Genomic DNA, 72,089 nt, shown 5'->3' on the forward strand with positions numbered 1-72,089 from the left:
GCGGCTAAATACCTTTATCAATCCGGCCCTAGACGCCTTGCTCAGGTCATACAGGGAGCCTGGTGGAACGGGAATTTGAACCCAAGTCTCCTGTGTCCCAGGCACTGGACCAGCCTCTCTCTCTCATTCATTTTACCAGGAGAAACCCTGAATGAAGCAGCATATGAGTGTGATGGGCAACCAATCAGCCCCTGGTGACCAGCACCAACACTAAGTCACCAGCCCCCCATGCACTGTACCCTGTGCAACTAAACTACAGACCAAAGCAGCTCTCCTCTATGGAAGGACTCTGAGCACAAGCTGGTACCTTTAAGGCATAGCCTGCGTTTTGGGGTGCAGAGGAGGATGTGTTGCTGTGAGTTCTCCAGGAGGAATTCTGGCTTCTCAGCCTGTCCCTGAGCAACGGGATTGATGGGCTAAACCCATCAATTGAGGCGCCCCACCCACCTCCCTCTCTCCCACTCCTGCTCTAGGTCATTGCAGCATATTTCCCAGTAAGGCCGAGAAGCAGACAGTGGTCTTTTTGCATGTCATTACAAGGAAACTGTCTCCGGCCCTGAGTAAATGGAGACAGAGCGCTCCTAACATCAGGAAGACCAGCGGGGACGCCTACGAGCGGACATTCCTGCCAGCCAGGGGATGCCCATTCCTCCTCTTTAAGTGGAGGAGAAAAGAACAGCTGTTCTCAGTGGGGATAATCATTTCACCAGCAGCATAATCGGAAGGACTGACATGACTCCCGTCTAGCAGAGAACTTGTGAAACAGTAGTGACAGATGCAGCTGTGACCGGCTCATTAAGGGCCACAAGCCAGGATCCGGCTCTGCCGCCAACAAATTTGTCACCTTTCCTCTTTGACTCCGGAGTAGCTAGAATAGCTGCTGCATCACAGGCCAAGGAGTGGGACTAAATCCCTTCATTAGTTCAAATTCCTGCCTCCCTAGCTACAGCCAAACAAGATTGATTTGGGTCAAACTACTAGGTTATTCCATAGCTTCCCACTGCAAGGTTTCATGCATTTGCCTTGGTTGTATCTTGTTGGAGGTGGGCTGTTGGGCTAGATGGACCACAGGTCTGCTCTTGTCTGGAATTCCCTGTGTTTCTCGGCTTCTCTTCCCCCACAACCCTTCCTGTTGTCTGACCCAAGCAAGTACATGCACTGCTAATCTCAATCCTCAAAATGATAGACCCACTCATAGATTCCAAGGCCAAAAGGGACCATTTTGATAATCTAGTCTGACTCCTGTGTAGCACAAGCCAGAGACCTGCCCCCAAATAATTCCTAGAGCAGATCTGTTAGAGAAGCAGCCAATCTTGATTTTAAAATTGTCAGTGATGGAGAATCCACCAGAATCATAAGTTGTTCCAATGATTAATTACTCTCACTGTTAAAAAGTTATGCCTTGCTAGATGGAAGAGCCTATTATTAAATATTTGTTTCCCATGTAGGTACTTACAGACGGTAATCAAGTCACCCCTTAACCCTCTCGTTAATCTACATAGATTGAGCTCTTTGGCTCTATCACTTTAAGGCATGTTATTTATTCTTTATTTTATTTATTTATTTATTTATTCTTATCCTTATCCTTTATTTATTCTTGTGGCTCTTCTCTGAAACAATTTATCAACATCCTCCTTGAATTATGGGCACCAGAAGTGGACAGTATCCCAGTCTTACACAAGAGTCCCCTTTTTGTGCATCCCAGGATCACATTAGCTCATTTGGCCACAGTGAAATCCTGGGAGCGTATTACCCATCATGACCCCCAAATCTTTTTCAGTCACTGCTTCCTAGGATCGAGTCCCCCATCCTGTAAGTATGGCTGACATTCTTTGGCCTAGATGTTTACATTTACATTTAGCCATATTCAACACATATTGCTTGCTTGCTTGCTTACAAAATTCTAAGTATATTACATCAACACTATTACCTTTATCAACCAAACTTGTAATTCATCAAAAACAGATATCAAGTTAGTTTGACAGCATCTATTTCTATAAACCCATGTTGATTGGCATTAATTACATTACCCTCCTTTAATTCTTTATTAATTGAGTGCCATATCAGCCACTCCATTATCTTGATAAGCCTATAATTATCCAGTCATCCTGATTGCCCTTGTTAAAAATTGGCACATTAGCTTTCTTCCAGTCTTCTGGAACCTTCCCAGTGCTCCCAGGCATGTTGAAAAATTAACAATAACTTCTCAGCCAGCTCTTTTAAAACTCTTAAAGCCTATCAAGATATGTAAATCTCTTCTTGCCCCCTGTCCTGTCTGGCAGATTTGAAGTCCCTACCAGATTGGCCTAGAATGACTTGGATGCTACTGTTGCCCTTCTTTGGTGGAAACCTGATCCACAGTCATTGCAAACTGCACTCTTGGGATATGAATGAAGTCAATCATTCCATAAAGCTTTAATTCTCCCATGACAGAAGCTGGATGGTCAGCATTTTTTAAAATCAGGCCACTTATTTAAATGCCTAAATCTGGAGTAAGCTGAGGCCCCCATTTTAAAAAAAATCTTGGCCACAATTCTTACCCATCTAAAGAAATGCCTGGTGCATCACAACCTGAGCTCTGACCCAGAACTATGCGGTCCTGTCACAGAGTCACAGGCACGGCGCGCTTGGAACTTCTCTGATGTAGCCAGACAGGACACTAGTGGGATGGGTCTCCCCTCAGGGCTCGCTCACACCAGGGCTTCAGCACCTATCGGGTCTGCCTGCGGAGCATTCCACGCCCCTGTTCCGCCATGAGCTTCTCCTAGAGAGTGTCCTGGCTGGGACGCCTGGGGGAGCTTTACACACCCCCAAAGGGGCCACGCACCCCGTTGTGCAGTCAGAAGTGACTCACAGCCAGCTTGGAAATCAGTTGGATTTATTAGTTGTCAGGAACACAGCATAGAAGGATTACTAGGAAGGGACGGGATTCATCTAACGAAGACAGGGAAGAGTATCTTCGCAGACAGGCTGGCTAACTTAGTGAGGAGGGCTTTAAACTAGTTTCGACGGGGGACGGGGACCTAAGCCCGAAGGTTAGTGGGGAAGAGGGACACCGCAAGGAAGCAGAAGTAGGAGGGTGCAGCAGGGGAAGCCTCCCAATTCATACTGTGAAAGTAGGCCACTCGGCTACTTATCTCAAGTGCCTGTACACAAATGCAAGAAGCCTGGGAAACAAGCAGGAAGAACTGGAAGTCCTGGCACAGTCAAGAAACTACGACATGATTGGAATAACTGAGACTTGGTGGAATAACTCTCATGATTGGAGCGCTGTCATGGATGGGTATAAACTGTTCAGGAAGAACAGGCAGGGGCGAAAGGGGGGAGGAGTTGCACTGTATGTAAGAGAGCACTATGACTGCTCTGAGCTCCAGTATGAAACTGGAGATAAGTCAGTTGAGTGTCTCTGGGTTAAGCTTAGAAGCAAGAACAATAAGAGTGATGTCCTGGTGGGTGTCTGTTACAGACCACCAGACCAAGAGGATGAGGTAGATGAGGCTTTCTTTACTCAACTAGGGAAAGTTTCCAGTTCACAGGGCCTGATTCTCATGGGAGACTTCAATCACCCTGACATCTGCTGGAAGAGCAATACAGCAGAGCACAAACAATCCAGGAAGTTTTTGGAGAGTGTTGCAGACAATTTCCTGGTGCAAGTGCTGGAGCAACCAACTAGGGGCCGTGCTTTTCTTGACCTGCTGCTTGCAAACAGGGAAGATTTGATAGGGGAAGTACAAGTGGGTGGCAACCTAGGCAGCAGTGACCATGAGATGGTCGAGTTCAGGATCCTGACGAAAGGAAGAAAGGAGAGCAGCAGGATACGGATCATGGACTTCAGAAAAGCGGACTTTGACTCCCTCAGGGAACTGATGGGCAGGATTCCTTGGGAGGCTAATATGAGGGGGAAAGGAACCCAAGAGAGCTGGCTGTATTTTAAAGAGACCTTATTGACGGCACAAGAGCAAACCATCCCGATGTGCAGAAAGAATAGCAAATATGGTAGGCGTCCAGCTTGGCTTAACAAAGATGTCCTTGGCGAACTTAAACACAAAAAAGAAGCTTACAAGAAGTGGAAGCTTGGTCAGATGACTAGGGAGGATTATATAAACACTGCTCAAACGTGCAGGAATGAAATCAGGAAGGCCAAAGCACAATTGGAGTTGCAGCTAGCAAGGGACGTGAAGGGGAACAAGAAGGGTTTCTACAGGCATGTTGCCAACAAGAGGAAGATTAGAGAAAGTGTGGGCCCCTGAGAGAATGAGGGAGGCGACCTAGTGACGGAGGATGTGGAGAAAGCTGAGGTACTCAATGCCTTTTTTGCCTCTGTCTTCACAGACAAGATCAGCTCTCAGACTGCTGCACTGGGTGGCACAGAATGGGAAGGAGGCGAACATCCCGCAGTGCTGAAGGAACGGGTCCAAGACTATTTAGAAGGATTGGACATTCACAAGTCCATGGGGCCGGATGCAATGCACCCGAGGGTGCTGAGGGAGTTGGCTGAGGTGATTTCAGAGCAATTGGCTATTATCTTTGAAAGCTCGTGGCAACAGGGGGAGGTCCCTGAGGACTGGAAAAAAGCAAATATAGTGCCCATCTTCAAAAAGGGAGGAAAGAGGATCCAGGGAACTACAGACCGGTCAGCCTCACCTCAATCCCTGGAAAAATCATGGAGCAGGTCCTTAAGGAATCCATTTTAAGGCACTTGGAGGAGAGGAAGGTGATCAGGAACAGTCAACACGGATTCACTAAGGGAAAGTCATACCTGACCAACCTGATTGCTTTCTATGATGAGGTGACTGGCTCTGTGGATGTAGGGAAGGCGGTGGATGTGATATACCTTGACTTTAGCAAAGCTTTTGATACTGTCTCACACAGTATTCTTATCAGCAAGTTAAAGAAGTATGGGTTGGATGAATGGACTATAAAATGGATAGAGAACTGGCTAGAGCATAGGGCTCAACGAGTAGTGATCAATGGCTCCATGTCTAGCTGGCAACTGGTCACAAGCGGAGTTCCCCAGGGGTCGGTCCTGGGGCCAGTTTTGTTCAACATCTTTATTAATGATCTGGAGGATGGGGTAGATTGTACCCTCAGCAAGTTTGCGGACGACACTAAGCTGGGGGGAGTGGTAGATACCCTGGAGGGTAGGGATAGGATACAGAGTGACCTAAACAAACTGGAAGATTGGGCCAAAAGAAACCTAATGAGGTTCAACAAGGACAAGTGCAGAGTCCTCCACTTAGGAAGGAAGAATCCCATGCACAGCTATAGACTGGGGACCGACGAGCTGGGCAGCAGCTCTGCAGAAAAGGACCTGGGGGTAATGGTGGATAAAAAGCTGGATACGAGTCAGCAGTGTGCCCTGGTAGTCAAGAAGGCTAATGGCATATTGGGCTGCATTAGGAGGGGCATTGCCAGCAGGTCACGGGAAGTGATTATTCCCCTCTATTCGGCATTGGTGAGGCCGCATTTAGAATATTGTGTCCAGTTTTGGGCCCCCCACTACAAAAAGGATGTGGACAAGTTGGAGAGAGTCCAGCGGAGGGCAACAAAAATGATTAGGGGACTGGAGCACAGGACTTATGAGGAGAGGCTGAGGGAACTGGGCTTGTTTAGTCTGCAAAAGAGAAGAATGAGGGGGGATTTGATAGCAGCCTTTAACTACCTGAAAGGGGGTTCCAGGGAGGATGGGGCTAGGCTGTTCTCGGTGGTGGCAGATGACAGAACAAGGAGCAACGGTCTCAAGTTGCAGGGCGGGAGGTCTAGGTTGGACATTAGGAAAAAGTTTTTTACTAGGAGGGTGGTGAAGCACTGGAATGGGTTACCTAGGGAAGTGGTGGAATCTCCATCCTTAGAGGTTTTTAAGCTGAGGCTTGACAAAGCCCTGGTTGGGATGATATAGCTGAGGTTAGTCCTGCTTTGAGCAGGGGATTGGACTAGATGACCTCCTGAGGTCCCTTCCAACTCTAATATTCTATGATTCTATGATTCTATAGAACAGACCTTGTTAGCACAGAAATCAGGAAGTTACAGCAAAGTCCATCCTAAGGGGGACCACAGCCCAGCTGTGGGCCTGCACTGGATACCCCAAATGGGGACTGACCTGCTTCCAGCTAGCCAGCACCAGGCACGCCTCTGCCCCTCCCCTTGCCTTTGTCCTTTTTCCAGGACAAGGAGGTCACCTGATCTCCACCTCTCATTTGTTCTCCAAATCTCCAGGCTGGCTCTCTGGCCCTTAGGATACAGAGCATCGGCCACTGTTTGTGCACAGGCAGCTAGAGTCATCCACACTACCCTCTAGGGGTCTCTGCAATGATCTCACACCCTTAACCCTCCATCAGCATCTTTAAGTAATACACAGGGAAAACTGAGGCACATACAGAGTATTTGGAGAACACATTAAGAACATTCCCACCAGTAATCACAAATATAAATCCAACACAAACCCTTTGGGGAAAAAAACCGAATAGTACATACAGGGGTTTAACGTCATGTCCACAAGTCCTGGGCCAATCCTACTAACACACAGTATTTGCCCCCCCACCAGTAGATGCAGAGTTAAACCTGATGCCCTGCCTCTGCTGATTGCAAAGTCATGTCAATTAAAACCATCTTCAAAGATGTGTTCTAACACAGCTTAATTCTCTAAGTCAAGACGAGGCCCCCGTGGTGCCATTTGCTTCTCATTCTGTGTAAGAAATGCTGACAACCAGCTGGAGAATGAAGACTTGATTTCAGTGGAGTGATTCCTGATTTACCAGGAATTCCTAACTGGGTGGGTGAGGGGAGAATTGGACACCTGGTAGCTTTTTCCAGGAGGAGGGGAATTTAATGGGGAAAGAGTTCACTCTGGTTTAAGAGGAATCCAGTAAAAGGGAAAAACAAATACATTCTTATAAGCAATTCGGGTGATAGTCTATAATAAGCATTGCTGTTTCTCAGTCTATATTCTCTATTCTCCAACAGTTTGCTTCCACTGCCATGCATTGTCTTTTTCCTGTACACTCATGGACATTAACATAATTTCTTTAGGCCTCCACTGAAACCTCTGAAATAATCTGTGAAATCTTCAAAGCCTCCTTTCCCTCACTTAGCCTGGCAGCCCCTTCACACTGCTCTCCCACAATTGGGACTTCATTCATGCCCTCCCACTTGAGCAGTAACTTCATGTGGTTCCTTTCTGGGCTGATTTTACAGCATAAAGGGGACATTCTCTGCAGAACATACAAAAATTCCCTTACCAGTAACGCCCGCCATAGGGACATGCAGAAGGTAACATAGCCCCGCTGTGCACAGAGACAGGATAAACTGGTGCACCACAGGAAATCAGATCATCCTAAAAACTGGAAACCAAACCATTACACATGACAAAATGGCCACAAAAAGATTTGTAACCCCCTGAGCTTGGGGGAAAAAAACCACCTCTTGGTACTTTAAGGGCTACGTTTTCAAGAAGCTGAGCTTGAGTTGTAGCAACCTGCATGGAACTTGAAGAGAGAACAGATTGCAGGAGGGACCAAGAAGCTGGTCTGTGTGCACATGGGTAGAAAGCTACACAGCTGCTCCAGCTGCAGGTAAATAGCTCTCTTAATAAACAGCCAGTTTAAGTTTACAAGTTTAACCCCCTTCTTTTTCTGGGTTACTTGGGAGCGGGCAACACTCACCGGTGTACAAGGGCGCCTATGGTTGCTGACAACAAAGGAGATCCTGAGTATCCCTGTGATGATGTAGGATGTATCCACCCCTCTGCTGCAGTTCCTTTACTCCTAAAGGGATTTAAAATTGGCGGTGCCTCCACCTTGCTGGCCCCTGCACACGCTCAATAGAGGGCCTCGGGAGCTTCCAGGACTAAACCTAGTTTAATAATTATAATTATCTGAGACATAGGTCTAACTCAACAATTGCAATTATGCAAACTAAACATCCAATATACTTAAATTAGAGTTAACACACCTTTACTTAGCAAATTAAAGAAAAATGGCATAACAGACTGAAATTAAACATCACTATTATTTTAAATCCACAGGGGCAGTTGAATAAATCGATTAATAAAAATAGTATACAGTAATAAATTAAACTTGTCTAACTGGCATTTACACGGCCGCTATTTACCCACCTCCGGAGTGTACACTCCCCTAGAGGTCAGAGCCCCGACCCTTTGCTGTCGTGGGTGCGTTGGTTCAGTGTACCAGTCCAGCCCAGGTATCAAGATGGAGATTTGGAGGTGGCCCAACCAAATGTCTGCAGTCCTGGCCCTGCTTGAAGGGACTCTCTGTCTCTGTCTCTGCCTCTTCCCAGGCCCAGTCAACGTCTCTCCACAGTGCCCCTTCCTTTACAAGCGCTGCCCCAAGCTAAAAGGGGGGGCTCACACCACCTTCACTGCAGCCCCACCTCAGCCAGCTCCAGGCTCAGTCCCTGCCCTGGCTTGGGCAATGCCACCACCCTCCAAAGCTCCCTGCTCCATCAAAAACTCCAGCAGCAGTCAGCAGCAGCAGCAGCTTCCAGCCTAGGCTGTGCTCCACCCCGAAACCAAAATGGAGTCCCACACATGCTTTTCTCTGACTCCCTGGAAGGGGAACAGTCTCTCTCCTTTTTCCCCAAGGCATCATAGGAGTTGTAGTCTCCCAGGATCTTCCCAACTGTAAAACTCCCAATTAAGTTCCAAGGCCCCTGATATACAGGGTGTCTACACAAGCATGGTGTCCTCTCATGTTACCATCCAGCATGGGCACATGAAACAGAGCGGTGGAAGCAAACCACGCAGGATGGGAGTGGGCAGGGTTATAGTACGTCCAGGTTTTCCCGGACGTGACCTCTCTTTTGGTCCTCAGATCTCCGTCTGGGCAAATTTTTAAACATGAACTAATGTGCGTGATTTGGTATTGCTACCCTCACTTCTTGCTTTCAGAGCTGGGCGGCTGGAGAATGTCAGCTGCTGTATCCACCCTCCTCCCTCCAGCAGTGTCCTCCCTTTGGGAATTTGAACTATGGTAACCCTAAGATGGGAAAGCAATTTCCACGGAGATGTCTCTACTCAGTTTGCTCATGCAGCTCTAGTACATCTTCATGAAAATATAGCCCTAGTTAATATTTCAGAAAGATGTATGACATATGTGAGAGAGAGAGAGAGGGTTACAGGCAATGAGATGCCATGTGGTTATCTCTTCCAGTAGTACGTGAACAGTGCTGGAGACCTATTAAATGTCATTTGCATTTTTAAAGCATACTAAATAATTCCATCTTGGAGGAGTTCAAGTATCTGTCTTCACCTTATCTATGTAACAAGCAACATTTCAGGTTATTGCAAGTGCAAAATTGTAGAAGTCTTGTCTGCTTTCCATCATTTTACACTATTTTTTTCACATTTTGCATTTCTATTAGCGTGGAATTGAAAACAGACTAACTGATTGAACTCAACATTCTTGTCATTTTCACTTCCTGGTCTTCAGACACTAACATTTCAGGGGAACATTGAAACCCACACAAGAAACTATTTCCATGGATTTTTATTTCAGGGACATATTTCCATTAGCACACTGTTAGAGCTTGCTGTCATCTCAAGCTTTAAACAGCTAGAAACAAGGGCATAATCTTTAGCTTCTTCCTACTTTTTGTGGTGTATTCAAAACTGTGTTAAAACTGTGTTCTATCACTTTAAATTCCCAGGGATTTTTCCTGGTCCTGCTTGCAAGTGAGGGGATTCTGTGTGGAAGCATGTGATCTGGGACTAGCAGCAGCAGCAGTCAGTTTGCAGATAGCCAAACCTTAATTGTACTGCTCTGTTTCAGGGAGCAGCCTGTTTTATCTCTCTTTGGTTTTGGATTCTTGTATGTTAATTTGAATTCTAAGACATAAAGTCATGTTATGTTGCATCCTTCCAGCAAGACTATATATGTTTTTTATCTAATGTTGCTGTTTTTATGCTGTGAAACAGAATACTTTTTTCAGAGATAAGTCCACTCCTTTTATGCCTTCTAGATGCTGGACAACAGAATAATAAATTGAATAACAGAATAAAATAGATTGAAGGGGAAAAGCTGGCTTTTCTTTCTGATCTTAATCATAAGAACAATTAGGGCAGCTATGAACTACAGGAATCAGTCAAGACTCCACTGCTGCAGCTCCCATACAATGCAGGGGGTTGGCCTGGGTGCCACACAAGGACCTTTGTGGCCCTACTCTTTATGATTCTTTGATAAAATCTAAAGTGAAGACTCATGGAAGTAAATGTTCCTGGCTTCAATATTCCGCAATCAAATAGTAAACCACCAGGCGCCCAGAATGAGGAGAAAAAGGTCAACACTGATCAATATTTTTATCTGGAAGTTCATGAAGCATAAATAAAACCTCCCTCTCCAAGGACAGTGGCCTGCAAATTCAACTGGAAAATGCCTTCAGAAAGTAGAATGAAGCAGAAGTCCTACATGTGCTGAGAATTTCAGCAGAGTCTGAACTGGTACATTAGATGCTTGCTTTGGTCGGGAAACATTTTGTCTTATTCCTTTTGTCTGTGCCACATTTGGTGGTTGGCACAAGTGTGGTACAGTGACTCTATGTTAGCAAGTCATCTTTTCCTAGATGATAGCAGGTGCCTTCATGGAGCAGAAGGATGGTCTATAACTCCATATAACCCTATAATCCCCAGGATTTCTGGGAAAGGGCCAGAAAGAAACTCCTCCCTAATCTCACAGTAATGATATTTCTCAACAGTTTACTTCACTGTCTAGCCCCTTTCATCTCAAAGCACTTTACAATCTATGTGCATATAAGTATCACGACCAACCACAGATGCAGTGCAGAAGTTGTGGAAGAGGATGCAGGCACAGTGGCAATTGCCTGGCTCAGGAAGTGAAGAGGAAGAATATCATGTCCAGCTGGCACTGCAAGGGTGGGGTCGGGAGGGAAAATGGAATTACCCCAGCTGGGATTTGAACAGACCAATGAAGATAACACTCTGACAGACTCCTGGGTCCCTCCAGGGAAATAGCTAGCTCGCTGGGGCTCGAGAGGCTGCAGTCCAGGTTTATTGGCCAGGTCTGGAAAAGGGGTTAATAATGATGTGAAGCCAAATTTCACCAGCTTGTCCAGCCAGCTACAAGGCCACCTGCCAGATGCCAGCTCCCCCACTGTAAGGAACTGCTTGGCATGCGGTAGGTGTTCTGGGGGGTGGCAAATGCACCAGGGTCACCATTGCTATCTTTGACTGAAGGCGGGGAGGGTCATTTACATACAAGCCAAATTCTGTGCAGCGGCTTTGTGTTGTTTTGCCCCTGACTGGTGCGAATGTTGTCCCTGCAATGCCTGCTGGGAGATGGAGAGGGGCTGGGTTCAGAGAAGGGTTGTATGGGGACATGTAAAAGTTAGGAGTCAGAAGGGAGGCTGGTCAGGGAAGCAACCTGCTATTTCGAGGGAGAGTTATTGGGGTGGTGCTGTCAGGGACAGGTCTGCCTGAGTCAGGGAGCGACAGCCTTCTGAGTGACCGGCTGCCTGAGTCTCTCGAGCCTTGCATGTTTCATGAGTTATAAAGATCGCATCCAGGATCTCACTCCCCCTCTGTGTGGCTTTTGAAGTTGTGCAACCTTGAATCAAAGGAGCCACAAGACAAATCTCAAAACGCTTCCTGCTGTTTTCAAAGGAAGAGAAAGAATCAGTTCCCATGAACACAGCTGGAAGCCAAGGGTTGACTAGGCTCCTCTGACCCATCCCCACAGCCAGCAGCTCCCTCTCTCCCGCTCCTTTCTTTCCTGGGGAACGTCAGACATGTGACAGTTTCTCTGCTCACATCACTTGACTTGGCGTGTTTGCACCATGCTGGTGAGTAAATGACAGCAATCCCTTCATTCCACAGCCACCATTTCATTCCAGCTGGAGAGCAAAGGCGGAATCAGTCGCACATGACAAATCCAGTGGCTGATTAGATTGAAGTCATCAGAGCAGCTCTATGGCTAGAGCAATCGACACTTTGCTAGCCAACAGACACACGCCTGCCATATGTAGGTGCTCACCCCCATACTAAGCCCCACAAGGTATTGCCATTAGTAGTATATTATTAATTATTATTACCATAGCACCCAGGACCCCCACTCCATTGTGTTAGGCCCTCGGTCAAGGTTCACACTGAGTCGAAGAGTACAGAACGGGGGAGCCAGGACTCTTGTGTCCTCTTCCCAGCTCCCCTCCTGAAACTCGCTGGAAACTTTGACTGTGTGCCTCAGTTTCTCCATCCGTACAAAGGTTACAATCCTTATAAGGCCAGAGGCATTGTGAGAGTACAGCCTATTGCAATCCTCTCATGAAAGGAGCTACGGCAGGACAGAGTGTAGTCATTCTAATGACTATTAATGCACCATGCCTTACCAAGCAATTTGGGTGAAAGTGCCTAAGTGACTTAGAATCATAGAATATTAGGGTTGAAAGGGACCTCAGGAGGTCATCTAGTCCAACCACCTGCTCAAAGCAGGACTAACCTCAGCTACATCATCCCAGCCAGGGCTTTGTCAAGCCTCAGCTTAAAAACCTCTAAAGATGGAGATTCCACCACCTCCCTAGGTAACCCATTACAGTGCTTCACCACCCTCCTAGTGAAAAACTTTTTCCTAATGTCCAACCTAGACCTCCCGCCCTGCAACTTGAGACCGTTGCTCCTTGTTCTGTCATCTGCCACCACCGAGAACAGCCTAGCCCCATCCTCCCTGGAACCCCCTTTCAGGTAGTTAAAGGCTGCTATCAAATCCCCCCTCATTCCTCTCTTTTGCAGACTAAACAAGCCCAGTTTCCTTAGCCTCTCCTCATAAGTCTTGTGCTCCAGCCCCCTAATCATTTTTGTTGCCCTCCGCTGGACTGTCTCCAACTTATCCACATCCTTTTTGTAGTGGGGGGCCCAAAACTGGACACAATACTCTACATGCAGCCTTACCAATGCTGAATGGAGGGGAATAATCACTTCCCGCGACCTGCTGGCAATGCTCCTCCTAATGCAGCCCAATATGCTATTAGCCTTCTTGACAACCAGGGCACACTGCTGACTCATATCCAGCTTTTTATCCACTGTTACCCCCAGATCCTTTTCTGCAGAACTGCTACCTAGCTCATCAGTCCCCAGTCTATAGCTGTGCATGGGATTCTTCCTTCCTAAGTGGAGGACTCTGCACTTGTCCTTGTTGAACCGCATCAGATTTCTTTTGGCCCAATCCTCCAGTTTGTTTAGGTCCTTCTGTATCCCATCCCTACCTTCCTGGGTATCTACCACTCCCCTCAGCTGAGTATCATCTGCAAACTTGCTGAGGGTGCAATCTACCCCATGTTCCAGATCATTAACGAAGATGTTGAACCTGAATCACTGTGACAGTTAATGGGACTTAGGTGCCTAAATTTACATGCTTTGGAAAGTGTGGCTCTGATCCTTCAGCAGAATCTTACATACAAGGGAAACGCAGACCAAATTCCACTCAGCTCTAAGGCCGGTACTGTGTACCCAAACACCAAGACTAAACTTACTTGATTTTACCAGTCTTTTTTAACTCTTCAATATCTCAAGGCAAGTTGTCAGGTCATGACATTTCTAAATGCACAATTTCCAAGGCGCTACAAGTGAGTGAGCCCAGAATCAGGGGATTAATGAATAGCAAGAACATGAAATAACTGTCCTGGCTGATTGAGATAAAATATACATGGGTAGCAGGAAGGCCTTTAAACCACAATTGATTTTAAACTTTTACAGGGCTCTGAGCCCAAAGTGACTAATAATCAAGAGAGGGAAAAAAAAAAAAAAGGGGATCTCTCTGACCTCAACAAGGAAAACACGACCTTGACCTTTAAGTTTCCATGAACCCGGCCCCACTTATTTGGATTGTTGAGTCATTCTGCAAAACATATCTGTTTGATCAAGCATTAAGATTGTGCGGGGTTTGGGGTGAGGGGAGGATTTTTATTTGGTTGGGATCCAGGCTTGTTGCAACCAAAATGGGGAATTTCAGTTGCATGAAGTAGCATTTGTGAGCGAAGAAAGTCATCTGATTTGTCTTTGGATGTCTGGCATTTCTATTTCTCTAGGGTTTCTTTCGTGTTTTTGGTGTTGAAATCTAAAGACACTTTTAAAATGAAAATTAGTCACTGGGAAACGGCAGAATTATTTCAGTAATGATCTATTTTAGTTATTCATAAGTTTAAGGCTAGAAAGGACTTACGATCTGACCTCCCACATAGCCTAGGTCAGAAACCCCCACCCATGATCCCTGCCTCCAACCCATAACTTTTCAGCTAGACCAATTCTTTTTAGAAAGAGACAGCCAACGGTAATTAAAGGCTCCATATGAGGGCAAATCAGCCACACCCTTCAGTAAGCTACTCCAACTGTTAATTGCCCTCATTTTTCAAAGATTTGCACTTTATTTCTGTTTTGAATTGGTGTAACACCAGCTTCCAGCCATCGATTCTCATTCTTTCCTTATCTGAAGAGCCCTTTTCTATCAGAAATCTTCGCCCCATGTAGGTACTTAAAGACTGTAATCAAGTCACCTTTTAACTTTTTCTTGGATAAACGACTGATTGATCTCAAGTCTCTCACTGTGGTGCTGGTTTTCCAGACCCTGCATCATTCCTGGAGTTCTCTTCTGAACCTTTTCCAATTTGTCAGCCTCCTTTTCAGTGTGGGGACATCAGAACTGGACACGGTGTCCAGTGATGGTCTCATCAGTGCAGTGAGAGCTAGGCATCAAAGAGAAAGGTGGATGAGGAGTCAGCGGCATGGGACATGTCAGTTACATAGAGGGGTACTGGATTGCAAGTTACTCAGAGGACAGAGACGAGTGGGAAGGGAGAAGGCCGAGTTAAATGGAGCAGGAGGGCAGAAGTCCGCTGAGTTCTCTACAAAGGAGCATGGTGGTGGATGTGTAAAAAGGGAAGCTGTTTTAAGACAGGGCAGCTGCAGAGGCAGGGTGAGAGTGGGGGATCCACAAAGAGATGTAGGTGCTGCTACAGTGAGCGTTACAATGCCTCATTTTTAGTTGCCTAGAAAAATAAATCACTGGAACACACAGGACTACACAAAGCATGTGTTAGGCCATAGGCAATGAATGAGGTGAGACAGCTGCCTAGGAATGGGATCCACAAAAGCTGTCATATCAGGTGGAGAGGCTCCACAGGACCTGAAATTAGAGGGGTGTTCAAATTTACAGGGGGGTGGAAAACGACTAAGCTGGCAACAGATTAAACTAGTTGACCACTGGGGGGGGGCATGTAGGAGAATTCGGGGGGTCTAGGGAAATCCTGCAACCACATAAGCCAGCCAATGGGAGACGGTGCTGACGGAGATATGCTAAGCCCTGCCCCGCTCGCAGAGCTAGGTGTATCCCTGCTTGTGAGTCCTGCGGCTTACGCACCTGAGCTGTCTCCTGTGACATAGAGTTAGGAGCCTGCCTCCCTTACCACAAGCCAGGACTGGAGGTGGGGGTGGTGCCATCTCCCACAGATTGTTAGCCCCGGGGTTAGAGTGCTCCCCAGCATGGGGGCAATAGAGGGAGACGCCTTCTGGCTCTGATAGCTGAGGCGCGGCGAGGAACACCAGGGCTGGCTTTGATGCATTGCCTGGATTACGGTGTTGGGATTTGTTACGTGTATGGGGTTTTCTTCTGTGATCAGTTATCCTCACAAGGGCCATTTACACTAAGGGACTGTTTGGGGGATTCTGTCATGTCACGGCTTGCTGCAAGAGGTTGCTTCAGACAGGGTTGCCCTCTTATAACAGTCACCCACACTTCCCCGGGCGTGCCCCTACCACCGGGCTACAGGACATTTTGACCTCTCCTGTTGAAGCTGTTCTACTGTGGATAAATATCAAACCCTTTCTCCCCCTCAGAGAGGGGAACTAAACCTGGCTCTCCTGCAGCCTGAGTGAGTGCTCTAACCACTGCACGAAGAGTGGGAAAAGGGGCAGCTCCTCCCCCTCGGTTCTGAATAGGGTCTGACCCAGCAGGTGAGGTCTGAGCCTGCTTACCGGAGCGGGGCCCTGCACGCGAGCTAAGCAGGAACCTGTCTTCCCCTGCTTTGTGCAGCGCACTGGGGCTTAGGTGGGAGAGAGTCGTGCAGGCACCTGGAGGAAGGCAGCAGGGCACATGCCCCAAAACAGAAACTTGGGTGCTCAGGGAGTTTAGGCCCCTACAGGATTAGGTGTCAGATGCAAACAGAGTGGGAGCTGAAGTGGCTGCAGACAGGGCGAGCGTTGCAGAGGCAGTGGAAGCGCTGTCGTGGAAGGAAGGGACTTGCCCTTCGACCAAAGGGGAAGGACTAACTATATTGCTGAGAGCAGAAGTTTGGGAAGGTGGGAATGGAAGGATGGCCGGGGTCAGATCAGACAAGAAGGAGGCAGATTTGTGGGGGTGTGGGAAAGCAAGGGGCTCCCAGAGGGCAGACAGCACTGGTGGGAACAGCAGAGGGGCAGGGAAAAAGGGAGGGTGAGATGGAGGGGAGAGGGGACAATGATGGAGAGATGAAAGGGTGGGGGATCTGGGTGTAATCAGCTGGGTGGCGTGTCAGTGTGGCAGCGACATTCATTGGGATGGAGTCCAAGGGCAGTGGAGTGCAGCTGAGGGGGATCTGATGCGAAAGCAGCTGAGCAGTTAAATTGATAGTCAGGCGATCAGCTGAAATGTATCAATTAAGCAGCTGGGAGATGACTAAATGAGCCAGCGGCATTAAGTCCATAGCTGAGCTGGGCTGGGAGTCTTGTGATCAGCAGGGGCAAGAAGGAGCAGGAGCAGGCAAAGGGGCATCAGATCATCTTTCCTGGAAGGGGCTGCAGGGGATTACCCGCTCTGTGCTGGCTGCACGGGGCTCGCTGCCTGGCCCCTGTGTTGGAGCAGCAGTAAGGGGAGAGAAGCTGGGAGGATGCCAGCCGGAGACCATGCAGCCAGAACTGGACCTATCTACCTGCAGAAGCTAGCGCTGCAGGCTCTGTACCACCACAGCCCTGCTTCTTGGCCGCCTGTTCGCCTTTGGGGGCCTCTATTTCCCATCCAATCCTACATCGTGCTTTCCACAGTGATCACCCAGCAGGGCCCCCTCTAGCCTCGCCTCGCACCTCTGCGTGAACAGGTCGGTGTTGCAGGGGCGTCTCTCAGCTTGGCACCCCCTTTGGTTCTGTCACATTTCCTGTGGCCTTGCCCTCTGGCCAGGTCATTACACAGTCCATTTCCCTTCCAGGGCAGATGGCAGAGTCCATCTCAAGGCCCTTACGCCCATCCCTCTGGAACCTGTCATTTTCTTAACACCCAGGCACTCCCTCTTGGCCTGGGGCAGAGGGCAGGGACCCACCACTGCCTTCTCTGGGCTCCACAGCAGGGACCCTAACTGAGGCAGATACAGACTGGTTCTTCGATCCCTCCACCATGGCCTGAGCTGCTTCTACCTAGCTCAGGGTCAGGCTCTGCTCTGCCCTCCCTATCAGACCTGTCTGTCCTCACAGTGGCCCCTGAGCACGGTCAGGAGGTGCTTTCTCAAAGACCATGCCCAGCGCTTCTGTGCAGCTGCTGAGAGCACTCCCCCGGTCTCTCACCTTCATTGCCAGCACTAGCTCCCTCCTCTGACAGCACTGCCATTGCCCCCCCTTCTGTGTGTCTCGGGCCCCTGGTCTAGCAACAAGGCTGTGACCAGCTCCCCGTGCTCCTGGAGGGTTCAGGAGGCCAGCCTTTACCTGGCAGTGGCCAAAAGCTGATTCCATGTGTCCCAGTTCAGTGGGGGATAGGGACCTGGAGCTACTGAATTCTCTTCCTGCTCAGAGGCTTTGGGCAAGCGTAGCGTTCTCTGGGTGCCTCCCTCCCACCCTCACTACACAGAGCTTACAAAGCCCTGCTACCTCCCAGGTGACTTAATTTGGACAGAGCTGTGAGCCTGGTAGCTGGAAGGTGCTACAGAAGAGCAAGGTATTATCGGGAATAGAATGAAGTCACTTCTCTTTAAGACACAGCTGGCTGCTTCTCCTTCCAGCACGTGGTGCTGAATATTGCAAATGCTGCAGAGTTTGCAGAACTGGAGGAGCTATAGATAATTCCAAAAGCAGCTGAGGTTGCTTGATAACACAGCCTGCAGACACACACATCTCTAACCTAAAAAGATGACCCTTTATTTTCCTAAATGATCTGCATGGCATGATGCAGGACTCACCAGCTGGGATTCTCTGGACTGTGCTATGCAGGAGGTCAGCTTAAAGGATCCCAAACCTTCTGCCCTTAAATCTCTGCACCAAGGAAGAGCACAGGCTGCAGCGGGCACAGCTCCATTTTTTTCACAAGTGGCTAAGCCATGTTGCATGATGGAAGCTGTGGGCTTCCATCTGTAGGATACGCACCTCCAGCAATCCCACTGATAATATTTAGGCCAGCTGGTGTAGATGGGGTGGGGGGAGGGGGTGAAAACAGCACCATCTTGTGCAAATGAAGGGATTGATCCTGCCAAATGCTGAGCATTCTGGCTCCTGTGACTTCACTGGGACCCCTTAATGCTTAAAGCTAAGCATGTGCTTAGATGCTTTGTTGGATCAGGGCCAGGGTGCTCTACATCTTGCAGCACCGAGCCCAAAGTGTGCCCTTTGAGGCGGTGCCAACTTCTGTGGGTACCAGGACGCCAAGCACCCACCAGAAAAAAATAGAGGGTGCTCAGCACCCACCGGGGCTGGCTAGGCCAGCGATCAAGTGCCCTTCAAGGACGGTGCTTCACAGCCCTCTCCCCACCCATCAGAAAAAATTAGTAGGTGCTCAGCACCCACTGGGCTATGCCAGTAGCAGAGGTGGGCTTGGGACTGGCCACTTCCAGCTGGGAGGGGATGCTGCTGCAGGCTGCTCTGTGCAGCGTGTGCAACTCCCCTCCCCTTTGGGGAGGCTAGTCCTCCCCTTCCACCCAAGACCCCAACTCCTCTCCCCTCTCTCACCAGCCAGGAGGGGCGCTAGAGAAGGCAGATGCCACACGATTCTGACAGAGGGTAACCGGCTCAAACCCAGCATGGAACAAACTCCAGGGGAATTAAGGGGAAACATCTTTAAAGCTGGTTATTTGGGAGAGATTCCAAGGCAGCCCGGGAGGCTGCAGCCAGAAACAGAATCTAAGCAGAGAGCTAACAAGAGGATGGAGAGCAGGGAGGTGTAGGAATTGGCCAAAGAAGAGGCACAGCCTCCTGCCTTTCTGAAATGACACTGGAGCTTGGAGTCTTTCCAGGAAAACCAGGTTAAAGTTCTCAATAATGGGCTGTGAAGACTCTAATGATAGAGGATGAAGATAACCTGCAGGGTGTAAAGGATGCTGACCTCTCCAGGAACAGTTTCCTTGTGACCATGCAAGAGGAGAGCTAGGCTGCCTGACTTTCAAGTCAAGCGCCTGACAGATGTCACTAAATCAAAAGTGATCAGCAACAAAACTTGGGTGGTATTTGCAAAGGTAAAAATCCAAGAAGGCAAGAAGATTGTGTGTGCTGAAGAAAGGCTCCCTTCAAGCATTTCAGAGAGACCACTGCAGAAAAGCTGAGCTGATAGGGTTTTTATCTTTCATTTATGCTTGTAGCAAACTTGTCTCTGAACCAGGGGCATCTGCAGTGAGGACCATCCCACTATGTCTTCTTTGATCTCCACTTCTCCATTCTCCCAGTGGGATTCACCCTTCTGCTTTTGCTCTGTGTTAAAGAGGCACATGAAAAGAAAATCTCCCTTCTCTGGTGAAACATAAATCATTCCTCATGTTCTTCTCCAGCTCGTGTCACTGCATGAAGACTGAGGCAGAGAAACAATCCTCAGGTGTTTTGAAGGTCACATTGGATAAGCAGCCAGGAATTCAGATGTTGCCTCTCTGAGCTGCTTGAGTGAGACTTTTCAAACCACAATAAAGATTCTGGGTTTGGGCTTTACTTTCAGTGAAATGTTCCCGTGGACTTCCATCCAGTTGCCCTGTCTTGCATCGAAAGGCAATTGAAACCTGTTTCTTAGTCCTCATAAATGCACCTCTCCAATCCTGTTTTTGCTTCTGGAAAGGACATTTAATTTGCTCTGGGAAAACAAAGACCACGTGCCATGTCACTTAGGAGAAAGAACCGCAACTGGGGTGGAGTGAGGCAGAGTCACAATAACCTGGGTGTTTCCATCACGCAGTTCGCAAAATGGAAATCATTTGTAGATCCCCTTAGCGCAGCTCCTGCCAGTCACCCGAATCCTGCTCCCCAGCTCTGTTTCCTTCATTCCCCTCCCACGTCTCTCTCCCCAGTCTTTAATATCCCTGATCAGTCCCCTCCTGACTTCTCTCCACCTGTCTCTCCTGCTGTACAACAGAAAATAGAGTGAAGATACAGCAACAAACTGCTGCCAGTGTCAAGGGAGTAAGGGTTCGAGCCCCAAAGGGAGTTTGGCACCTACCCATCTCTTTGTGAGTGGTGCCTAACTGCTGGCACCTAGTCTCAAAACCCCCCACTCAGCTGCCACTCAGCCCCCTAGGCACCTATGTTTCTGCCAGCAGGCATGAGCAAAACCGAAGCCCCAGCGGGATTCTCAGACTGGGCGCTCCCCGCCTGTCTTGGCTGTGGGGCCGGGTCCCATCGGCGTTCTCAGAGCAGGCCTGCAGGATTGGGCTGCGTGCAAAAGACAGCATTGCGTCTGCCAGTCCCAGAATACCCAACAGCCAAGGAGCTAATGCCTTCCGTGTGGAGATGGGGACACACATTCAGGTCTCCGTGCCAATGAATATTTATTTATACACAGCGGTCCCAACACTTCCACTTGCTTTCACTAGACTCTACCCTTTGTAGAATACACTTTAGCTTGTTTTCACTATCAACCTAAGTGCTGCGTGTTCAGCAGAGCTGCGAGCTGGGGGTACTGATCCTTTGGGAGCAGTGGATCCTGCAATCATCCAGGGACACAGGGGCTGGGTACTCCAGGGAATGCTCAGAGGCTGGAGCATGCCTGTCACTAATTTTCAGCAGGATGATGGAGCCTGCACAGGATGAGGGGGTGCTCGTGTTGCCAGGGGTGGAGACCACAGCAGGCACAAACCAGGTTTCTTCACATGACAAGCAACTGGTAGCAAGGTGCTTCAAAGCCATGTCCCAGATGGTTCCCACTCCCTGGGTCTCAAACATTGGTCTGCAGGGTTCCCAATCAACAGTCAGCTCCCTGCTCCCCCCCGCAGCTGATTGCCAACTGACTGAGTGAATAGACCACGAAACCTGAAACTACATTGGAGAGGCCTCTCCTGGTCCCTGTTTGGAGTAACTCCAAGGCCTCTGATTGGTCAAAGATTCCCACTGAAATTCTGAGAGCGGCACAGGAAATTGTCTGCACAACTTGGCTGCTACATAGGACCCTGCCTTCTTGCCTCACTCCAGGTTCATGCTTCCCTGCCTTGATCCTGATCCTTGCTTTGCTGTTCAGCTTCATCTCCAATCTTTGACCCAGCTCTCTGACTCCGGCTGCAACCCTTGGCTTGCCTGCCAACTCCTGCCCCAGCCACTAGACCCAGCTACCTGCGTCCCAGCCCCAACTTGCGCAGATGACTACCACAAGAGATGAGCCCAAGAAAGCAAAGAGGACGGAGGCTCTGAGGAGATCCAGGCTTACCCAAGTGAGCCACCGGTTCATAACCAAGCACTGCATGCTTGAATTGCACAAGAGAACCAATTGTTGTGGGAGTAGGTGAGCCAACTACACACTGAGAACACAATGCTGCAGACACAGCCCACTCCTGATCAGAGTCCTTCAATACCCCTGCCGGAACAGTGTGATGATAATCATCAGCAGTTCTGGGGTTTATGAACCAATGCCACCTCCAGTTCTTACTCCGTCCCCAGACCAATGCTTCTGATCAGGCCAAAATAGGCCCGGGCAGCTTTGTCTGCTACTGTCTGGGGCAGCTTTGAATTGGGCTTCCCCTTTGCCAGAAGGCAACAACTCAGTATTGTCAAACTGAGACACTGTTCTTCACTCTCTGTATTGGTTTGGTAGATAGGGCATGTGCTGCTGGACCTGGATGAGGACCAGGTGGCTGGAGAGACACCTTCTTTTCCTCTCTCTGTTCTTGAAGTTGGTCATCGATTTGGATAGCAAGGCTGATGAGAACGTCCAGGCCTGCAGGATTCTCAACCCGGGCCATCTCATCCTTACTTTCCTCCTGCGTGCCCCATTGGAACTGGTATTGTGGCGCTGCCTCATTCCAGCCGGTGTCTGTGATAAGCTGAGGGAGTGTTCTGCATATGAGGCAAGCATGCTCTGTCCCTGCCAAAAAGTTTCCTGACAGCAGCTTGCGCTGAGTGGGCACAATGAGAGTCATCAGACATTGATTATATCAACTCTAATTAGTCTTCCTTTCTCCCTGGCTCCTCCCTCCAGGTGCAACCCAGGCAGTTCATTGGCCCACCTAAGCCCGTCAGGCCTGGTTTGGAGTGGACACCCCATGACCAACCACTTTACAAGAATGGCCCATTTTATTTCCTGTGCCTCATCCAAAGCAACAGCCTCATTATGGATAACCCATATAATCAGTTGCCATGGTCTGCCAAATGTCATTCTCTCTGAGCACTTCATCTCTCAGTTCTGGCAGGAGGCTCTCCTCTGCATGCCATCCCTCAGACCAACAGCCAAATGGAGAGAGTAAACCAAATCTTAGAGCAGTACCTAACAATGCTTCACCAACAGCCACCAGGATGATGGGTCTTCACTGCTACCATACGCAGAATTTGCATACAACAATGCAGATCAAGCTTCCAGGGATCAGAGCACTTTCTTTGCAAACTACGGGATCCTCCAAGAGTTAGCTGCATCCTCTTCCAACCCAGCAGCATTGGATTGGGTTCAACAGATCCATCAAATCCAGGACAGACTCAGGGGCCATCTTGAAAAAGCAAAACTGGATTACAAATGGCATGCAGACCAGCATCATCAATCAGGTCCCTCTTCTTCAGTGGCTGATGAGGTGTGGCTCTCGGCAGAACATCTTCATATGGATACACCTTCCCACAAACTGCATCGCCAGTTCCTGGGTCCCTATCAAATCACACGACAGATCAACTCAGTCACCTTCGATCTCAACCTACCTCGATCCTTCAGGATCCATCCAATTTTCCACATTTTGTTGCTAAAACCATACCCAGAACCTCTTCCTTCATTGGGACCAACCACCTCCTTTGCTAATACAAGTGCAAGATCACGACAGTTACATCATCCATGAGGTTCTATGTTCCAAGCTTAAGTGGAGCAAACTCTGGTACCTAATCAACTGGTACACCAGGGTACAGCCCCGAGGAAGGCATTGGGAACTGGCAGAAGACATTCACATCCCAGCTCTACTCGAGATGTTCCACAAAAACCCTCCTGAGACACCCAGTCTGGCATTGTGCTGAGGAGATCCCTAGGGGTTGGGGTACTTTCATGACCACCCCTCAAGTCTCAAACCTGGGTTGGTGGGCTTCCCAGTTGATGGTCGCCTCCCTGCTCCCATCCAGCATCTCACTACCCACTGTGTGAGCAGAGACCATGAAACCTGAAGCTACATCAGCGAGGACTCTCCTGGGCCCTGCCTGGAGGAACACCAGGACCTCTGGTGAGAACTTCCTTTTGAAACCCCAAGTGATGCACAGGAAGTTGTCCACACAACTGTGCTCTTCTGGCTTCTACATCAGACCCTGCCTTTTCACCTGCCTCCTGCTTGATCCTGATCCTTGCCCCAGCTCTCTGACTCCAGCTCTGACCCATGGCTTAACTCCCGATTCTGCCTCCAGCTCTGACCACTAGACCTGGCCACCCATATCTCAGCTGTGACATTAACTCCTCCCCACCTCACAGATGCAGCCTTTGTCCTTGGTAACAGGAATCTGCCTGGCCAACTCCACCACTACAAAATCACTCATTTGTTTTGCCACTGAGTGAATCTGCCAGTGGTTGAATGCCCCATGAAGACTTTCCACTCCCAACTCTAATCTTCCAAGAGGAAGCACACCAGTTGGTGCCAGCTGGGGAAGCTTGCAAGACTGCTACCCATTCGGTAGAGACAGAGACGGTTACAGTCTCTTATAGAGTTAAGAAAAGAGTGGGGGGAACTTCCACAAATAGTTGAAATATGAATTTGGATAAAAACCTTATTCATAAACCATTGTTCAATTTTCTTTCTGTAACGATGGGCCTATTGGCAGTCTGAGCTTAATTCCTGGCTCTGCTTCTGGTTTGCTGGGCAAGTCACATCTCTCCCCGTGCCTCAGTTTCCCCATCTATAAAATGATGATGATACTAGAGAGTGTGTTGTGATCTGCTGATGAAAAGCACTATTTGAGAGTTAGGTAGTATTATCAGTGTGAACACTCACCAGCTGTACATTTTAAGCTTGAATGGATCGAGTATTTGCTGAGAGAACATTGTGCATTCAGTTGTAACATGAACCGGTTTGCAATTCACAATCATCCAGTCAGGAGATGGAAAGAATCCCATGTAGTTTACATAAGCTGCACAGTGATTTCAAAGGCTGACCTATCCAACATTTACAAAGAACTGTTTGCATGATAGTCACACTGGGAAAACCTGAAAAACATTCACAAATCATTCTGAAAAAGATATATTTCAGAATTGCACAATTGGCACCAGGCAGGCCATTCATCCAGATAGTACCGAATGGGGGACAAACCCCCCCAAAAGAGGACTGAGACAGAACCAGATATGGTTTTGTCTGGTATCAGACAGGGGACACCATTTTGAAGAGCTTGCTACATCACCCCCACCAGTGTGACTTCACACGCAAAACAGCACTTCAAAATCGTGTCCTCCATGCAGTGTGACCTCATAGGCACGGTGTGTACAAGGTCATGCCATTCCTGGAAGTACTGGAAAGTCCAGTGTTCTGGGAAAGGGTGACTGGCCACTCTCATTGGCTCACAGATGTTTTGCAAAGAGAGAAAAAGATTAAATTCAACAAAACCTATTTATTACAAATTATTCATTTAGCTCTAGCCTCAGTGGCTGACAACCTGGCATTGCTTGCCGGTAATAAATTCACTAATCTTTTTCTCTTCAACATATGCAATCTCTGGTTCAGAAGCCTCAGTTCAGGAATGTGTTTAAGAATGTGCTTAACTTTAAGCCCTTGCGTGATGCTGAATGAATAAAAATGACTATTTGTATCAGTGTTGCACTACATTTGATACAAAGAGTGTTGGTAAGAGGGTCAATGGAAAAGCTACAATCTGTCAAGTATGATTATCCTAGCTAAATCCATGTGTCATCACTGTATCTGAAGTTATGAATATTGGCTTTGTATCTGTATCTCAAATACGTGTTGTGTTCCTGGGTGACACCCCCAGATAGATTTATATCAGGACTAGCTAGCTGTGTGTTGATGGCCCACTAAGGACACTCAGCTCACAAAATGAGCCATTGAAGAAACTTATCCTGCCCAAAGGCCTTTCCTGTGGATGCCTCATACAGTGAAGAGCAAATGGCCAGAACAGCAAACTTGTAAAGAACACGTGATGAAGATATGTGACCATCTTTTACCTGTAACTCGCCATGCTCATGTGACCCTGGACTCCAACTTGGGCCAGTAACTTTTCATGCATATGGCAGAGGATATAAAAGACACCTGAAATATCTCCATTTTGTCTCATTCCTGCTCCTGTTCTCTGGACTGTGGATCTACAACTAAAAGCAGTATTTTGAACAATGGATGGAGGACTTTCCAATCATTTGGAAATTACCAGATAGACTTTTGAAAAACAGCAGTCTATTCCATCACTGCTCAAATCTGATACAAGAACTTTGCAATCATTTGTATTTATATGATCTGTTAACCATTTATAACTCTATTCTGTTATTATTAAATCTTCAGTTAGTTTACTAACGATTGGCTGACAGTGTGATATTTGGGTAAGATCTGAGATACATATTGATCTGGAGTAAGTGTCTCTTCCTTTGGGATTAGTAAGAACCTCACATATGGTGAATTTGGTTTCCAGTACCCCTCATTATATTAGTCCTGTTTGTCTGGATGGGAGCCAATGGCTGGAATGCCCAAAGGGGACTGTATTTAGCTTCTTGTTAACCAATGTGCTGCTACAGAAGTGCTTTTGATACTGGTTTGGTTAATCTAATTATAAAATAAACCACCAGCTTGGAGGAATTGCCTGCCCTGTTTGCAGTTTGCCTTGTAGTGACATCTCAGTGTGGTCCATCCTAGACTCCAGTCACACCATGTTTGGCACTTTATTTTTCTCTTTGCTAAATTGAACGGTCCCACTATTTTCACTCTCTCATATATAAGGCTCTTAGTTTTCACTTTTTACTGATTTTTACAGAAAAAGTCCTGGTTTCTACAAAAGCCATTGTTCATTTTTTATTGATTTTCACCCACATTTTGGACCACTCAGGTACATAAAAATACTGATTAAGTTAAGAAAATCTAATCCATTACATTAGGTAGATCTGTTTATGCTAGTAATAAATTAGTCTCAGTGTAAATGCAAGGCTGTCTGTTAAAGTAAGGCAATGAGTGGAAAAGACACACATGCCCATGCATTTGTTAACACATTGTTCATGAAATAAACCAGTGTTAAACTGCTTTTATTTTCAATATTCATATTTTTCTGTTTGTTGCTTTTTTTCTGATCTCCTGTCACCCAATATTAACCCAGAAAACTGAAGTTCATTTTTTGCACCAATTTTTCACCCAATTATTAATTTTTGTAATAACACTGAAATTCCAGGGACATTTTAAACAAAATTAAAATTAAAATGAATGTTTTGCTCAAATAGAAGCCTCCCCAGGTTTCCAATAATTTTTGTCACCCAACTCTGACCCCTCCTGTGGAGAACTGGGAAATATTTGTTTTATAATAGCCTATGTAATATCCCACAGTTGCTCTGTGCAATATAACCCTGCCTGAATGCATAATTATAATAAAAATCAGGCAGGAAAGATGAAACAATGGTCTAACGTAAGGAGCATTCCCTCAAACAATCACCAGATTTATGGCTTAAGATGCTAAAAGGTGCCCCTGAAAAAAGGGCATGGGGAAGTGGTCAGCCCAGCTGGAAGCTGACAGAGAGAAAGCAGGTGGCAGGCTGATCCGAAACAGGCTGGGAATCTGAGGACTGAAGTGAACAGGCTACAACTTACTGCACATGAAGAACAGGGGACACCAAGGCTAAGCAAGCAAAATAACTCCAGAAGAATCGAGAACCAAATCTGACCCCATTTCTCCTCACTCTGTTACACTGGCATGATCAAGGCTCATTTATCTCACAGGTCAAATGCTCAAATCAGTGGAGGAAAGGCCTGTTCACCAAACCAGTGCATGCACAATGAACTTTGAATTCACCATCCAAAAACGGTCATTAGCCTAGATAAATATCCCTCTTTTTGACTCATGAAGGAATTAAAGCAAATTCGCTCTCAACCGTCAGGCTAAAACAGTGTGGAGTCTCAGCTCCTGACCTAATAGGTCAGACACTGTTTCCTACTTATGTAGGGGGTTGCCTCAGGAACTCTATGGCTGATGAGATACTGATCTGGCTGCTGTATTTGCTAGAGATGAGTCGATAAGACATGCTGCAAACCTCCATTAGTCTGTACGTACAAGGTCTGCACAGCTTGGAGCACTGGAAATCCTGGCCTTAGCTTACACTATCACATCAGTTACAGAGTTCCCTGTGAATGTTCACAGGGTCCAAATCCTGGGTTTAACATTTCCTTGATTTGCCTTTCAGTTCCCTAAGCTCAGACATTCTAAGACCAGCTCAACGTTGTTCTCCCCAGAGATTCCTACCAGGCGAGTGGAAGCAGCTTCCCAAGCCAGTGCTGAAGTGTGTAGCCTGCATTGTACCTTCACAGAGCGGAGGACGCCCTGTCCATTCTCCAGGAGGAGAACTCTGGCAGAGTCCAAGCCCACTGAGACCTGCTAAATTACATGACTGGCAACCAGAAGGGTGTAACCTGGAGACCCAGTGAGAGAGTGGCTGGATTGCAGGTTTCCACTCCAAAGAGAAGTGGAGGCCCAGGCTTGCCACTGGATGAGGTGCCCTTTGGGGGCCTGGAAAAGGATCTCAGAAGAAGCTTGCCCAAGGCCCACGATGCTTTCTATTTCTGCTGTGTATCTATGCAGAGGCTGACTAGAATTGAACACAGTATCCCAGGTGAGACCACACCATTGATTTACAGATAGACTTGGAAGGATTCGATTTTTGTTAGTAAATGTCGATAAACCTTGATTTCACCATACGCACACAAACTGATGAAAATATATTACCAATCAGTAATATCAAAATTTACAGACAGGCAAAGTAAGAAAGAGGCTGCTTGAGAACTTATTAGAATTTGATTTAAGGGTATTTGCCTTGTATATTTTGACATGTGCTGTTGACAATATGGGTTTTAAAAGGTTATAAAGCTTTAACTTTCTGAATCTCCACATCTGCTGTCAATCAATAATTGTCTGACTCCCACCAGAATTTCCTGCAACTGTGAAAATTAGAATTGAAATTACAAAAAAATGCTTAAAAATAAACATTGATATTATCTGTCAAAATTATAAAATACTAAAAATGGAATTCTGCCAACGCTCTGTATAAAACAGCTTCATTATATTTTCCGTAGCCTTTTCTACTCCAGTCTTTATACACTTAACATTTTGTTCCCCCTTCCCCGCCACCCCATTATGCAGAGATTTGCAGTGGTTCCAAGATCTGAGTGGTTACAGCTAATTAAGGACCCAGCCATGTGGACAGGTAGACTGGATTATTCCTGCCAATCTGCATTACCTTGCATATGTCAACACAATTTCATCTGTCATCATGCTGCCCATTCACCTTGCTGGGTTAGGTCCCTCTGAAGTTCCTCACAGTCTGTTTGATTCAGCTAAATAATTCTTTGTTCCTATTCTTGATCATTAATCAGTGTGTTAAACCACAAACTGAACCTGGGTCACCCCACTAATTTGTGCCTCGTTTTGGCTACTGCAGTTCATACTTGCATTACCCTTCTTCCTCTATTATTATTGTTATAGCGCTGTGGAACGTGTAACAACTGTACTGAATATTACAGCTTTCCCACTGTCAAGCCTCACAGCTGCATTGGTGTGAAAATGTTTCCTAATCAAACCATTCTGTGGGTTGCTACACACATGGCCTCAATTTGAATGAGAATAGCCTCTTCCACTTATTCCTGCAGTTCTTGAGACTTTCAACAGTTTTCTCCTTAAGTCCTTAAACCTTGAACTCCCTGGTGGAAATTAGCCTACAACACGGAGGGGGACGGATCACAGCCAAAAAGAGACAGCCGCTACACTCCTTGTTGACTGTGTTTGTTGTTGTCCCCAATGGCTGGATTCCAGTGCTCCGCTAATTAAGACGGCACACTGGTTTTATTCAGAAAACTCTCCACATCACCCATTACTTTTCCTCTAAGATGCTGGAACAATTGCAGACAAAAGGTTAGCTGAGCCTACGCTAGAGGCATGACTTCAGACAGCTGCTGCCATCTATAGAGCAGGTTTGCATTAGCAAAGGCATCGAGAAGGACTAAAAACAGATAAGAGCAGGTGGTGCTGGGACTGGACCAATGCCAGGTGTTGTTGCGACTGTGCGAACTTGCCTTCACCATGAACAGAGCAGACAATGGAACCAACATGTACAAAATCCTGCAGGTGTATTCAGGTGCTGGGGTCATGCAGAAATGTGTGGGAGATGTGTACATCAGTAGATAAGATATTCTTACAGTGCCTAGTTCTCTATGTGACAGATGTTTCTGTTTAACCGCATGCTACAGAACAGAAAAGCCAACCCTTCCCAGCCACCAAGCTGGGAGGGGTTAAAAGCACTTTGGAGGACAGGATTAGAATTCAAAATGACCTCCACAAATTGGAGAATTGGTCTAAATGTAACTAGATTAAATGCAATAAAAATAAATGCGAAGTATTATACAAATATAAAATGGAGACTGTCCATCTAGGTGGTAGTACTGCTGAAAAGAATCTGGGGGCTAGAGTGGATCACAAATTGAATACGAGTCAACATTGTGATGCAGTTGCAAAAAAAAAAGGTTACTATCATCCTGGGGTGTATTAACAAGAGGGTCGTATGCAAGACACGGGAGGTCATGGTCCCGTTCTGCCTCAGCTGTAGTTCTGCATCCAGTTCTGGACACTACACTTTAGGAAAGATGTGGATAAACTGGAGAGAGTCCAGAGGAGAGCAACAAAAATGATCAAAGGTTTAGAAAACCTGACCTGTGAGGAAAGGTTAAGGCATGTCCAGTCTTGAGAAAAGAAGATTGGGGGTGGGGGGCTGATAACAGCCTTCAGATACGCTAAGGGCTGTTATAAAGAGGACAGGGATCATTTGTTCTCCATGTCCACTGAACATAGGATAAGAAGTAATGGGATAAATCTGCAGCAAGGAAGGTTTAGGTTAGATATTAGAAAAAACTTTCTAATTCTCAGGGTACTTAAGCGCTGGAGCAGGCTTCCAAGGGAGGTTGTGGAATCCCCGTCACTGGAGGTTTTTAAGATCAGGTTGGGCAAACCCCTGTCAGGGATGGTCTAGGTTTACTTGGTCCTGCCACAGAGCAGGGGGCCGGAACTGATGACTTCTCGAGGTCACTTCCAGTCCTACATTTCTTAGAATCATAGATTCGTAGCACTGGAAGGGACCTCAAGAGGTCTTCTAGTCCAGACTAGTCCAGTCACCTGTGCTCAAGGCAGGACTAAGTATTATCTAGTCCATCCCTGATAGGGGTTTGTCTATTGTCCTTATGCAATTTATTCTGGTGCTTAACTACCCTGACGATTAGGAAGCTTTTCCTAATGTCCGAACCTAAACCGCACTTGCTGCAATTTAAACGTCTTGTCCTATCCACGAAGGTTAATGAGAACATTTTTTCTCCCTCTTCCTTGTAACAACCTTTTATGTACTTGAAAACTGTTATGTCCCCCCTCAGTCTTCTCTCCCCCAGACTAAACAAACCCAATTTTTTCAATCTTCCCTCATAGGTCGTGTTTTCTAGACCTTTCATCATTTTTGTTGCTCTTCTTTGGACTTTCTCCAATTTGTCCACAGCTTTCCTGAAATGGGGGACCCAGAACTGGACACAATACTCCACTTGAAGCCATATCAGTGTGGAATAGAGCAGAAGAATTACTTCTCATTGTAGTTGAAAGAGAGAGCCTGAGACAGGAGGCCTGGTATAAAGCCTGCTGCTAAAAAGCAAAGTTAGCAAGAGTCAAGCTATGAGCAAAAGTCAGGCCCTATTACATAGCAGATGCCTGCTTGCAGTTTCACTATCCAATGCATAAACTTGGCAAGAACAGGGCTGGCATTGCAAACACACTAAGGCTCTAAGTATTCCAGTGAACACATTCCAGAAGGGTGCTACCAGAACACCCCGCTGTAAGGTTATGGTGTAAACACCCTTCCCCGAAGATGGTACAGGGACACACTGCCTCTTAAAGATAAGGTCAGGATGGCAGGGTGATGGGTAGAGATGTTTCAATCGGACCAACATGTACACAGTAAAGGGTGGTAACTAACCACATCAGAGGGACAATACATAAGCTGTTTGTATCAGTGTACAAAAGAGGGGTCGCAGATGGGGTATCTTGTCCAGCCTAGAGGGAAGTGGCACTGAGCCAAGTCCATCATAATGGGTGTACATGTGCTAGTGTAACTGTAGACATTGATCCAGGCCACTAGGACCGTACTTCGTTGACCATAAACCTGGCCGAGTGCCTTCACAACTGAACTGAGCCTTTGGGCACGTCAATCAAAGTCTGCTGGGCCAGCTACCTGTGCAGAGCCAGCACAGCAACTGGCCAAAGACACTGGGGTGCACAGGGATCCCCTGGGTCGGGAATCTGCATAATATTCACCACAGGGTGACACGTGAGATCTCTATCGAGAGCCAGTGGCCTTCTGGTCATCATAATCATTACAAAATATATGTACGGCTAATATTTAAGGAGTTACGCATCATTACTAAAAGCTATGTTCTTAAGTCTTGGCGTTAAGGCAGGTCATCAGGGGTTGACATGCCTCAGGCTGTTCCTTTCAAGCAGGAAGTAACAGACACTTTCCCCCTCTCCCCCATCTGGTCATATGTGTTCTGTGTATTGTCTGTTTCACAACGGAGGCCTATCTGCAGGCTGAGCCAGCTACCAGTCACAAGGTTGTACAATCTACAAGAAAGAAGATCTACAGGATGAAACAAGAACAGCAGGGCGTGGGGCATGTCCTTTCTATGGCTAAAGAGAAAAGATTGTTAGAGCAGAGTACAAGGGAACCCAGGTGATCCTTCACCCATGAGGCAAGCTGACAGCATGTCTGTCTCATGAGCAGGGGATCACAGCCAAGACTGGCTGTAAAATGCTGCAAAGAATTTGAGTGAGCAATACTCCACAAGACAGGAGAGACTCTAGCTGGGTAAGTCTAGGTTCTAGAATGCATGTTATGATTTTATTTTAGATAGAAATATTGGAAACAAAATGGTTCCACTTGCTATCTCTTGAATCTCTGTGCCTTGTTAAATAAATGTATGTTTATAATTAAATCAAATATATCCAAGTGTTGTGTGCAAAGCAGAACGGTTACCTGAGGTAGAACTGGTAAGCTGGGGTGCAATGTTTCTATGGACACAATGAATCTGTGAACGCAGTGAGTGTCCAGTGAACCAGGGCTGACCACTCCAGGGGACACTCCGAGAGCTATGGGACTGGAGTGTGCCCCTCAGAGAACCCCAGAAGCAGATGGCAAGGGGCTTCCGGCTTTGTAACAGCAAAACTCAGCTGGCCAGGCCAGCTCGATACACCTCAATCACTGTCGTCATGGGAGTTATTTAAAAGGGGTCTTGTAATATTACTATCATGGTGAAATTTAGGTGAAATTATGGGTCCTTAGACATTAGTTTTGGAGTCTGGAAACAGCCCCAGGAGGCAAAATAGGTTTTTTTCCAGACAAAGAAGAATGGCCAGCACCTCTTGGGTTCAATTGCAAATCAAACCAGGTGTAGCAGAGAACAATGGGTTTGTATCAGAGATCGCAGGAAGACCATTTGCATTGTAAAATCACAGGACACTGCAAAACTTAACATGGTGTTGGCTCCCTGGGGGGCACAGAAATCTCAGCCCCCAGATAGGCCTCCTGGCTTTGAAAGCAAAGATAAATTCGATAAAGTCAAATCCAGCTGCTGCTTCCCCACCTCCCGCACTGGGCTCCCGCCTCCCCGCGAGCAAGAGCAGCTGGGCTACTCTCACTCAAGGGGAATAGAGCCCAGCTGCGGCTCCCTCCCAGTTTAAACGGTAATCAGCTTTTTAAAACATTTGAACAGCTGATTATTATTTAAATGTTTAGGCTTTTACATCCCTAACCCAGATCTATCTCTTCTAGTCTTCCTTCTTAGCACTTAAATCTCTGTTCCTTGTTAATAAACCTCATCTGGTTTTAGCACAAAACCAGCTTGGGGCTATCTATTAAGCTGAAGGGTAAAATCCACAGCCTGGTGCATGCGACCTTGGGAACTGCTGTGAGGATCTAGCGAAAGAGGCCAGGCACTATAGGGGAAGGGGTCTGAAGGAAACTAGGGGCTAGAGGGGTTCTTGGTGTCACCCTACAAGGAGTAACCAGGCTGGTGGAAGCTGGGGGAGGCCATTGTGCTTTGCACAGGTGGCTGGGGTCAGGGCTCTGAGCCAAACCTGCACAGTGCAGAAGCATGCATGTTTACCGGGCTGGCGTGAGTGTGCCACTCACTGACCTGTGGAGAGCTAGCGAAGCCTGGTGCTTGGGCTGCCCAGGGAGTTGGGGAGCTGAGCCGTGGCAGGCAGACAAGGCTTCTGCATGCTAAGGGCAGGTGGTAGTGAGGGCCCCACAAACCTGGGTACCACCACACAGCTATGGAGACAGTGTCAGGAGCAAGCTAGGTTTCAGTGAAGGCACGGAGGTGGTGAGAGCAGGAGAGCAAGAGGGTGTGGGTGCTGGATACACTGCTGCCCTCTGCTCGCTGTTCTGCCTTCACTCCTGCTGCCCGTCAGCTGGTGCTGAGGATTAGCAGCAGGGCTGAAGGGGCTGGGGAGTAACTGCAGGGTTAGTGATGGGGCCTGAAGAGATTAACTGTGGGGCTAGGGGCAGGATGGGGGGTTAGCAGGTATCAAACAGATCTAGCCTAATAGGGCTACTCCCTTCCTACATTCTCTGGGTCTATGATTTCTTAGGTCTCCCTCTCCTGAACCAACTCTGCTGCTCCCTCACTCCCATAGCATCCAACTACAAACCTTACACACCTGGGGAGAAATTCACCCTGGCACTGGGGGCCAGCACCTGGCCCGAGCCCTACTTGGATCCCATTTAAAGCAGGGCACAAGCAGGAATTACGTGGAGCCCAGGCGAGGAAATGCACCAGAGTCATTCAGCCTGAGAAGAGATCCCACACGAGGAGTTGCACTGACCGCAATGAGGCCAGCGGCTGATCATGGCAAGGACGGGCTGTGCAAGCTGGGACACGTTCAGTAAACCCAGACAGTGAAATATGCTTCTTGCGCAGAGCTGTCTCAAGGCCCGTTAGATGGAGCGTGCAGCTATGAATCAGCCCTGCATGCTGCTGGCCTGAAACTGTGCAGCAGGAGATGAGAAAAAGGAGCTGGAGCAGCAGTCTGTCCATCCTCACTAACAACACGATAAAAACACGAAGGAAGTCGACCATCCTGATCATTAAACCCCTCCGCAGCTCAGCCAGCAAAGGACAAAGAGATGGCAAGGAAATAGACTGGCATCCGACATTAGCTGGTAGAAAACCAGAGAACCAGTGTCAGCAGATTGTGCAACCTGCATGTAACCAGGCCATTGAAGCAAGCCAGGGAAGCTGCAGTCTGTAAGAAATATCTGCAATTAACAAGCAAAGCATGAACCCTGCAATGACCTTCGGTGCACGTCTCTCCTTTCCCATCATGCAAATTGATATTCAAACACGATATTGGTGAAGTGCACAGCTCCTGCCACAGACAGCTCACAAAGCTACTGTTGTAGATGGGCTTTGATAAGGCACAGGTAACGTGCCCATGGAAAGAGAAACACCACGCATATGTGGTGTTCTTAGGGTGAAATTAAGGCAGTGAGAGGCTAAGACACCACTTCAGCCCCTGCACGAAGGTGACTTTCACCTGTCACATGATGGACGTTCAGGAACCCCCAGCCTCAGAGCTGGGGAACGAACCATTCTCAGCATGACACTTGGGTGTGAGCAGAACCCATGTGAAGGGAGATTGATTTTCACAGCCAGTGCAGACCCTTTTATTGGATACATAGCAGGCACACGAGCAAGCCATTAACCTCACAAGAGCAGGAGAGAAGACCAAATTTTATTCCAGGGGACAGCGCCTCATTTTTCAAAGCCAGATTTGTTGCACAAGGTGGTGAAAGAACCCAGAATGGAATGTATTTCTTGAACACCGATATTTTAGTTTCTTTGCCTCATTTTCTCCCTGGAGCTTGGGGGGGGACGCAGAGCAGCCTGAGTATGCTGTAACGTCTCTCTTTGACTTCAAGAAGCATGCATGGCTTTCAAGATCCAGCTACATATTAAACCTTTTAAATGCCTAGATCACATAAGTAGGGAACAAAGTAGAGTGTGCTCCTTCACAGCATCAGCGTCATCTTATATCGAACGTAAGAGCGAGATGCTGTCAACATGGCTAATGGCCTTGTGCCTCACAAATGGGGACACCAGGTGTAACGAAAAGAACAAACAAGATATAGCGCTGGAAATAGTACAAGATACAGTGTAAAGAGAAAAACAAACTGATGGCAAAGACACAAGCTAAAAACATTTTTTCGGTAAAGAAGTAGAGATCACTCCAAATTTTTTTTACACCAAATGTTGATTAAATGGCTTTTTACTTACCTTTCATTCTTTATTTACTTTGTATCATTATAACTCACAAATTGACTGGCTATTTCTGAGATATTAAGAAACTACTCCCCAGGAAAGTTGTTAGAAATCTCTGTAGTAGGGCAGCCCCACCTCCAAGCGCCCCTCTTTGGCGAACTGTGTCATGCAGTGTTGTTTCCTGGCATTCCTGCAGTTTCCTGGCATGCCTGTCTCAGTTTCCCCTACATGCACCCTGTGACAAAGTGGGAATGTTCTTAATGCTTTCTCTGAATGCTCTGTGCGCGCCTCAGTTTCCCCTATATATTACTCAAGGATCTCGCTTGAGGGTTAAGGGAGTGTGATCATTGCAGAGGCCCCTGGAGGTAAGTTTGGACAGCTCTTGCTGCCTGTGTACAACCAATGGCTGACGCTCTGTATCCCGATGGCCAGGACCCCTCCTCTGCAAGGAGCCAGACGAGAGGTGTTGGAGAACAAAGGAGAGGTGGAGATCCAGTGACCTCCCTGCCCGGGGGAAAGGGACAAAAAGCAAAGGGAGGAGCAGAGGCGTGCCTGGTATTGGTGAGCTGGAAGCAGGTCAGTCCCCTGTGTGGGAGCTCAGGGAGAAGAGCCCCCAACTGGCAGCTCTGGAATGCCCTTAGGATGGGCTTTGCCATAATTTCCTGATTTCTGTGCTAACAAGATCTGTTCTACGCTGTGTTCTTGACACCTGATAAACCTGACTGATTTCCAAGCTGGCTGCGAGTCACTTCTGGCTGCACGGCGGGGTGCATGGCCCCTTTGGGGGTGTGTAAGGCTCCCCCAGTCATCCCATCCAGGATACTCACTACAGGAAGCTCACAGGAGAACAGCGGCACGGAATACTCCGAAAGCAGACCCGGGAGCACTGAAGCCCTGGTGGGAGTGAGTGCTGGGCAGAGACCCCCTCTGTTAGTGTCCTGTTTGCCTTCATCAGAGCAGTGCCAAGAGTGTGACACAGCCATGAAAGGGAACACCATCTCTCGGTGTCCAGTTCAAAGTCCCACCTCGGGGCAGAGTTTATTGAGGAACACGTTCAGTAACCGGCAGAACCCTCCTGATAAAACTGTTCATCCCCATGCCTAGCGGTTACCAGCACAGCAGTTCTCTGTGCCCCCTCCAGGAACATGGTTTCCAGGTTGCCCACCCAGGTTCTGTTTCCGCTTTGCTCACACTTTGTTTGCCCTTGTTCTAGGGCCCGACGCTCCAGGCCCCCACCTGAGTCACTTCCCTCCCCCCCCCTCCCCCCTTCTGCGACTCCCCACGTCGGGCCTTGCAGTATTCCACTCACCCAGGCCTTTCTGCTTCGGAGAGCCACCCGTGCTCCTGGGATTCACCCTCCCACTTCAGCCCTCTTGCTACAGGGCCAGTTTCCTGGGACCAGATGGGCCCTAGTTCTTACACCCCACACAGCAGTGTAATAATCTTTGTACAGAACGTGCCTTGTGAGGGCCCCTTAGAGAACTAATCACTTGCTGGGCAACGAGATCCTGATGAAACGTGTGTAGCAGCAATAGAAGTAAAGTTATGAAATCCCCTTGGGTGATGCTGGTGGGACATGTTCAAACCCAAGTAGCCCTGATTAGGCAGAACTGGTCAAGCAGGTCTGAAACAAAGGAATATACGTTTACCGCAACTGACATATAAAAGGTGTAAAAGGAGGCCTCAGACAGTGAGAGGGATAAGAGAGGAGACAAGAAAAATCTGCATTTTAGCAAACAGCATGAAGCCTCATTCACAATGAGACCCCAAGTCTCCATCCTCGCAGTTGGAAGGAACTTCATCTCAGGGTAACGCTCAGGAAAATGCATTTCAAAAGGGTGACTGGACGATAAAGTGAGGGGCAAAGCCACCACACTCCCTATCCTTCTCTCTCCCACTCACCTAAGACAAAAGAAACAGCCTATAGACTTTGGGAGCAGATCTTGGCCTGAGAATTTGGTCAGCAACATGGTAACCTGTGGTAAGAATTTCACCTTGACCCACATCTACTTTGGTAAATTAATATTCAGAAGCATTTTATCTTTGTTTCTCTTGTAACCATTCCTGATTGTGGGTGGATTTAGGCATGTGCCACCTCCATTCTTGCCAGAAACATGACATTAGCAGGTTGATAGCGCTGGGCGTCTGATTTCAGGAGAAGGGTCCCCAGCTGTGGATTGCAGGCAGAGATAGGCACTTCCCTCCAGCCCACATTAAAATGCCGAACTCCATGAGGGAGCGGGGTTTAAGACATACCCCTCTCCTCAGCACCTCCTATTGGCTATCTTAGGCAGTTCCCCACTCAGCATATTGGCTTTGTAGATCCCATTCTTAAGCACCACTCTCTCCCCATGAATTGTACAGGGAGCCTGGGTGCCTAACGCAAAGTTTGGAGATTCCACTGGGCGGCTAGGCACCTCAAAATTAGCCGCTGGATTTGGGTCTGAGCTGTAAAACTAACAAGCAAATCTTGGGAGGAAACCTTTGGGAAACCTACTCAGCTTGGAAAAGAAACATCTGACCGGGGATATGATAGAGGTCTATAAAATCATGACTGGTGTGGAGAAAGTACATCAGGAAGTGTTATTTACAACTTCACATAACACAAGAACCAGTGGTCACCTGATGAAATTATAGGCCATCAGTTTAAAAGAAACAAAAAAGGAAGTAGTACTTCACACAACACAGACAACCTGTGGGACCTGTTGCCAGGATATGTTGAAGGCCAAAAAAGTGTAACTGGGTTCAAAAAAGAATGAGAAATTCATGGGAAGATAATAACCAGTGATGGATCTACCAGGATGGCTAAACCTCTGACCGCCAGATGTTGGGCTGGACGACAGCTGTTAGATCACTCAATAATTGTTCTGTTCTGTTCACTCCCCCTGAAGCACCTGCTACTGGCCTCTGTTGGAAGACAGGATACTGGGCTAGAGGAACGATTGATCTGATCCAGTATGCCGTTCTTATGTACTCAATCTGAGCTCAATTTGGCTGCATGTCTGGAATAGTCAGTCAATGAAATGTGGCTCTTGGAGCAAAACTGGGCCCCATTGTCTCAAAATTGCCTTGGATGATTAAAAATCTACCCTACTGTCACCTCCTCTTTCATTTAATATAAAAAATAATAGTAAAGTAATAATTAGAGGCCTCAGTTGAGATCAGGCCCCCATTGTGCCAGATGTCAGACAAACAAAGTAAAAGACAGTTCCTATCCCAAATCCCTAAATCTAGTTAATCAAATTTAAGTGTTAGGATTTGTGCTAAATTATTTTCAGTTTGCTGTTTGCAAAGACATACATGAGTCTGTGCTAGGGAAAAGCACAAGAAAAGTGAGAAAAGGGGACATGCTGTTTGCTGTGCTGGACTATCTCAATAAAAAAAAATCCACCTGCTACTTAATATCCCCATTACCTCTTTTTCCATCATTCACCGTGTGAAGTTGAAAAGTGCATGCCAAGTATCATTATGAACAGAACCTGCCAAGCACTGGACAACAAAACCTAATCAGCTACGGGCAATAAAGAGCCATGGAAATGATACTGCAGTAAGATTTTCAGTCCTGTCTATTTTAAATTGAAATCCAGCATAGGCTGGTGGGGACGTTTTCCTCAGCACAGATATCACAGTTGGGAGGGTTTCTCTGAAGAACACTTAATTCCTTTTATTTAACCAAATGAGGAAGTTCCCATGTTCTGGACATTTCTTTCCCTCATTCTGAGGGGGGCGGGGTGAGTTGGCTCAGAGAGAAGAAGAGGAGTTTCTAAGGCATCCAGAAGCTAAGAAAGCAGCAAAAATATGTCTTAATATTTATAGATTTTTATTACAAGGAAAATGAGCCAGCTTTCTGTATGATGCATAAAGTTTGGCATGATGGCCATGAAAAGTTTGCAGGTGAGTTAGAAGAACTAACGGAGGTTAATAAAAGCTGAACTGCATGGAGCAGATAGAAGCATTGCTGAGTTCTGGCCCCCAAACAACTCCATAGCACAATATCAAGTGACTTTTCATGCTGCCAATGAAACACCAAGTGGAGAACAGAGAATCCAAAGGGCTAGAGACGAAAGATCTCCTAGATCACATCTAGACCTTCCATCAGGGGCCAGTGTAGGATTGGTACCTAGTCCATTACATGATTGTAATCCAGTCTCATTGGTTCATCAGATAATACGGTAATAATGTCCTTACATTATTTCCTCACTTTCTGAAAACTGTTCTTCAAATTAACCCTTTCAATGGGCATTGCCTATGCTGCAAATCTCAGTATGTTTTCCTGTACCCTACCTGTGCTTATAGTCTAATGACCTGAGCACTGAGCTAAGAGATGGAACGCCTAAGCAGTAATCCCGACTCTGCTACTGACATGCCGTGTGGACTGAGGCCAACGTTTTCAGATGTGGCCACTGACTGAACTCCCCGCAGGTCTAGAGACCTAGTAGGGATTGCAGCAGGCACCTGAAAAAAGGAGGTGTCAAAAATGAAGGCCTGACCCGCATTGAGTTTCTACTTTCTCCACCTTTAAAATGGAGACAGGAATATCTACCTCAATCGGCAATTACAAGGCTTAGTTAATAGGTAACCATGTCAAAAGCACCTCCGTGATTTAGCAACCCAAGTCCCATATTCAAAAGTGATTTAGTTATTTTTAAAAGGTATTTAGGAACCTTAAAGATGCCAATAAGCAACTAGTGGGACTGTCAGAAGCAACTAGGTGCCTAACTCCCATTGGTTTCCAAATACTTTTGAAACTATTATGCAGTGTTTTTAAAGTGCTCCTCTAATGGCACTAAATATTGTTAATCCTGAAATTCATTCTTGCCCTCTGAAGCTTGCAAAGAGGCAATTTGTCTAGTGATCAGAGCAGGGATGGAGGAGAGAGGGGAAGAGTACTTCTAGGTTTTAGTCTCGATCCTGTCCAAGGGATACCAGCACACAGACTTGACCAAGGTGTGAGCTTTCTCAAGTCCCTTCACCTCTGTGCGCCTCACTTTCCCATCGGCACAGTGGATCTAAACATACCTGCCTCACAGGACCAATGTCTGCAAAGATCCTTGGGTGGAGGTGCCCCTCAAAGGGCAAACTGTGGTCATTAAACTACTGCCTGGTGAAAATGTGAACAAGGTTCTCATTATTAAAAGGCTGGCCAATCACAGTGCAGATAAGGCTTATTTGGGATGGTCAGTCACAGTGTAGGCTACATTTATTTCCCTGAGGTATGATCCATGATCGTAGGATGCTCATTCTAGCTGGACATGTACAAATATATTGATTAGTTGATGAAGCACCTGGAGCCGACACTAGACCATCCTAGTCCTGATGGGCCAATGTGCAAAGTCTCTGGAAGCAGCTGTTAATACACCTCTGGTTGTCACGGCAACATGCTCAGCTTCACCTGCAAGCCATACTAGGTGGGTAAGAATAAGTGGACTCTGATTTTATCAGCAGGGTTCATCAACTTAATTAAATGGAGCAGATGCACTCTGTTAATCAGCACTGAAGTTAGAGAGTGAATTGTGACAGGACTATGGGAACTGCTCCGACATCACTCTAATCACCATTTCATGCAGTGGCCAACCCCACTGATAGGCAGGTAATTAACACATCTCTTGACCTCTTCTGACCTGCTGAGAAATGATGAGCAATTGCCATGTTTGGTACTAATTTGCAGCAGGAAGGACAGCTTGCAGACAAGCTGCGCTTAGAGCCCTTCTAACCACACTGGAAAACAAGTAGTGTGCATACACTGTACAGCAAATACCTAGGCTTCCCTGCCCCTTGACAACCCCTTGCCCAGCAGAAAAACACAGCTTTGGTGGTCTGGGTGTCTGAGGACACGGAGAGATCCGTTCTCTCCTTGGTCACTGCCTGGGTCAGGCTGCAGAGACAAGTGCCTCAAGGAAAGTGAGGGTGGGACTATTTGGGTGCTGACAGTCAAGTCTTTGCAGGCTCAGGGCCTACATCATGTGACAGAATAATCTAAGTCACACACTCCTTCAGGGTGACCTGCCCAATTCAACAGAGCACTCCATCCTCAATGGTTTTTAAGTGCCTAACTCCCATTGATCTGGGCTTGGTCATCCAGGTTGCCACCTTTTGTGATATTTGGTATTTCCTTACAGCCCCAGCTCCTGGAGCTTGATCTTTTAAAAAAAAAAAAAAAAAAAGTTTCTAGCACTCGCGATTCAGGCTGAGTGGATCAACTGACGGCCCACAGACAGAATCATCCCATGGGTTGGATTCAATCTGGCCCCCTCAGCAGGCGTATGCTCCCACAGAGAGTGTTGCACAGTGAGTGAAGAGATGCTCTGCAGCACCATTCACCTGCAGAGACAAAATGGCGCCCTACTTGCAATGTGACCTCGCATGTATCTAGCAGGGAGGCACCATTTTGTTTCTGCAAGGTGCCACACAACTACACGTGCCCATGACACTGCCTGTTGGTTCAACTTTTTCAATGGGAACCCAAGGGGCTCAGAAACCAATAGATAAATAAAATCACAATTTTTAAGCCAGTCTTGTGATTCTGAGGGACCCGATTCCTGGTTTATAAATGCCTAGGGTGGCAATAATAGCATCCTGAATTCTAGCTCTCGCCCTAGGCAACCCCTGGCTCAGCATGACAGATTGAGCATGGTGTGCCACTCGTTAAAAAGCCCAGAACACCCTGGCTGGTGAACAACAAACAGAGGAATTTCAGCTGCATGAGGGATGCAGCTTTGGAGTCATTGCACTGAGGGGCACTCCAGTGCTAGATCAAGGTAAGGTGATGGTTATGGAGGTTGATAAGAAATTGACCATACTAATGTATTACTGAATTGAATGACCTACAGTCATTTGGAAAAGGGATTTGCATTTTCCTATGTTTGAATAGAAGATTAGCAATGCCAACTTCAAAAGAGCTATTAAACGCTTATTCCCACATCCTCAATCTGCAGCCCCATCACTTCCCTACACACAAGGAGTGACTTTGAAATATGAAATTACTTTGACTGCAAATTAGTTCATATCAAGCGCAAAACACAATATGCTCAGCCCAAAGGTTTCCTGGGTGGTGAAATATTAAATAGCTCAACAGGCGAGGAGGTCTGAATGGCTCATGATATCCAGAATAGACTACAGAGCTTCCCATCTTGAGACATTAGTACAGCTCTTGTCACTAGCAATTGAAATGTCTTTATATTTGACAGCTCTGTAGCAGCCTACATAGGATAAGGGGGTGGGTCTGAGCAGATTCAAGGGGGATCAGATGACTGCACTACCGATATCCCCCCGCCCCCTTTTTTTTTTTTTTTTTCACACACACACACACACACACACACACACACACACACACACACACACACCCCTTGCTGCCAGTCGCAGCAATGCTGGGGAAATTGCAAGAAGTGACAACAGCAGTAAAAAGAAATATTGTCGAGGGAAATGGGAAAAGTTGCTTGTGTTCTCTTTGGAACAGAGTAAAAACAGACAGGGAAAATGAGCTACGAACACCACCCTATAAAGCAGTTAGTAGCATTGTGCCAAACAAGGGGGGCTAGACCTGCAAAGCTAAATTAGACATCGATTCCCTGGTTGTTTGAATACAGAAGGCCAACCACGGGCCAGAGTTCAGGGGAGTGGCCCAGTTTGCCATCAGTGGTTGCGGGAACTGGAGGCCAGTATCAACCAGAGATCTTTGGGATGAGGAGATTCCAGAGGGAGGCATGGAAGAAAATGCCCAAGAGTGCATACAGCGGCAGGTGCAGCGTACAAGGATTCACCGATTGGAACCCCGCATCAGGCCCTGGAGCAGCAGGAGTTGTCATCCAAGGAGGAAAAGCTGCCATCTGAAAGAGGAGCACAAGCTGGAGAAAGCTGAGTGGGAAAAGGAATGGCAGCGGGAGGAGAAGTGGCCCAGCGACAGCATGCACTGGACCTCGCACAGCGGAGGAACTAGAGACCCAATGATCTGCCAATTCCGGAGGGGGCACAGATACTAAACTGTTACCCTATATATCCCCCCTCCTTGAACTGGAGCATGTCTACACTGCAGCAGAGACTGAGCCTGCCAGATGGACTCATGCTAGCTTGCTAAAAATAGCAGTGTGAATACTGCAGCACCAGCAGAGAATGGAACTAGCCACCCAGGCTTGGACCCAAAGGGTAGGGTGGGCTTACACTTGGGTGGATAGCCCCAGCCTCCACCACTGCTGCAAAGTCCACACTGCTATTTTTAACACGCGTGAGTCCTGCTAACACAAATCTGGCTACCAAGGCTACGCAGACACTGCACCATAAACCCAGGCTCAGGTCTGAGCACAGATCCTACAGTCCACACACAAATCTGTCTGACTCAAGTCAGCAAGTTCTCAGGAACTGGGTGCGAAGGTGGGTCTGAGCCCAAGTCCTACTGGGACTCAGGTCAAACGTTGCCATATTGCAGCATGGACGCAGCTCAAGCCGCAGACTTGAGTCAGAAGGTCTGCGTAGCGCAGTGTGGACGTGTTAGTATAGCTGTGAGACGCAGGTACAGTGATTGCAAATCCAGATTTACAATGCAGTGCAGCTGATCAAGCATGGGCTTGAAAACACCAGGTCCCCAAACATGGGTCCTGCAGACTCGGATGTACAGTGCAGTGTAGACATATAGATGCCGAGGTAACTGCTTTTGGAGAGTCTTGCAGTTTGAACCAGGTGCATGTGTCAGAGCAGCTCCGTTTTCTGACCCCCTTACTGGAAGCAAAAGGCATAAAAGTATACAGACAAATGGAAGGGGCAGAGTCTGTGGGCTATGATCAGTTTTTTAAAAAACCTGGCTCCTCAAATTTGAATGGACTCCTGAGTCTCATAGGAAAAGATTTCAGGGCATGTTATGTTTGGATACTTGGAAATTACTTGCACTTAGAGAGAAACCAGCAGACAGGAACACAGAAAGATGGAAACACATAGACTGAGTTTATTCTCCTCTTCTAAGACCAGACAGAACTGGCTGAGCTATCCCATAACAGGCTAGCTCTGTTAGCTATGGCAAGCTAGGCAGGACACAAAATACACAATACGTGCAAAAGCAGGAAGGGATGTTGGACACCAAGAAAGGATTACAAGTCACTGTGTTAAACCGCTGCCTCAGCGAGACAGAGGGGTGCTGGTGCTGACCTGTGTGTTCGCTCCCTGTCACTCCAGTCTCTTAGCCACCCAAACAGCCAAATCTCCTGAGAACCTTGACCTGCAAGGCAAAGTACAGGCCGGCAAACTTCAGGCACACCTCAATCCCTGAGCAATAGCTGATAAGTAAAGGGATTTGCAAGGTAAGGCATAGCTATAAATTAAGGCAGAAACACAATGAGCATACAGGCCTCAAGGCCCATAAGACAATGGCTTAGCTAAACCAGCCAAGGCAGAAGGGCCAAAAAGCTGTAGCATAAGCAGCTAACAGGAGTAGATCAGAAGACATCACAGGACGAAATGCTTTAATACCACGTTGGGATATTTTAAAGTTAGGAACATCAATAGATGTCAGACCACAGGAATACCATGGCAACTAATTGACATATATGCTAATAAATTTGAGGTAAACAGATTAGTAACCTCGGGGAGAAGAGTACCCCAACATTAGAAGGGTGAGGAAATACAAAGAAGGAAAAGGGAGTGAAACAGACGTACAACATGCTCCTAAGAAACTAAAACTTAACTTTAGTAGGCTAAAATCTTGGTCTCAGATAAACGTCTCATCTACAATAACATCTCAGCTAGGGTGACCAGATAGCAAGTGTGAAAAATCAGGACAGGGCAGAGGGGTAATAAGCACTTCTATAAGACAAAGCTCCCAAATATCAGGACTGTCCCTATAAAGTCGAGACATCTGGTCATCCTAGTCTCAGCATCAGCAGCCCCTAGGGCCAGGATCCAGCTTTCACCAGTACAAAAAGCACTGTCCTTTTTGCTCCCTCAGTGATAGAGAGCCAATTTCTTTTCCTTCTTATAGTCCAGTAAACTTCTAAAATGTTTCCTTTTGAAGTGTTCCTCCTGATGAGATCCTTCTCCCAGACAGTTTGTGCTGTGGTGTGTTGATGCCATGCTGCTTTCCCATCCTCCTGTTTATTTTTTCTTCCTGTTTACCTCTGATGTAAATGTGCCTCCCATTGTATTTGGCTTTCCCTGCTTAATTTGCATCCAAGCCCTGTGCAGACTTAAATCAACATTCCTTTGTCTGGGAGAAACTTGTTTATCAGCCCTGAATCATAGAAGATTAGGATTGGAAGGCATTGGAAGATTAGGATTGGAAAGGACCTCAGGAGGACATCTGCACAAAGCAAGACCAACCCCAGCTAACCCATCCCAGACAGGGCTTTGTCAAGCTGCAGCTTAAAAACCTCTAAGGATGGAGATTCCACCACCTCCCTAGGTAACCCATTCCAGCGCTTCACCATCCTCCTAGTGAAAAATTTTCCTAATATCCAACCTAGACCTCCCCCACTGCAACTTGAGACCACTGCTCCTTGTTCTGTCATCTGCCACCACTGAGAACAGCCTACCTCCATTTGGTTACATGGTGTGACAAAGTGGAGATGCTACCTCTGACTGCTGTGTGTGCCTCAGCTTCCCCCATATGTTACTCATGTACTTCAGTGATGGGACCCGGGTGTGTGATCATAGCAGAGGCGGCCAGAGAGCAGATGGGCCTTCCCCAGCCACACGTAGGCAGACCATAGCCAGACCCTTCTGGGTCAAACCAGGTGCAACAGGTTGTAACATCTTGCCCGGGAAAGAGACAAAGGACTGGGAAGGTGCAAGAGGGGCATGGCTGGGTGGTGGCTGAGTGGAAGGGCCCAGTCCCCCCGTGAGGGGTCGGGACCTGTAGGGCTCAAGAGTGGGGCTCAGATTCTCCAGTGCTCACTGCTGTAACTCCTAATTAAGCTGCTAATGAAGTCTTTCTACGCTGTGATCCTGAGAATGAATAAACACTTCTGATTGCCATGCTGCCTGTGAATCGCTTCTGACTACAGTTGGGTGCATGGCCCCTTCGGGGCGTGTAGGAGCCCCCCCAGGGTCCCATCCAGGACCCATCAGGCAGAGCAGGGGCACTCAATCCTCTGAGAACAGATTCAGGAGGTGGCTGCACTGGGGTGTGGAGACCAGAGTCCTGACTGTCTGTCCCCCGAGTGATTCCAGAGCCCTGGTCCTGTGGGTCTCCGGCACATGGTTACATAGTTTAAGTATGTTTTAGTACACATACAGCTTCTTAAATATTAACTATTCATACATCACACAACACTTACGACCAGTAGGATATAAAATGTCATTTGATACTTCGCACAACCCTCTTTACGCATAAATACTATGAAAGCAATAAGTTGGTCAGGTCTCATAAGAGTTGCTGACACACAGGAGTAGGGAACCATCGGTGGGCCTCTGTGTCACGATGACTTCTATAGGGGTGGGGATCTAGCAGGGGAGTTTCTCCACAAATGAGGCGCAGGTTTGGGAGCCACTACCAGAGTACTTTTATGACTTGGTAGGCTGGACACACATCATAGAACTGTTCCATGTGACTTAAAATGTGGTTAGGGGATAAGAAGCCAGAAGGCCTGGCTCCCAGTACAGCAGCAATAGAAACAGTGGTCACCACAACAAGAGTCCATTTATTATAGAGACCCCACATTCCGAGGGAGCTGACATTCTCCTCTTGTCTGAAGTGGCGGATGATTAATAGTCTCCAGTTTAAATCCTGCATTGCAAATTTTCTTCTCTTTCAGCACTGGCTGTCTTCCAGGGATCAGATGTATTTCAGATCCTGACTCCAACATCATTGTGGTTTTCCAGCCATCTGCGTCTCCAGACACAGAGTGACAGGTGGCTGCTCAGCTCTTCACATGGGCCATTCTAATGGCAGAGACTGGCCTGCTGCATCAGCAACTTCTCATATTCCTTGGTCTGGCTTCCCTCTGCATGGGCACTGCTGTCTCTGGTGGCTTTTGCCTCAGCGCCTACTATGGTCGTCATCTGGCCTGAGACCCACTCAGGAAAGGCTCATCTGACTCACTGCGTGCCTGGGAATAGCTTGCACCTGGGGCCTCCTCCAATTTTTTAGCCATTTCCATAGCAACCATTTCTTGAAGAGCTGCAGCTGGAATAAAGGTGTCACCCTGGGGCTGGGAATTAACAGCTGACACCTTTAAGGAAACCCCAATTTCTGCTTCCATGTGTATGAAATCTGGCCCATCACTCTATCCAGTCTGCTACTCCTTCAACAACAGATCATGAAGTTCCCAGCAAACCATTTATGAACTGACTTTTCATATAGGATTCTCTCATCGCTTGCACTGGGACAGGCCCCTCTGCATTGCCAGTTCCTGAGTCACTGCAGCAGGTTCTGCTTCATTTCAACATTCCCCCAGCCAGGGTGGTGCAGGGAAAACCTTACTGAGCAGTCTTAGCAAATCACACAAATAACTAAACAGAGGGTCCCTTTCCTGCCACCTCGTGGCTTTCCTTTCCTTCCAGTATTTCAAAAGGGCCAGTCTCCCCTCTTCACAGTCATAACTATTTGAGGAACCATGAGCCACATTGGGAAGCTGCTAGTAAAATGTTTAGGCATCACCATCCAAAAACCACTGGTAAGGGCCTGTGCCACTTTCTCAGACCACTCATTCACAGGGAGTCACTGATCAAAGCCTGTTCCGTGCTCCCAGACTCCAGTCTCATCGGTATGACCAGGAAGTTCCTCCTTGTCTTGTCTCCTTGTCCCAGTGCTCTTGCCATCTTAAAGTCGCTGCCACAAGTTATAATCCCCATTTACAGAATCATTAGCACACAGCGAGTAACAACTCCAGCACACACTGGCAGGGCTAAAATGTCCTGAAACATCGCATCATGCCAAGAGAACAACCTAGCAGCAAGATAAGAATATAGCACCACCAGTTGGGGGAATTGCTGTCTGCACTGAACACGGCCAGTTAAAGGAGAGGGCTTTTTTCTGTAGATTCCAGCTCAATCACAGAAAGAAAAGCAACATCTGCTCAGTGAATAGACTCCGGAGGAGAATTAATCACTCACTCCTGGAAGGGAATGGGAAAGAGTTGAAGCAGCAGGATTCTCTTTAGGAAAACAAACGTTTATTTTTAGTCTCCTTGACTGGTCCCTCTTTCCCCTCATTTCCTTCCTGGTGGCAGGCTGACTTGCCAGCTGTATCCAGAGGAGCAGGATTCCCGTGACCATACATTGCTCCTGTTTGTCACCCTTTTGAATCAGAGCATGTTTCTTCCTTTGGAGGACCACAGCTGTCAGGCCTGCTTGCTGGGATGCCTTTCCCTGAGGCTGCTCACTCTTTGTCCAGCAGGAGATGAGGGGGTGTTAGAAGAAACTGCATGAGCTGGGGTTTAAGCTCAGAGGCTGGCTAGCTTCTCTTAGCAGGACAAGGGAGTGTAGAGTGAACACAACATACAGTTCAGTTCAGAGGTGCTGTGTATTAGATTCCTGGGTGCTCTGTAAAGCACACATTTGCATCCACACTAGGCTGCCTTACACCAGTTCAGGTGGGCTGGGGTGTCTGATCTTTGACAACTCTGTCAGCAGGCAAACCTTCCCCAAGAATACCCCCCCACCCTGGCATTCTCCATGCACCTGCTTTCTGAAATGCCCCCAGCTGGTAGTCCAGCAATGGACTGCCGACAGATGCCCAAGGTCACCCTGCCCGGTCATGCTCCCTGTTTCATGTCCCAGGTGCTGGGTGATAACATGAGATGACTCTATTCTTGTCAAGCTACACTGGTTCTTAATGCAGCTGTCACAGCACAGCTCTAGCTGCAGCTAGCACGCAAACCATGTCCACACAGACCGACTTCCCAGTGTGCCCTATGAACTCCTCCTCCTGCACCTGTGCATCTCCTCTGCATTCCAGGCAGGTCACTAAGCACGTGCTCTCTCTCTCAGGGAGGAAGGAAGAATCAATCCAGCCCCACATGTAGCAAAAACAGTTGCAGACAATGGGGGCTACTGCCTAGAGCAATAGACAGCATCGCCAGGCCAGAGCCAAACCATGTGCACTGAGGGCCAGGTTTGCCTGATAGCAAATATAGAGGCTAGAATATTTGTTGTGTGATGTGGGTGTGGGAGTCAGGAACCCAGAAGGAGTTTTGAGCATGACCCTGACAGGGAGCAGAGAGACAGGGATTCTTGGCACAGAGCTGGCTGGAGGGGCAGACTTGGGGATCTCTGAGCAAGGCAGCTGCCTGTTTGTTTGTTTCTCCTGTGTTCAGGGAAACAGGACTTTGTGGGCACTCTTTGTAACAGACAAGATCACACCAAGAGCATTCCAGACATCCCAACAGCTTGACAAAGCCCTGAATATCAAGTCAAAAACCGTAAAGAAGAAACTGGGGGTGGGAACCCTTAACTGAAATCAAAAGAAAAGATGACAATAAATCCCAGTGAAACCAAACTATGGAGTCACACATCACTCTGTGCCTACTATGACCAAACAGAAGTGACTACAAACTCCAAGCAAGGCTAGTCAGAGAAGAATAGAGGTGGCAGAAGATCCCGGGACTCCTTATTTTCTCATGGGATGAGCATCTGAGTATCTCTTATTCTGGACTGGACTGGCTGGAGGCTGCACAGCCCCACATCCAGATATCGCGAGACAGCTTGATGTCTTTGATTAGGACCCTTGCTGGTGCCCCATCCCTGGCAATTCCCAGGATTCAAATGGAATGATATTTCCAGAAGGAAAGGCTGCAACCTAGGTCCTCTCACTCCTCTTGCAGCACAAACAGGGAGGCGATGAGGGATTTTCTCTGGAAAAGGCTTTTTTTTTTCCCCCTCATTGATTGAGCCACTCTGGTAGATGTAATTTATGTCCCATCATCGGTATACAACGCACACAGTCTTATTTACCACAACAAAGACTATTTGAATCCATGCCAAGGAGACGGGTAAAACACAGGTCATCTGCATAAGGGTGAAATCAGTGGCACAATATCACTGGGAATAAGATATAAGCAATACAAGAGAACATCCTAATGAGCGCATGGTAATTAGAACAGGGCTCTTTGTTTCCTCTTGCATGAAGAGGCATGCCATAAATCAGAAAGGCATCTGCTGCATCCTATCCAAGGGCTCTCCAAGCAGCAAGAGAAACCCATCCATCACTGCTAACACAAGTGGGATTTGAGTTTAAATTACAGATTCTCAAACTATGCACTTGCAATTGTTTGGAAACAAAGTCCTTCTTCCTTCACAGCCTGAGTGTTGAGCTGTTACAGCAAGGTTGAATTACCATTCTAATAAGGCCAGAAAACAAGCAGAAAATTTAACCTAGAAAGCACCACAGGTCCGGCTCTGCTGCCTTTCCGATTAGTGTTCAAAACATTTTCCTCCAGAGATCTGGGGTCAAACTCAGTAGTGACAAAAGTGGGCTCTGATCTCAATGGTGTTCCAGACACCTCAACTCAGTTTAAGCCCACACCTGAAGTTCAAATTTGGTCTTATGATTCCAGAAGAAAAGGTTCATCCTAGTCATAATGGATGTGCATGTGCCACCTCACTAAACAATCCCAGCTCTAGATCTCAAAGCACTTCACAAAGGGTCAGTGTCATGATCCTTATTTTATAGATAGGGAAACTGTGGAACCGAGCAGGAACATGACTTGCACAGAGTCACCCAGCAGGCTATTGGCAGAGCCAGAATAGGACCCAGGTCTCATTAACAGGTGCTGCGTGATGGGACACATGGACACAACTGGGGTCAGGTGTCTGCCAGTCACTTTCCCTACTCCAGCTGCTTTGTGCTAATGAACATCTGGAAGGCCAGTTGGTGCAGCTGCTAAACCAAAGCAAAAGGGGGGCCTCTTCCTAGTTCTTTGCCATAGGAGGCTTCCACAAATTACTCCATCATTTCACCTAAAAAGTCATCTCTCAAAGAGAAACCTGGTGTCAGAAACTTACTTCTCAAGATAGCAATAACTAGAGCTGAGGAACAACCTCTTAGGTCATATCTAGCCCTTCCCCACAACCACTGTCTGGTTGTTCCCCATAGCACATGTTCAGGGTTTTGTCACACAAGAGATCTGCCAGGTAATCCTCACCTTTTCAGACTGACAAGGAATCAAGATTTCTGCTGGCATGGAAGCATCTCTAGCAACCATATCCATATTATCTGTGTAATCTCCTCTCTCTTGCCCATGGTGAGCTTTATAACTGGAGAATAATGCTGTGACTGGGAGCATTTGGCGATACAGTCTGTCCCCTCCCCGGACATGTATTTTGACTTGTCTTCATTAGGGAATCTGGCAAAACTAAGAGCGTATTACCCTTTCTTAATCCTGCCTCAGCACAGGGGGCTGGACAAGGTGACCTCTCAAGGACCCCTCCAGCCCAGTATTTGCATTAATCTATCCACATCCTTCCTGGTCTCGAGAACAGCCACACCCAAGAGGGGAAGTTGCCTGGATTCTGAGCTGTCTGCAGATACAGGACGTGGGGACTGAGCAATGCGGAGATCACTGGCCATTACTGGGTCTATGACAGTTCCTTTTACAGCTGATGTCACAATCCCACCACTCACCAATGCAGCTATCCATACAGCAACAGCACAGGGCAGCAGAAGAGGGAGGGGCAGGAAGTGTGGAAGAATGCTGCAGAGATGAAGGATAAAAAGAGAGCTACTTTTCATGCTGCTCTCTTACCAGGGGAGAACTTCTCAGAGACAGCAAGTATAATTATATTAGAGAAAACATGCTCTAAATCCCAAACAGACCCTGCAGACTTTCCCACCATGAGAAATAAGGGTTGCCTGCTTTACTATGTGCAACCTAGGGATTTCTGCTGATTGATTTACTAATTGAGAGGGATGCATTTATTTGCCATGCAAACACTAGACCCTGAAAATGGCTGCAAGCCACGATTCTGGAAACTGTTCATAATAACCTAGACAATGCAGTCTGCCAGTTTACAGGTCATAGCCTTGTCTGGGAGAATGACTGATCAAGCAGAGGTTACAGACAGATGCAGAGCAGTTGTGTGTGGCATCTTTTATAAAACAAACATTGCAGAATGAAATTGATTTACACTGAGGACTTGGGGCTTGTGACAGGGTGCACTCACCCCTAGTAGCGACTCCTCCTGGCCATCCTGCCAGCTGTCACACCCTCCTCCAGCAGTATCTTCATGCATCCTGTCTCACCCTGGGGCCCCTCTCACCCCAGGAACTGCAGCCCCCTCTTCGTGACTCAACCCTCTGGCCGGGTCGCTACATGGTTTCCTCTTCTAGAGGTTACCCAAAGTCCTTCCATGCAAACCCTCTCAGGCAGTCTTACCCAGCACTGACTTGATAGCACCACTTCCCCAGTGGCCAGCAGAGTAACCCAGGCCCACCCACCCATCACTCCAGATTCCAGTCCAGGGACCCTATACCTGCAACTGTGGCCTGCTTTCCCACAGTCCTTATCACTCCTTCCCACCTGTCCTGTTTCCTCTTCTTTCTCTGGGTGTGGGTGTGGGTGTGGGTGTGGGTGTGGGTGCACCTGCACCTGCACCTGCACCTGCCCCTCTTCCCCCAGAGGGACTGCTGCCTTTCCCAGCAACCCTTGTCTGTTGCCAGCTTCCTGGCTTTATAAGCCTAGCTTGTTCCTGCCCAGCTGAGCCAGCTTTCAATCAATTCCCTGTTCCCTGTCTCCCGGTCCAGGTGCAGCCAGTGGAGTTAATTGGTCTGCCTGGAAATCTTAACCCCTTCCAGTCTTGTGGGGGGAAGGGGAACATCCCATCACAGGGCTACTCACTGAAACCGTCAGAGCCCAGGAATTGCACTCAGAGCCTGCAGGGGACCTGGTGCATCCATCCTGCTTGGCAGCCTGAAGCCCCAACTTCCCCGTTGCAGGTTTCCCGTGGTGTGGGGGACTCCAGGGGTGAGGCTCTGCAGGGCTGGGGAGAGAGGGAGGGGGAGGTGTGGAATCTGGATTTTGGAATTTGGGATTTTGTGAACTTTAAAAAGCCAACAGAGGGTGAACTTGATTAAGGCTTAGGGATGGGGATGCCAAGAGATGCTGAGACTATGCCTGTCCCTCACTACCCGGCCTTCCTAACACTTTGCACTTGGACAGCACATTGCAAAGGTTATGCAGCCAGTGAATATGACAGCCTCTGTTACAGAGAGGTTCTGGGATTTGCTCACAGCACAAGGCAGCACATGACCAGGAGCAGGACTGCTTGTAATTCTTTCTTTTTTTAAATAATCCTTTGTACTATTGCCTTACTTCTTTTATACTTCATTAGATCTTCACTGTCCTCCCCCACATTTACTGCATCCTGTTTTCCCTTTGCAAATAGCTGCTATATGCCCATATCATTGGCACTTATAACTCCTTAGGGGAGGAGGGATATATGGTTTGGTTCTGCATATCTGAAAACCTAGGCCTGGTCTACATTAGGAAATTAGGTCAGTATAACTATGTCGCCCCGGGGTGTGAAAAATCAACACCCCTGCGTGACACAGCTAAACTGACCTAACGCCCAGCGTAGACAGCAGATTATCTACTCCCAGGGAAGAACCCCTCCCATTGGCATAGGGAGCATCTTCACTGAAGTGCTACATCTGTGCTGCTGCAGCATTGTAAGTGCAGACAAGACCCTAATATTACTTTCTCAGGTAGAACCTCTCCTTTCAATGTAATCAGTACACCTGCTAAGGGCTTGCTTTCTCCTCCTCCTTTGCTAGTCACTTCTCTCATGACAGGTCAACCCTAACAGCACTCCACAGATTCTCCCCTTTAGGTCAGTCCCATCATACTGATTCTAACTTTTTTATTCTAACTTTCCCCAGCATATTCGTTTTTAGGAGTTTAACAGCTTGCTCTTTGTTTTCACATTCTTTGCATCTCCGTCTCACCACCTTAGTGTAATGTGGGGGCGGGGAGGACCTAGAGGGAATTGTTGCCCCCCCAAACTGCAAGCCTCCGGCAGGCATGGAATTTGCCCCCCACACACAGCCCCACTGGCCTGACTGGAACTACCCCCACCCCCAAATAGAGAAGTCAACCTATGCCTGTGCTCACAGCGCTTTAGCTCTTAAACTATTGCTTGTGTTAAATGCAATCAGCTATTTTCACAGGGTTAACATCACCTAGTCTTATTTCTCTGGCTAGGGATATTACTATTATAACATTTGATTTCATTTCCTTCCTCGGCTTTTGGGTTTTTTTGTTGATGTCACTGTAGCGCCCCTCTCCACCCATTTACCTTCTTTAATGCCAATCTGCTTATAGGTTTTGATGGACAGGCCTGGGTTCTTATGGATCCTGCCACCCACTCAGCAGAGCGTATCTGCTTTTTTTTCCCCCTATGAATTTAACTGGCGGTGCCTCCACCCTGTCGCTCCTTCCTGGCAGGGTCACCAGGCCAGCTTGGGAAGAAAATGCTAACTACAGGATAACTCCTACTTACTTGTCAGATAGTTGGAGACTCCCATGGAATAACGCAAACACATACAATATATTCCACATAGCCATTGTATTAAACAGGAGATAACTATAACAGAATAGGGTAAAACACTATTCTTAATGATCTCCGGTCACAGGACCCGGTGTAGCAATTGTAAAATTAGTGTCCCATTGGTACGTCTACTTTGATGGGGCCCTTGATGACCTGTGACCACAATATCTTCTGGGCAGGGGTTTAGCAGTGTGGATGACTGGGTCCAGCACAGCCCAAAGGCTCACAACTGGGATGAGTGGTCAGTCCCTCTGCAGGTTTAACAGGCAGCAGATTATCAAAATCCCCACAATCCTCACTCCCTGGCTTGAGGATGCTGTTCAGGGAGTAGGGGTTCCCCAGACAATGTCCCTGACTAACTAACTAAGAGACGGTGCACTCACATGCTCCGGGAATGATCCTCAGGGTCAGAGACGACTGGACTCAGTCACTGCAGAGGGGCTGGGCTGTGCTGACAGGGATCCTCTTCACTCAGGCGTCAGGCTGCTTCTGGTCCTAGGATTTCCCCTCAACACCAAGGGGTGCAGGGCTCCAGGTGCAGATTACAAAACTACACCAACAATCCAGACTTCAGTCTCCTGCCCCAGCACACTCACAGCAGGCCACGGCCCTAGCCTAGCTGCCAGAGCAGAGTTTGCCATGCGGTGACTCTCCCTCCTAGGGAGCTAAGGGCTAACTCAGCCTGCAGGGGGAACTTTTCTCAACAACACTCTACAAACTGGGAGACACCTTGGAGCAGGAAGGACTCAAGCTGAGGGATCTTGCTTTCCAGTCCCGGAGGGCCAGCTCTCAGAGGAGAGGCCTGCATGCAACTCACCATCTCCCACACAGCCAGTTCTGCCCCTTTCCTCTCCGGGCTCCAGACAGACTGCTTCCAAAATAGCCTCTCCCCTTTCCTGAGCTCCCTGGGAGAGGCATCTCCATCCCTATTGGTTTCCAGGCTGACTCTGAGCCTGCCTTGACTCCCCCTCCCTGAGCTACCAGCACACACAGCCCCAGGGATCTAGGGAATCTCCTTGGGGGTTACACCATCATCATCTGATTCTCTCTTTCTACTCTTTTCTTTTTTTCCCTATTTTGTATCCATTCTCCCTCTTTAATAAACTCTTCAGTTTCCAGAATGACTTCATTTGGGGCCAGAAAAACTTCCACCTTCACCTCCTTGTCCCACCAGCCCAGCCCTCCAGCCACAGCCCTTCCCCACAGCCAAACTCCAGCCCTTTTCCTTCCCACTACAGTGGCCACCTTCTGCTCTTGGCAGGGAATGTGCCTGATTCCCAACAGATGGAGCTCATTCTGCAGTCAGGCTAACTTAGCCCCAGGCTCTCCTGCCCTCAGGGCCAGCCACCCTCTTACAGTAGGTCACAAGCTAGCTGGGCTTGTGTGTCCTTATCTGCCAATGGGAATAAGGAGAAATGAAGTACGTACATAAGTGGTACCTTCTTCTCGGACAATGACCCCTTGCAGGATTCTCAGCTCTGCTCTCCTGGCAAGGCTGGCAGGGCTCCCCACATTTCCAGTTGGGACCCGTGAGGGTAGCAACAGCAATGATGGAATAAGCCAGGCCCTGAGCTTTACCCCAGCCCTACATAGTGCCAGTCAGCTCCTTCTGTGGGCACGGCAGAGATCCTAAAGGAAAAAACCTGGCTCAAAAATATACCTGCAGAGGGAAAAGAGAAAACAGTCTGTCACAGGGTAGCTGGGCCCTTTAAGGGGAGATAGGCCACAGTCCACCTGTCCCATGGTGAGCTCACCTCCCCAGGTAGGAAGAATGAGCAATAAGGAGGGAGATCATGTGATAAATGGGTCCGGTGGCTGAATCAGGCCTAACATAGATAAGGAAGAGGCAGAGAGAGAGCAAGGAGCTCCTGCAGAGCCCTGTGTCAGTAGGGAAGGAGGGCTCCCAGGAATAGGGTTGAGAGGGAGCAGCCATCTGTGGGAAGCTGATCCAAGGCTGCACCTGATCCAAATAAGCCCCAACTAGGGGGACAGTAAGCATCCTCCATTAGAAGAGGGATTTGGAGTCCCAGAGAAGACAGATTCTCAGTGTGACCCAAGTGTTAGGTTATAAGTAGTCGTTTTAGTTATGTACAGCCCTTCCTCATAGGTTAACAGGATATGTAAGTAGAAGAAGGACTCCATTTTGGACTTGGAATCCATATTATGTTGGAGCCTCAGACAAGCAAGTTGCTGATGCTTGGCCAGTTGCCAGCCAGTGAAATCTGCTTAATAACTGTGAAAGGTGGGAAGACTAAATTAATGCCGTGTGCAAAAGGCAGAGTAAGGCGGGAAATCCCAGTATTCTGATGGGGTAAGATCAGCCCCTGGGAACTTATATAAGGCAGCGAGGCCCATGACTAAGGGCTGCCCATTCCAGTGGTAGCGTGGCTAGGGACTGTTTAGTTGTGCGGCGACGGATCAAGTAGATGAGTTCCAGGCCGAGAAGCAGACGAGTATACCTTTACCACCAGGACAGGAGAGGAGGAGAAAAGAGACTTACCTGTAGAGATCCAGTTCCAGTATCCAAGAATCGTGACCAACACTCCCAGTAGGGAGAGAAGAGAAACTGTAAATAACATCACAGACTGGAGGAGTCTGAGGGGGTATGTTCCAGTGGTGGGCCTGGAGTTCATTCCCCCACTTGATCTCAACTCCAGCGTTTCATACCCAGGTTCTATTATTTTAGTAGGGACAGTGTCATTGGGAGTTGTGGGATCCTATTGTTTTCCTATCCCTTCCCATGTAACCGTCCCTAAATAAATTCTGTTCCTTGTTTGTAAATTACTATTTGTCAGTCTCAGTCAGTCAGTCTACCCGGTGATAGATACAGCAATCAGGGCGGACCAATTATGCACAGGATTAATTGTTCGGGGAATGAGGTTGAATGCACCCCTCTTCTAATTACCTCAATAATTAGAGTCCCTTTCTTTTCAGAACAAATTGGCAACCATGAAGCGTCCCTGAAGTGGATTGACTGATACTGACGGGTCCACCCCTGTCATTAGGATTTTTGTGGATTTGCTTTATACTGGGAAGTCCAGAGCAGCCAATTGCTGCGGAGGTGGGTCCTTTGGGTAAAGTGGTACCTGTGACTTGGCAGTCGGACTAGATACACTGAGGCATGTCAGCCAGCCCAATGGTCACAGGACATACTACCTGGGAAAACGTGGCATAGCGGGAGCTACAAACCCAAGGAGGGATGCCACAACCCAGGTAAAGCAGAAACCTCACTGCCAAAGCAGTTGAGCTCTGTTCCATCACGCAAATAGGAGACCAAGAGATCTCCAGCTCACGCCAGCATGAGAGCTGGGTGTAGCGGGCTATGTGTCAGGGCCACCAGGCCCTTGATTTGGAGATAGAGAGCAAGAAGATTGCTTGTGGATCATACTGACACCAGCGACCGCTTGGGTAGTTGAGCTGCAGGGGACTGCTAATGAAGCAGCAGCAGCAAGAGCAGAACAGCTCCAAAGGAAAAGAGCATCGCGCTCGTAGCCTACACTAGCCAGCAAGCTAGGTAGTGCAGGGATACAGCGTGGTAGGATCCCGCTGAAGAACTGAGGGTGCCATGAGCGGAATTCGCAAGTTCAGAGCAAGTGGTTAGAGCCAGTCAGTAAATAAAGAAAGCCTTGACTCCTGTCTCCATGTTTTGGGAAAGGGAAAGAATCCCTGGAAGATGGGACTGTTCAGAGGGGCTACAGCGTAGAGGGATCTGTGCGACCATTGGGAGGACTTCATGGCGGGAAAACCACGTCCATCAAAAAAGGAGAAAGAGGGCTCTTTGATACGGGTTAAATATGGCTGTCCAAGAACTAATCACCTTTGTAAATGAGCTGACGAGCCAGATAGACCAGCTCTTGGGGAGGGTTAGTCTGCAAGAAACCCATATTGCTAAGCTGCTGGAAGAAAAGGAAATTCAAGCAGTAGAGTTGGCAAGATGGGAGGAATGGTCCAGGGTGAAGGACCTTACTCAGGATACCCAGCTAAACAAGCTGGAATCTCAGGTTGCGGGTTTAACTGAGTCTCTCTCGATGAGAGAAAAGGAGGTGAGGACACTAACTGCAGATTTGGAAGAGTCAGGGGCATCAGTAAAACAACTTCTGAAGGACACAGGGCAGGAGCAGATCACTCTGTTTGTGAAAGGAGGATTACTGCCCTGTCTCTTGAATTAAAAGAGACTAAGGGTATTGCGAGGAGTAAACGGAGGCGGCAGAAGCTGACCTCCAACTCCGAGTCAAGTAGTGACATTAGCTCCAGCTCAACTCCCTGTAAAAAGGGACAGTAATTTAGTGTTGCCATCAGCCCTAAGGGAGAGTTCCCGAGAGGAGGCAGATGTGGATAGGTTGTGTCCCAGTAGCCTGATGGCGGTCCCCATGAATCTGGTGACCACCATGGTCATTCAGCATGTAGAGGCAGGTAGACCTGACGAGGTGCGCCAGGAATTCCGGGCGTACACACTGGAGCAGGCAAGGGCCATGAAGAAAATTATAGGTCTCCTGAACAAGAACACAGTTGTGGATTGGACAGCCCAAATGGATGGAATAACCGGTATGAATGCTGATGATCTAGTAGCTCTGGCATGACAGTGTCCCGAAGATTTTGGTGCTTTGCCGAACAGGTTTCAAATGGAAGCCATAAGGAACAATGTGGAACTCTTTAAAGAATTGTACACCTTTTTCTGGCCAAGATCCAATCTAGTGGGGAGATTCTATGCAGAAAAGCAGGTTCCCCAAGAAAGACCAGAAAGTATTATTCTCCGGAAGAAGGCTTTGTTTAGGATGGCGGGAGCAGTTCAGCTGGACACCACAGAGTTCAGAGAGGAACTAATTAAAGGTCTTCTACCGACCTTAAGAGTGACAATGGGTACTATGGACCACAATCTGCAGGCCCTGAATGAAATAGAGGAAAAAGTAAGAGTGGCATATGAACTCCACAAGGAAGCATTCCCAGGTTCAAAGCAGGATACGTATAGGGCCAAGAAAAAGCAGCTCAGCCGGACTGCCGGATTCCGAGGGAAGCCAGCCAAAGTCGCTGCTGTCAAAGAAAAGGAGACAGAAGGGAAAGGAAGGGAGGTTGCAGCCAAGAAAACTTTCTTGCCTCTGTCGAAAAGACCACATAAACGCTCTAAAGAGGAGCAGGATCTGTACGAAACCCGAAAACTGCAGGGAACAGTATGGAGAAGACTATGAGGATCCTGCACGGATAGATGGTCTGGAGACCACTGAGTTAATAAGCAGGCTGGCAGCTCATGAAGGTGACAACCCACCACATGAAGGAGTACACCCTGATCTCCAATGAGGAGGCCAAGCTTCCCCGTCATCCCTCACATTTGTAGCTCCAGTACCCCACAACACCTAGGGATGACCAGTCATGACAGCAACGATTAGTGGGAAGTTTGGATCTATAAAACAAAGGCTCCTTGTGGACACTGGAGCAGCCATGTCCATGATCTATACTTGGGAGACACCAGAAGTAAAACAGATACCAACAGAGGAGTGGAGAGTCTTGGAAGGATTTAATGGCAAGAATAGTCTAGTGCCTTTCACCATCCCTCTATGGTGCATTATTGGATTGATGTAGGCCCCAGCACTGTAATATAGGCCTGAACCAAAGCAGGCCTGGACCATGGATACATATTTGAAGCTTAAGGGTTAATCCTCACACTGAAAGAGAACAAAATCAGGCATTGTAGATAGGGATGTTCCAAACACATTGATTGTTTGTTCATGCCACCCCAGGCTCCACTATGATAATTGACTGCTTGAACATATATGAGTGGGAACATCCTGCCTAAACATTTTGTGATTTAACATTTATGACACATTGTGGCCCTGTTTGTGAAGATCTACGTATGAATGTTTGGGAACATCCTGAAATCTAATTGTGATAATTTACAAGTGAACAAAGTGCCCAATGCATATCAGGAATGTGGTTGATGGGTAAATCATGGGGCAATGAGAGGGCGAATAAGATTTCTTTTATTTCCTTTTAGTAAAATTGGTATAAAATAGAATAGGTGTAGGTATAAGGATTTTATTATGTTAGTAAGTAAGTATAAGATAATGTACCAATGTAATGGGATAAGAATGTAATGATTTTTAGTAAGTATGACTGAGGAGTGAATGCAGTTTGAGTCTGCTGAGATAAGACTGCGAGGAAGTAATTGCTGAGGTAATGGTTCTCAGCCTCCAAGGGCAGGAGGGAGAGAAGATGCTTTTGTTTAAAGAACTTTTACAACCCAGATGGCCAAAGATCAAGATAACTCCACTGTTTTCCGGGGTTAACACTCAAGGACAAGAACAAGGCAAAGTGTGAAACAGGAATGAAAGAATAATGGGAAAGCTGTCACACTTGCGATATCAAACATAATTGACGATTACATCAAACAAACAGATTATCTGACATGACAAAATCCATAGGCCCGAATGCGGATGGATAAGTATAAAAATAGGGTGAAGAAACCTGGACTTTGGGCTTGTTCTGCAAACCCCAAGGAGCATCGTGTCGCGACCAACAGAGCCTGACTCCATCCTCGTGTCTGAGTCACCTGGCCAGTGATTCAGCTCGAGCAACATACAGGCTGGGAATTATATCCCTCCTGCAAAAGTGTGTGTGTGTGTGTGTGTGTGTGTGTGTGTGTGTGTGTTTAGGCAATTGCTTTTTCAAATATTTTCTGTATTCATAATAAACGTGGCATACTGCCTTGTCCCCTGAATAAGATCCTGCTGTTTATTTCGTAAGTGTATAATTTTGGTGGAGAATTGCGAAAGGGGGAGAATTGGTATATGCCGTGAGTATTACTGAACTTGGTGTGCACACCTTATAAAACAGTCTATTGATTAGGAAAATATTTGCCAAATACAGGGCGTTGTAGCTCTATACCATTTTTGTTGAAAATTGCCACGTGCAGGGCATGATAGCTGCAACACATGTTATATTGAGTTGCCATGTGTAGGGCATTATAGCTACACCCCTTAAACAAATTGTACTGCCATGTACTGGGCGTTGTAGCTGTATACCATTTTTGTTGAGGCTGTGTTGCCATGTGCAGGGCGTAATAGCTGCACTCCAGAGACACTGTACTGCAGTGTGCAAGCATTTAAAGCTCAACAACCTTATTGATTAAAAGTAGGGATAGATTTGGGCCATGGCAGGAGTCAAGATGTTTAGGAAGAATCAGCCTAAGAACTCCTCACCCTTAGGAGACAACCCCAACATCAAACCCCAATCCCTATCTTTCATTAAGAATATTTCATTGATATTGTGCAGTTCTAGCTTTGGACTGCAAGAGTTGGACAGATGCGGAATCCTGGGTATGAATGTATTGACCAAGATGGGGCTTGTAATTGATCTGCCGAATAGAACAATTCTGGCACAGGGAGAAGGGCAAGAACCCTACATGGTAGCTGCTTCATGTAGGGTAGCTTCAGTCAAGGCACCAATGGAGATTTCCGTCCTGCAGTGGGAGCTATAGGTGGCCAAGGTGGCAGAAAAGCATCTCCCTGCTTTTGCTAGAAACAAGCTACAGTGGGGCAAGATAGACCGAGTCGTACGGATCTTAGGTCCCAATCCATGCCCAATAAGACAGTACAGATACCCACAGCAGACAGAGGAGAGCCTGAAAGAGGGCCTGGACATGCTAATAAAGTAAGGGGTCTTGAAAGAAATTCACAGTCCATGTAACTCTCCAATATGGCCAGTTAAGAAAGCAGATGGTGTTACCTGGAGACTGACTGTCGACTACTAGGAGCTCAAACATGTGACACCTAGGTTAGCTCCGGTAGTGGCCAAATTCCAGAATATGATGGCCACAATTGCAGCAGGCTCCCAGTGGTTCACAGTACTAGACCTCTCCAATGCCTTCTATTCCATCCCTGTGGATGAGCAAGACTGACATAAACTACCTTTCACCTTTGGGGACAGGCAGCTAACTTTCACACGTCTTCCACAAGGGCTACACAATTCGCCCTCTATCAGTCACCAGGAGGTGACACATATGTGGAGAGACTTAGTACACAGGAAGCAGGTGATCTCCTACATAGGTGATATACTGATTGCCACCGGTTCCAAGGAAGAGAATCTGGAGACCCTGGATGAGGTGTTGGCAAAAATAGAGGAAACCAGGTTCCTGGTGAATCCCAGCAAGGCTCAGCTGGTCCAGCAACAGGTCACCTGTTTGGGGGTAAACTTGGGCGTAGATGGAAGGTGTCCTGACCAACAGAGAATTGAATTGATAGGGAAACTACCTGTGCCCCAGGATGTAAGTTCCCTACGTTCCTTCCTTGGATTAACTGGATTCTCAAGAAATGTTATTGAACAATACTCCTTGATTGCCCGACCATTATATCATCTACTGAGGAAAGATGTGGAGTAGACTTGGGGAGACCAGCAGATGAAGGCATTTGTAGATCTGAAGAGGGATTGGCATCAGCACCTGCACTTGCCTACCCTAAGGAAGGGATTCCTTTTACTCTGCAGATTGCTGCCACTACAGAGGGCATTAGTGCAGTACTTTCACAGGACAGTGGTATGGGGGGAAAACACTTAGCGTATGGGTCCAGGAACTTCAACGAGGTTGAGAAGAGATTCTCCCCTTGTGAGAGGGAAGTGTTAGCCCTGACCTGGGCTATAACGCACTGGGAATATATAGTGGGTCTATCTCTCATTGTGTTAAGGACCTCCCAGACCTCGATCAAATACGTCCTATAGGGAAAAGTGAGCCAGGGACGAGTGTCTAATCCAAGGATTGCTGGATGGACCCTCACCCTCATTAATAGGTAATTTACTGTAGATAAATCCAAACAACTAACGATGGCTCCATACGCCCTATTGTGCCAAGGTGAGGAACACGAGTGCCCACTTCCCACGGAAAATCATACTGGAAAGGAGTCACCCTTCAAACTGAAGAAAATCTGTGAGGATGCAGATCAGGAGGAAACAGAAATATGGGCAACGGATGGGAGCTGCTATTACCTCGATAGGAAACCAATAGCTGGATATGCAGCTCTGAGACATAAAGATGGAAAAACACTGCAGGGAACAGCAAGACTGCCTTTGGCACAAATAGCTGAAGTAGTGGCAGTGGTAGCTGTTTTAGTAGAAGCAGACCCTGATCAGGAGTTATGGATCATCACTGACTCCGAGTGGACACTACGGACATTGATTGACTGGATGCTGGTATGGGTGTCAGAGTGATCAGTGCACAGGCTCACCTCTTAACTCCCTGTGCTATCACAGATCCCTCCCCCGCACACACACACACAGTTACTATAAAAGTAAGAGAAGAAAGTTCCCTGTTTATGGCACTGGCATGTGTGTGTTTCGGAGGCTGACAGGGCACTGACATGCTTCACTTTGCAGGGCTGGGCGTGGGGAGAGATTTTCTTTGATTTTGCTAGAGCAAAATTTTCAGCACCTTGTCACCCCCCCCCACCCCCCATTGCCTTTCATGCCCCCTCCAGGGGTCACACACCCCTCAGTTGAGAAACATCATGCTAATAAAAAGGCATGTAACAGAATTGGGCCATTAAGTTTGCAACTCTTGTGCTGGGATTAAGGTGAGAGCTAAAGATTCTGGCTGGGATTCAGACACCGTTAACAACTGACTCAGAAGCCTGCGTCCTCATGACTTTCAGTGAGACTCCGGCTCCTGACAAACCCTGGTGCATTAGAAAATTCCTCTCTCTGGCCCCCACTGGATCCCATGACAAGAACAGGACTGATTCCAGTCCTAGGGAAGCAGAGGGGAGTTTTGCCATTGAGTTCAAAGGGAGCAGGAACCATGTGGAATACTCCTGTCATGTCAGGCCAGAAAAGGAAACAAAGCACCAAGCAAAAGCAGAACGAGGTGGGGAGGAAGGTGAAGACAGCCGTCTGCAGAGAAGAGAAACAGGACTCAGTTCTGATCTCAGTTAAATAGACATCAACCCAGAGTGACTTCACTGTCGCGGAAAGACCCAGGATTCACACTGTCCTCAGGCCCAGATAAAAAATCCAGGCCAAGCCCAGTGTTAGAGAGAGAGCTGTGCATCAGAAAATGCCACTGGTTTCTGAGCATCTGCCTCGGTGACATTTCCATTGTTATTAGTCTGACATTTAATCATGGATGAAATATTACAATAGACAGTCTTCTTAATTATGACAGACCATGCGGTTCATTGTGGTATTTTAATTCTTCTCTTGATATTTTGAGTCAGTGATTTTTGATATTCACACACCACTAGGCAGGAAAGTACAACAGGTAATAAAGAAATGTTAGTTGCTCAGATATGTGAAGTGTCAGGCTCTGGGTTCTAAGCAGTCAGGTTTGGTGGTCGAGAAAAAGCATCAAGGGTCAAAGCCAGCCATAGAGTCCAGGGACAGGCTGCGGGTCAGAACAAGGGCCAGAGTCCTGGGACAAGCCAAATCAGGATTGTCGGAGGATTCTGGAAGCAGGCCAAATGGTGAAGGCCAAATGGAGTCAGTCCCTGGGTCAGGAGGTCAGGAAGTGAGTGCAGTGCTGGAGCGGGTCAGGAATAGGGCCAGAGTAAGGTGGGAATAGGGCACAGAACAAGCTGCAGTGGGCTGGAACAAGGCTTGAGCAAGGCTGGGGCGCTGGCAGGGACAAAGAGGATGGAGAGCACACAGGAAGCCTAGGCAGTCTGTAACACGTTGAGGCAGTAGAAGTGTTCCTAACCGAGCTGTGCTATGGCACAGACTCACTTGTGGCTCTGTCAGTGAGAGGGAAATATCTGTGCCTGGAGTCATCTGATCCAGGCTCTGCTCAGGACAGGCTGCAGGCTCTACTGAAGTGGGGAGCCAGTGCATCTATTGAACAGAACAGAACAGAACAAGGAGCAACGGTCTCAAGTTGCAGGGCGGGAGGTCTAGGTTGGACATTAGGAAAAAGTTTTTTACTAGGAGGGTGGTGAAGCACTGGAATAGGTTACCTAGGGAGGTGGTGGAATCTCCATCCTTAGAGGTTTTTAAGCTGAGGCTTGACAAAGCCCTGGTTGGGATGATATAGCTGAGGTTAGTCCTGCTTTGAGCAGGGGGTTGGACTAGATGACCTTCTGAGGTCCCTTCCAACTCTAATATTCTATGATTCTATGATTCTATTGAGTTCCTGGGGCGCTTCTAAAGGCCCTCCCCCAGCCTGAGGGGAAGAGCTACTGAATCCAGAGCTCAAGTAAGCTCAGCAGACAACAAATGAAATAGAGACAGGAGTGAGGGTTACAGGGTCAAACAGAGGGAACTGGAAGGGGACACCGCGCAGAGAACCCCGGAGCGCGCCCACTGCTTCTCGAAGGCATCTAGGGAGCCAGCAGAGGTGGTCCAGAGGAACTCTGCCTGGGTGTATAATCAAAGGGAGGAACGGAAACAGGCCCCCTAGGCACAGAGCACCCCCTCATCCAGCATCCTCCTCCTGGCATTATAGATGGCCACCTTGGCCAGTGACAGGAGAAGGTTGATAAGGGGGGGGTCTCGCGAGAGTGAGTCACTGTAGCTGAGTGAGCAGCCCTGGCCTGGCTGTGGGTTTGCTGCTCAGTGCCTTAGGAGACTGTATCAAAGTGACAATATCAGAATTTTAAAGTGTGTGGGAGTGAGAATGAATCCTTCCCTAGGCACATTTTAGATCCTGAGGCCATGCAACGTCCTGCAGGATGGGGGATGGATGCCAAGAGAGTCTGATGTCACTCAGTTTCTGAAGATGATTTTCAAAGGTATAAAGGAGACAGTACATGTTCATACCGTCTCCTTTAGGTAGGCAGCTAAAAGGAGAGTTTTGGTGGGAGGTGAGAGGCTTTCCTTCCAGGTGCAGCACTGTGTGTCATATCAGGATGGCCAGTGATGGACCAGTGGTGGGCACCTGCGACAGACATGCCCTGTTCTCTTTCCTGCCAGAAGACAGAAGGTATTCCATGTGCACGAAGTGCAAGCTGATGGCTGTGCTGGCGGGAAAGATTCTTGGTTTGGAGAGGCAACTGAGTTGCTGCTGAGAATCAGAGAAACTGAGGAGTTCCTAGACAGCCAGGTTCAGGAAACATCAGTACCCCAGGTTCAAGGAAGGTTGGAGCTGGCCACCAAGGAATCAGAGACAAAGGAGGTCAAAGAGGAGGCCCAGTGGCACGTAACCACAAGAGTCACGGCAGCATTCTATCCATCATGGCTGGATACAGATGAGGATGGACAGGCTGGGGCCCCCAGAGAGAAGAGAAACAGGGGGAACTCCACACAACTAGAACTGTCAGATCAATACAAGGTCCTCAACATGGAAACTCTGGAAGAGACCTCTCGAGATCCAGCAGCTCCAAAGGAATGGAGAGATGTACAGCACACACATGTGGAGGGTCATTCAACCCTAGCTGTGAGAAAATCAAGTTTGGCTGCAAAGAGTTCTCCAGCAGTGCAAGGAAGACACGTGACCCGTGTTGGAGACTCAGTGCTCAGAAGAATTGAAAGAACATTCCACAAGGGACAGGAGGACAACAGGGCAGGGTGCTGCCTCCCGGAGCTAAGACATGAGATGTCATGCTAAGATTGGATAAGCGTCTGAAATGGATGGACCAGGCTAGTACTGGCACGAATGACGCTGCATCAGTGTCCTACCAGATGAAGCACAAGATGGGGTACTAGTTGGTGTCTGCTACCAACCACCAAATCACACTGGGAACAGGATGACCAGGTCCTTATGCCCCTGTCTCTAATATGCAGGAAAAAAGCTGCATGATCATGGGGGACTTCAGTTGGAGGGACACACACTGGAGGTCTCATGCGGACAGGGCTAAAATATCCTTGGAATTTCTAAACATTAGAGATGACAACTTCCGAACTCAAAAAGTGGTTGCATCCAACATGGGAGAATTCTTTATTAGACCTTGTCCTAACACACAAAGAGGAACAGGGAGAATTCTTTATTAGACCTTGTCCTAACACACAAAGAGGAACTGATCACAGAACTAAAAATTAATGGTAGATTAAGTACAGTCTGGGGCAGGTCCCTGGCCTGTGCTGGACAGGAGAGCAAGCTAGAGGATCCAGTAGCTTCATTCATTGTGTGACTGGCATTCACTAGCAGGATCTGAGGCAAGTTAAATCTCTGCTTCTGCATGAGATCCTCTCGCAAGACACTGAGCATGGGGCAGCATGCCACCTGCACCCACATTTTCTACTGATGCTAGCGCCTCCCAGGAAGCACTCTGCATCTTGCAGGGTAGGGCCCTAGCAATTGCCTGTATACCAGCCCACCCTTTGCAAAGATTTCAGGCACTTTAAATGCTTCTTTGGCTGCAGACATTGACAGTGTTTTAACTCTCCGTGATCCCTGGAGGTCAGCCACTCATCCTGCCTGAGCATTTGTTTTTCCAAATTTTATTTAAAAAGTAGGAAAATTACATTCAAAAAGCCCTGCATCGGTGGGACGGATGAGTTGCACGGGTAAAGTTGCCAGTAGAGATTTTTTTATGGGCCTGTCAGCATGGTATCTGAAAACCTGGGGTGCAGCGTGGTGCCAGGCAAACCTCTTTATGCTAATCCAAGCCTCAGGTTCTCCCACCATGTTGTAGTTGTGTCTTCTTACACCATGCTTGCTCTTTTTGTTCATTATCTCATGTGTACTTATCACATGGCTGAGGAATACGAGGGAATCAGATTCAAGGTCTTGATGAATGAGATTTGTGTTTAAAAATAACCTAAAATTCAACAGAATATGCCCACAAACTGCTGGGAGAGGGTTGCAGGCCAAGATGTCATTGCAAGACACTGAAGCAATAGAAAAAACAACGAGAGTTCTGTGGCACTTTAAAGACTAACAAATTTAATTTTAGCAGGCATAAGCTTTCGTGAGGCTCAGCTCACTTCATCAGATGCAGAGGTAGAAATGACAAACATAGGAGAAGCAATAGAGAGATTTTAGTCAGACTGTTTACAAGGTTTTGTTCTCACACTTCTTTAACTTCAATTCTTCAGTGACCCTACAAAGAAAAGCTCCGAGTGCGATTCCACACCCCTTCCTCCCGCAGCCTTCCTCTGCATCTTGCACAAAGGCTGAGAAATCTCATGCCCCAGGCCTCCGATCCTCGATGGAAAACAAAAACAGGGAAGTCAAGGTCTGTTATTTCTAATGGAAAACCAAGGAGTGGGAAAGACTTCTGTTTGAAAACCATTTTGAACTGTTGGAGCCTATCAATGCTTTCCTGAAAGAAAGGGGAAAGTTCTATCCACAACTGGAAGATGAACAATAGATGCAAGAGCTGATGTTTTTCACTGGTGTTATGCAGCATCTTCAAACTCTTAGCTTGGCTCTCCAAAGGAAGGGAAGGTTATTTCTGACCTTCCTCAGACAGCCTTCAGCTGCAGAACAGGTTCAAGCTCGCGCAAAGAGACGTAGTGTTAGGAGACTTCAATCACTTTCCCCTTCTCAAGAGTACAGTAAACACAATCCCTGAAATTGATGTAGAAGATCACAAACTCAAGGAATACAGAGGTAAATTACAAGGACTGCTTGATGACTTTCAGATCAGATTTGAAGACTTGCAGGAGCTGAGACCCTGCTTCGCCTTTCTTGTAAATCCATTCACGGTTGATGTGATCAGTGATGGCTGTCCTATACCCAACTGCGGTTATGGAAACATCTATTGTAGAAATGGAACTATTGGAACTCCAGGAGGACCTGGATCTAAAGATGATGCCTGAACAACAGTCTACAATCAAGTTCTGAAAGCAAGTGACAGGAACAAAATAACCTCAACTCAAGAAGACCAGTGTGCCACTCATTTCAATTTTCGGCACCACGTACTGCTGTGAATCGCTGTATTCCGGAATGAATTAATAAAATCGACACATCATGCAGTCCTTACAAATGAACATCTGACTGAGCTCCTTCTTACTGCCTTGACAACATGTCAACCAGATTGCCAAAGACTTACATCTAGGACGGAGACCCACAAGGCCTCTAGCTGTAGCTATAATTAGCCATGACACAGTAAGCAGGATGTTAATATTTTTCAAATGCACATATGAAGGTTGCACGTGTCTTGTGGCTCTAGAACTTCTTCAAATTATCACATGCAGCCCAGAGGTCAGTAAGTTTGGCCACCCCACTATAGCCCACAAAGACACACAAAAGGGCACCAGCCCAATTATCTTCCCTGCTGGAGAATGCAAGGGTCAGACTGGGCCCTGATGAGCAAATGTCTAACTCCCCGGCAGTCTGTGCCCTGGGTAGTGACAGGAGCCAGGCCCTGCTAGGAGAGTGAGCAGGAGTGGAGCTGCTATTTTCCTTTCCCGCTTCCGTGCAAGCATCTCTCTGTTTCTATGCGTTGTTAAGGAGATGCCAAAGCAGGTGCCTTGGGATTATTCAACATACAACAAAACTCATCATAACAGACTCACACAAAGGGCAAAAGACACGCTCAGAGCCATGTTTGCCTGTTCCTAGGATGCTCAGAGTCATACAATCAGAAAACTGTAGGGCTGGAAGAGACCTCAAGAGATCACCTAATCCAGCCCTCTGTGCTGAGGGAGGACCAATGTCCCCTCTAAAGTGCACAAATACCAGCCCTGATTCTCCACTACATCTGAGCTGCACTCATGGTGGGGACAATTGCAGGGAACTAATTGTAACTTTCTGATCTTTAGCTGATGGAAGTTAGAGCACATCCTTCCCAAAACCCTGGCTCCCAGCCTTGAGTCTAGACTACACACCCTTTCTCAGCGGGGCTTCTTGGGACATCTGAGCATGATGCCACGATAAACCACCACATTTCACCCTCCAGCAAATGCTCACTGAAGTAAGAATGAATCAGGCTGTCAGCTTACAAGGCAGTTAAAGGAAGGGGTCATGTGTCTAATTATACAGCAAATAAGCCATGGCAAATTAGACATATCAGAAGTTATTCCAATTAGCTACAGTGTTTGGTTTGGGAGGGAGTGGGGGAATAGTGTCTCACCACCATCCTCTCTCCATGCATTCAAGAGCTGAGCAATAAGATGTCTCAAGAGCAATGAGCTGCATTTTCATCTTGCGCTAACTGGGCAGGACGCTGCAATTATTTGTCAAATGCAAGAAGTGTGATGGCTACATGCAGCAATTAGTGTATAATCTGAACTCAGCTAATTGCCCGTCACCCAAACTAATAGGTCCCCCTTCCTTCAGGCTCATTATTGTTATTGAAACCGGGATAAATCAAGCTGCTTTTGGGTGCCTTTCTGCCTCCATTTCACACAGCATAAAAGCCGTGTCAGCTCCCTTCTGCACAGTTTGCACAGCCCATGTACCTGCACAGACAAGTGTGCCAAGAACTCTGGAATCCCACAGCTAAGCCTGTCTGGGCAAAGAGGTGCTAGATATCTCAGGTCATCTCTGCACAGGATAAACTCTGCCTTGTTTAACCACACAGTGATTCCGTCTCGCTTGATCTTGTCTCTTATCCAGCTTTAACATAACTCTATTCCAGAAGGCGTTTTAGTGCTGTTAAGGTTTGTGGGGCTGCAGCCCCATTTCAAATGAGCTACCCTGCTTCAGGTATTCCTCTCACTTGACCTATACAGCCCTGCTTCACATTCAGCTGGCCGGTCTGGGCACCCGTGCGCTCTCCACGGCTCTGGGATCATCTTGGCCAGTTGTCTTCACTGTTTAAATGTTGAACACTCCCCCTTCATCTTAGGAACGTATCCAGCCACCTTCACCATGGTGTCTGGGCACCTCATAATTTTTAATCTGTTTATCCCCAAAAGACCCATGAGAGGCAGGGCCATAGCCCCATTATGCAGATGGG

At 47.5% G+C, this 72,089-nt stretch overlaps 1 long non-coding RNA gene across 1 annotated transcript; it reads right to left on the bottom strand.

The window, feature by feature from the left end:
- Nucleotides 1-13,895: 13,895 nt before the first annotated feature.
- On the bottom strand, nt 13,896-53,346 carry LOC137142990 (uncharacterized). The gene is made up of 4 exons (XR_010917071.1): nt 53,263-53,346; nt 52,415-52,484; nt 14,515-14,703; nt 13,896-14,087 (listed from the first exon to the last, which is right to left on the bottom strand). It is a non-coding gene; the product is annotated as an uncharacterized lncRNA (long non-coding RNA).
- Between the last annotated feature and the right edge of the window lie 18,743 nt (nt 53,347-72,089).

The sequence above is a fragment of the Emydura macquarii genome, unplaced genomic scaffold, assembly GCF_026122565.2.
Source record: "Emydura macquarii macquarii isolate MOO-44397 ecotype Brisbane River unplaced genomic scaffold, CSIRO-AGI_Emac_v2 contig_3287, whole genome shotgun sequence".
In the NCBI taxonomy this organism is placed as follows: Eukaryota; Metazoa; Chordata; order Testudines; family Chelidae; genus Emydura; species Emydura macquarii.